This window comes from Chenopodium album, chromosome 15, assembly GCF_948465745.1.
Source record: "Chenopodium album chromosome 15, dcCheAlbu1.1, whole genome shotgun sequence".
NCBI classification, from domain to species: domain Eukaryota; kingdom Viridiplantae; phylum Streptophyta; class Magnoliopsida; order Caryophyllales; family Amaranthaceae; genus Chenopodium; species Chenopodium album.
Genome location: NC_137848.1, coordinates 11302020 through 11374108, shown reverse-complemented (window position 1 = coordinate 11374108; position 72089 = coordinate 11302020). Strand labels below are relative to the sequence as shown.

Here is a 72089-nt window from a genome sequence, read left to right as displayed (position 1 = left end):
TTTTATATGATTTGTTTATCACCTCTAAGAACTCATCGTGGATGACATGCATTATCTTGAGAAAAAAAAATTGTTGATCAATGCTTTTAATAGTCAAGATCTACAAACAACATACATGATCATCTATTCCCTCGCTTCCTTAGCTTTTTTGTTTGTCTAAGTTGAAATCTTCAATTTGATCAAGTAGAGTTACAAGCAGATTCTTTTATAAATATAAGAAAAAAAATTTACGAGTACTATGTATGAGATCTTGTTAGATTTATCATTTTTTTTTTAAGAAACATTACCTGTAATGCATATAGTAGTTAAAGATGCATATTGATACTAAAATTGCGAAAAATACACAAAAGACAATAAAAAGGATTAGAAGGGTCATTAAGGAAAAACTTAAAATTAGTGTTTTATTATACTTGTATAGTCATCTTACAATGCACCTTGAAGATTCTTATTACAAATAATACAAAATTACATATAAAAAATTTGAATAATCTTTAAGGCTTTCAACCTTGTGTATAAGTAAATAAAAGTTTTACTTATAAATATTCATGAAATGATTACATTTTAAGTTAATTACCTCTTGCAAACTACACCACGCCCATTCATCCCACTAGCACAATTCATGCTAGCAAGATCCATAGTCTCCAATGAAGTCTCTTCTTGACTACCAACGAACCTCGAAGCCAAACAATCCGTGGCAAAAATGCTACTACTTGCAAACTCTCTTTCGCCTCCCATAACCGGCATGGATGCTCTCATATTCACTCGGCTCACATAATCATCCCTATAAGTTTTTCCTAGTACACCATCAACCTTTCCGGTCAAAGAGTAAAACTTAAACCCGAGATCAAGATGAGCAAATCGATCCTCGTTAGTAATTCCATAGTTGTGTACCCTAGATTCTTCATCGGTAATAGGTACAACCTTAGCCGTGATCTTGAGTTTATCTTGGATTTCGACGACAATATCATTGGTTTCACTTGCCCTAGTTATTGTAACTTGTGGCATAGAGGTGGATGACCATTGAGACCCTAGAGTTTCTTCTAGGAATATTGGTTCTCCATCAAAGTCTAATGAAAGGCGGTCAATGGCATCGTCCCATGTAGAGGTTTTCCTTGCACCTAAGAAGAGACGGTGGTTATCAAACATGATTCCAATGGATTGAACCCAAGTAAAATCGCGACCCATGTTTTCATTTCTTTTTCCTATGAAGTGTGCGTTGATGTGGAGGTTGGGGTCGCTCACAAGGCAAAATTGTTGGTCCTTCTTGCCGTGGAAGTAGAAGGTGATACCATCTCCTCCTATGAATCGAGGGTCTTGACATACTGCTCCTGGATAATCACAATCTACAACATAGAAAAACAAAGAATTAGTGGCCATTTTAATATAACATCAATTCTCAATTTAAAACTACTTTGATATTTGATAATTGATACTAATTAAGGACAATAATAATGTATGCAACATATGGATATGAGTCTTAATTTTAATCTTTGTGTTAATTGTGCCAATATATATATAGTCACATGTTTTCACGGTTTTTAATACACATTAACTTTGATGGTCTATATATAAATTATTAATTATGTATCAGTGAAAATTTAAACATTTTTATATTTTAATTTACACGATATGATACAAATCAATAATTAACGGACCTTATGTGATAAAAATTCGTAGTTTGTACGAGTGACAATACTCAGTCAAAAATTAAAATGTTATCGCAAAAGGCTAGGTAAAGCAAAGTGTAACCATTTTAGTAAAGTGTATATAGAAAGTTAGACTTACTGCAAACGGGCTTGCAAGTGACACAATCAACTTGACATGAAGTAGGGCAGTTAGCTGGCAGACATGTACTTGATTATAACATTGTCCATAGTTCTTGTTTCTACACTTAGCTCTCTTTCTAGAGTTAACATTAGAAGTAGGAGGAGACGATGGTGTTGAAGGAATAGTTGGAGTATCAGGGGTAGAAGGAGATGGTTTTGTTGGAGTTGATGGTTTTAGAGCAGGTGGGGTTGATGGCTTAGGAGATGGTGTTGAAGGTGTTGGGTAATAGTTTGATGGGGTTGATGATGAATTGTGAGAGGACGAATGATGAGAGTTTTGTGGTGATCCTCCTGGTGATGAGGGGGAGGAAGAAGATGAAGAGGATCCTCCGGCGGCAGATGAGGCAGCAGAGGAAGCTGATGAAGAGGCAGATGAGGCAGCAGAGGAAGCTGATGAAGAGGCTGATGATGATGCAGCGGCGGCAGCTGCTGCAGCAGCAGCTGCAGCCGAAGATGCAGATGATGATGAGGAGGAGGAGGATGAAGATGAAGAAGAGGATGAGGATGATGATCCAGAAGATGATTTATGCTCATCACTTGATGGAGTAGAAGAACAAATAGGCTTGCAAGATGCACAATCAACTTCACAACTATCAGGGCAAAATTTAGGGCAAACATGCTCTAGGTTATAGCACATCTTGTACTCTTTTTTGTTACATGATGCTCTTGAAGGATTTTTAGCAATTCCTGGAGGAGTACTTGCTGCCTCTACCGCAATGGCCAACACCAAAACTAAGCACCCGAGATAAAAGATCTTGGATGGAGCCATTGCTATAGTATGGGAGGGTTGAATTTGTAGAGTTATATCTAAATACTAAACAAAACAAGTGCTTTTATAGATGTATACGGCCGTGAATGTTGCATGATTTAATTAATACAAGTAGTATATTCCTAAGATATTGGGTCGAATATAACATAGAGTATTTGAAGCTAAGTCAAAAGCTTTACACATGCATCTATCTAACAATACGCATTAAGAATGGTTTATTATGATTTAGCTTGTATGTATCTAAAGTGCAAGCAATTAAATAAATTAAAAGGGACTTTGATTGTTAACTATCCTGCCATAATATGTTTTTTTTTAATATATATATATATATATATATATATATATATATATATATATATATATATATATATATATATATCAATTGGAATCAATTTCAATTGAAGGAACAAATTAGCTATTTCTTTAATTTGACATGTCGTATTAAAAGCTTACTTTACGAGAATAACACTTTAATCGATTTGATGCTTATTTATGATTGAATTAAATTGGTTATCATACAAAGAATTTATTTATTTTTTTTAAAAAAAAAAGTATATGTACTTTCGTAATGTATTTAAAAGTGTATATTGAGTGTAGTCGTCTGTATCTTCATATATACTTGAGAAAAATCAGTAATGTGGTCTCAAAATAATATCTTATCTCTTAACTTTATTATTCTCATACTACCTCCATGTCTCTTTATACACGTATCAATTTATTCACATGCAAACCAAGATAATTCTCCTTGGAGGCTTCTATTCAGCAATATTCACATAGTATATAATATATATATGCATCGCATATTCGCATACTAGGATTTACACACAATACCCTAATACTTCCTCCATTTCTTTTTAATTGACACGTTTCATTAGTCACGTTTGCCAATGTATAAATTTAACCATTAATATCTTTAATTTCTGATAAGCAAAAATTATAAAAAGTTGATATTTAAAAAATTTATATCGTGACGATTCTAACAAGATAAAATTTAACCATTAATATCTGATAAGCAAAAATTATAAAAAGTTGATATTTAGAAAATTTATATCGTGACGATTCTAACAAGATCTCACATAATTATATTTTTCATTACATATATAAATCACAAAATACAGTCAAAATAAAGTGTATAAATAGTGCTAAAGTCAAAACATGTCAACTAATAAAAAATGGAGGTAGTATATTGTAAGGCTAATGTGTACAAATAATATACATATTATTATGTCTGACAAATTCAATTGAACAGACAACATTGTCACTCTTGTAATTTTTTATACCAAGGTAATGGAATTAAGAGAGATAAAGTACTATAAAGTGATAACATTGAATTTATTCCCACTTATATAATGGGTAATGAAGTAATCTGATCTCAACAATATTCTTCAAAAAAAAAAAAAAAAAAAAAAAAAAAAAAAAAAAAGTAATCTAAACAATAGAAAAAAAGTATATATGGTGAAACTCATACTCCAATAGGGAATATGTTGTATGCATTACGTACTAGCTTGTAGTTCCTCTGTTTTTAATAGTTACAACACACACTTTTTTTATGGAATTTAAGAAATAAGGGGTTCACATGATATATACTACTTCCGTTACATATTATTTGTAACAATTTGACATAAAGTAGAGAGGAAAAATGTCTAATCATTGCAAATAATATGAAACGGAGGTAGTATAATACAATACACTTTAAAATATGATGAGTAATTGTTAGTATTGTAATTTAGTGGGTCATGTGCTTTAAATAAGGGAAATAGGATAGTTTTTCCCTAAATTAACTTTCCATTTATGGTGTGTTGCAAGTATTGTGACATTTCCATTTTAGGAAAGTGTTGCAAGTATTAAAAAACGGAGAAAGTATTAAGAAATGTGACATCATTCCCCACCTCATATTTATCATGTTTACGCGTTTAAGAATTAAACCTCATGAAAATTATTTGAGTTATTTGAGGAATTTCTCTTATCTCCCCCCCCCCCCCCCCCCCCCAAGTTATCCCCCTTCTCCTTACCATTAAAAAAAAAAAATTAAGAGTACTCCGTATATTGTATATGCTAGAGTTACTTTGATGTACTATAGTCATATGTACCGCTTTATGCACTACTTTTTAGTTAAGTTATAAACGATACATTGTGCAGTACTTAAATTCAATAACGCTTACCTAAACAATAAGCTTTAATTTAGTCAGTTGGATTTTATCGTTTTAGACCTTTACTCCCTTTTGTTTTAGAATAATTGCAATATTTTAACTAGGGTGCTAGCCATTACACAAATTTAGGCTATGTTTAATTCATCAGATTTTTTCTAAAATTATGTTATCAAAACTTATACTTCATATCATTTTATCTGAATTAAGGTCATATTCTCTTCCCCTTATGAATGTTATTCATTAAAACTAAAATCAAAGTTCAATAAATTAATTTTAATTAAGTGAAAATAACTAAGTTAAGTGAAAATTGTAAAGGGTTAGAAGAATTAGGCAGTAGAAGCTTAATTCTCTTATTTCATGATCAAAGCATATATATACAAGTAGGCCGTAACCTTATTAAACTAGGAAACATATTATACTTTCCTAAAATAAGCCAGATAAGCCTAATAATATATCAAATAATTATCTTTTCCTAACAAATATATTCTATCATATCTTTTCCTCATACCCCCCTCAAGTTGGAGCATATAGGTCACAAATGCCCAACTTGCTAAGTAAATGCTCAAATTGTTGTATGCCCAAAGCCTTTGTAAAAACATCGGCCAATTGTTCCTTAGTCGAAACATATGAGGGAGCAATCAAACCTTCTTGAATCGCATCCCGTACAAAGTGGCAATCGATCTCAATGTGCTTTGTACGTTCATGAAAAACCGGATTCCTGGCAATATGTAACGCAGACTGACTATCACAATAGAGGGGTATAGCCTTTGGATGATGCACACCCATACTCAATAATAGAGCTTTGAGCCACTTCAATTCATAAGTAATCGCAGCCATAGAGCGATATTCTGCCTCTGCAGATGATGTAGAAACTGTGCCTTGCTTCTTAGTCTTCCAGGAAATAGGAGAATTCCCCAAAAATACCAACCAACCTGTGAGAAAGCGCCGAGTCATAGGACAAGCTGCCCAATCAGAATCACACCAACCAATCAAAGATAGCTCACTATATGAGCGAAGTAATATTCCCTATCCCGGGGTACCCTTCAAGTACCTTATTACTCGCAATGCAGCTTCTCAGTGCTCTTGTCGTGGCTCATTCATAAATTGTGATAAAATGTGCACTGCATAATCTAAGTCGGGACGAGTAACTGCCTAGTATATGAGACGTCCCACCAATCGACGGTACTGCTCAGGGTCATCTAAGACTGCTCCATTTGTGCGCCCAAGGTGATGATTTTGAATCATCGGAGTTGGTGCAGGCTTACTACCCAATAAACCTGTATCATTAACAATGTCTAGAGCATATTTTCGTTGGGAAAGAAATAACCCTTTAGAGCTACGGGCAACCTCAATACCAAGAAAATATTTCAGAGCTCCAAGATCTTTCATATGAAAGCACGAACTGAGATAATCTTTAAAGGCCTTAATTGCAGCGGAATCATTCCCAGAAATTAACAAATCATCAACATAGATCAAGATATTTAATTGTATGACACCCATAGTATATGTAAAGAGTGAATAATCTGAGTATGACTGCATAAATCCATACCTCGTCAAGGCGGTAACCAATTTTGCAAACCAACATCGAGGCGCTTGTTTTAGGCCGTATAGAGATTTTTTCAGACGACATACCATACCAGGAGAATCAGATTTGAATCCCGGAGGGAGCTTCATGTATACCTCTTCATTTAAGTCCCCATGTAAAAATGCGTTGTATACGTCCATTTGATGCAGTTCCCAATTCTTAGAGGATGCAATCGCCATAAAAGCACGAACAGTCACCATTTTTGCTACAGGTGCAAAAGTCTCATCATAATCTATACCTTCAACCTGATGATTGCCAAAGATAACCAATCGAGCCTTCAATCTTTCAATGCTACCATTGGACTTGTGCTTGATTTTATAAACCCACCTACACCCCAAAGCTTTCTTATTTGGGGGAAGGTCTTGCATAACCCATGTACCATTATCTTCTAAGGCACGGATTTCCTCTTGCATAGCCTTACACCACCCTTCATCTGTTATTGCCTCTTTGAAGGATGTAGGCTCCTTTCCTGCTGTAACAGCTGCAATAAAATTTCGGTGTTTCACAGAAAATTTGTCACAACTAACATAATGTGCTATAGGATACGACATACCTGAGGGAGGTGGAGTGTTGGACTTAGGTGAGACGGGGGACGGACTTTGCGTGAGCACTGTATGAGTGATGAAATCTTTATGCTTGACATTAGGAAATTTCTGCCGACAACCTCGACCCATATTCTCATCATTCTCGCCCACAACAGCCCCTGTAGGAGGCGTAACCACAAGTTGGGTGGCTGCCCCCCTGTCACCGAAGGGTGCTGATGCTGTTCTGGCTGGACAGTAGCATCCACGGCCTGCCCGTGGCCTGGGTCAGTATGCCGTGGGTTGGCCGTGGCTCCCGCTGTTGGTCGTGGAAAATCATGCTCATCGTCCTCAACATACTCCAAAAAATCTGTGCTAATTCCCACCTCATGTTGTGGATTATCAGGCACAAAATTAGTAGTAACCGCATCCAAGTAAGGGAATATATTCTCAAAAAATTTCACATCCCGCGACACAAAAAATTCCTTAGTGTCTAAATCAAATAAACTCCAACCCTTCTTGCTAAAAGGATACCCAAAAAAAATACATTTCCTACTCCGACTAGCAAACTTGTCACCCTTTGCACGTTGATTATGTGCAAAACATAGAGAGCCAAAAACACGTAATTCCTTAAAAGATGGTGGATGACCAAACAACACCTCATAAGGAGTACGTTTATTTAAAACACTAGACGGAGTTCTATTAATGACATGTGCAGTCGCTAATACACACTCACCCCAAAAATCAATCGGCAAACCACCTTGAAATCTAAGAGCACGAGCAACATTTAAAATATGTTTATGTTTCCGTTCAACCCTCCCATTTTGTTGAGGAGTACCAACACACGATTTTTGAAACAATATCCCATTAGCCAAGAAGTAATCATGCAAACAGTTGAATTCGGTTCCATTATCACTACGAACAATTTTAAGTTTTTGAGAAAATTGTCGGTCAATCATAGCGATAAAAGACATAAACATTCGAAAAACTTCCTTTTTATCAATTAATAAATAAACCCAAACGGCTCTAGAGAAATCATCAACTAGAGTCAAGAAATATCGTGCACCACAAGAAGAGGGTTGATCATAAGGACCCCACAAATCACAATGTACTAACTCAAAAATTCGAGTTGATTTATTTTCACTTATAGGAAAACTACTCCTAGGATGCTTAGCACGATGACAAACTTCACAATCTTTATTTAAACTACAAGTAGTATTACTAAAAAAAGGAAGCAACTTCACTACTTTCTCGGAAGGATGACCTAATCTAGTATGCCAAAGTTCCAAAGAAGCCGAGCTATCCACCAAATGTGCCGAAACCTCTTTTATCATTGTCTCCGCACACAAGTAGTAAAGTCCATCCTGTCGTTCACCCGTACCAATCACCTCCCTCGTTTGTAGGTCCTGTATAGCACATGTAGACGAGTTAGTTAAGACACAACATTTCAAATAATCACTTAATTGGCACACCGAAATTAAATTACAATTCAATTTAGGAACAAAGAGAACATTATTAAGGGTGATAGTTTTTGTAAGTTTAACATCACCCTCCTTTACTGCCATTACTTGTTGCCCATCCGGAAGACCGACAGGAAGTGGGGTTACTTCCTTAATGTTGGTCATATATGCTATGTTTCCGGTGACATGATGCGAGCAACCTGTATCAATAATCCACTCACCATTCAACCGATTCGAAGGAGGTGGAGGAGTACCAAAAGCAGCAACTAGGGACTGCCACTGTTCGGCAGAGAACCCAACAGTTTGTGCGCCAAGAGGTGGTGTAGGTTGAGAGGTGGAGGGTGTGGCGTGAGCTTGCACAGCACCTCTGCCTCGACCAGCAGCAGGAGGGGCAGCCTTTCCCTTCGCTGCAGTCTTCGAATCACCAGGAAAGCCGTACTTCTCCAAATACCAAGGGGGCACCCCATGAAGCTCAAAACAGGTGGTGTTGTCATGACCCGTTTTGTGACAATAGGTACAACTCAAGGCTGCCTTTTCAGCCCTACTAAGATGAGGTTTCGCCCTATTTTCCATACGCACAGCAAACCCTGCAACCTCTGGCTTTTCGTCCTTCACTTGAGAGATTCCTCGGACTCGTTCTTCCTGTGACACTTGCTGATACGCTTTATTTAAGGAAGGCAAGGGGTCTTGTGAGAGTATAGTGGAACGGAGAGAGGCATAATAATCAGAACAAAGGCCTAGTAAAAATTGTTGCAAACGATCATTCTCACGCCTCAACTCATGTCGCCTCCCAACTCCACAAGTGCATTTTCCACATTTACAACTTATTAGAGGCTCATACTTGGCTAGATCATCCCACAAAACCTTCAATTTGCCAAAATAAATAGCAACAGACATTATCTTTGGTTGCTCACACCTGCTAATTTCCGCCTTTAATTGTTGAATACGTGGTCCATTGACCACACAAAAACGCTAGTTCAAATCATCCCACAACAGTTTCGCATTGTCATAATTTGATAACAACGATTTCACTTCCGGGTCAATTGTATTCATGAGCCACGAAACAAGCATACAATGTATCGTGAACCAATCGTCTTTTGTAGCAGGAGGTACGATATCAGTGATTGTACCATCAAGGAAACCGAATTTTCGGCGAGACGAAAGAGCCACATAAATCGCGTGAGCCCAATCATCGAAATTTTCAAGCTTTAGACGCACAGGGGTGATGAACTCACTAGGTTTGTCCTGTGCACCGAGATAGAAAGGAGAGTTAGGTTCAATCTTTGCCGGTGGTGGTGGTGGCGGGGTGTCGTCGCCAGCCGTAGTTTAGGTTAATAAAAACGCTCCGATACCATGTAAAGGGTTAGAAGAATTAGGCAGTAGAAGCTTAATTCTCTTATTTCATGATCAAAGCATATTTATACAAGTAGGCCGTAACCTTATTAAACTAGGAAACATATTATACTTTCCTAAGATAAGCCAGATAAGCCTAATAATATATCAAATAATTATCTTTGCCTAACAAATATATTATACCATATCTTTTCCTAATAAAAATTAATAATTTTAATCAATAAAAATCAAGAATAACGTTAAAACAAATCTAATAGAGAATCAGTAAAAATAATTTACTTTCAGTATAAATAGTTTCAATTATGCAAAGATACTTTAAATGCAGTAAAAAAAGGAAAATCCATCAATTTGGTGAAAATAATCAAATATAAGTTGAAGAGAATAGACATAGCCTTATATTTTCATATATGAACTTGTGTAAACCTAAATTTTTTGTTGGATTTGTTTGAACTTATCTAAAATTATTTGTAATAATACGATGTATATATTGTCTAAAATTATTTGAAGAGTTTTGTTTGAACTTCTTTTATTAAACTTATTTTGTCAGAGCTTTTTTTTTATTTATTTTGTTTGAACTTATTCTGTGTAAACTTATTTTGTTTGTAATAAGATACAATAAGATAAAACTAACAAACCCTTAATCGTTGATATATGTAACTAAATATTAATTAACTTATATAAAGTCGATATTAATTATGAAAATAAGCAATAATATTAATTTAACAATACTTTACATGATAAAATTTGACATTATATATTAGTAATAAACTATACATGCGACAAAGGTCAAATTATTGCAATTAAACTAAAATCGTAGAAGTAGTGCGTGTGTGTGTGTGTGTGTGTGTGTGTGTGTGTGTGTGTGTGTGTGTGTGTGTGTATATATATAGGAAGGCTCATGTAAGAACCCTCCTCTATATAAGAATCCAAACTTATATAAAAACCAATCTTAGCCCTTTATTAGTTTTGATCTTACCATCTAAAAGGATCCTTTAGTAATGACATTTCTATGATTTTGATGAGTTCATATTTAGAACATAAAAAAAAAATTTAGAACATAGAGGAGAGATCTGGTAAGAACCCCTCTTTATATAAAAACCCTTTCTTATGTAAGAACATCTTATGTTCTAAATTTTTTCCTATGTTCTAAATTTTTTTCTGCTTATGTTCTAAAGTTTTTCTTATGTTCTAAATGTTTATTTGGTTATGTTCTAAAGTTTTTCCTATGTTCTAAATTTTTTTTAGCTTATGTTCTAAATTTGTTCCTATGTTCTAATTTTTTTTTTCTAAATTTGTTCCTATGTTCAAAATTATGTTTTCAGCTTATGTTCTAAATTTTTTCCTATGTTCTAAATTAATTTTTAAACTTATGTTCTAAATTATTTTTCTTATGTTATAAATTTTTGTTTGCTTATATTCTAAATTTTTGCTATCTTCTAATTTTTATTTTCCTTATGTTCTAAACTTTTTTGCTTATGTTCTAAAAATTTTCAGCTTATGTTCTAAAATTTTTCCTATGCTCTAAATTTTTTTCTATGTTCTAAAAATGAACTCCTCAAAATCACAGAAATGCCATTACTAAAGGATCATTTTAGATGGTTTAATCAAAACTAATAAAGGGCTGAGATTGATTCTTATATAGAGGGGGGGTTCTTACATGAGAGAGTATATATATAGAGGAAGGCTCATGTAAGAACCCTCCTCTATATAAGAACCAATCTTAGCCTTTTATTAGTTTTGATCTAACCATCTAAAATGATCCTTTAGTAATGGAATTTCTGTAATTTTGAGGAGTTCATATTTAGAACATAGAAAAAAAATTTAGAATATAAGAAAAAAAATTTCGAGCATAAGACAAAAAAATTTCGAACATGCAAAACTTTAGAAAATAAGCAAACAAAAATTTAGAACATAAGTTGAAAATATAATTTATAGCATAAGAAATAAATTTATAACATAAGTTGAAAAAATAATTTAGAACATAGGAAAAAATTTAGAACATAAGCTGAAAAAATAACTTAGAACATTTGAACAAATTTAGAACATAAGCTAAAAAAACGTATATAAAGAGGTTTGATCTCCTAACCTCATGGAATTACATAACATGTCTTACCATCTTAACTACCAATAATTTATGCTCAATTTTTCCGCATAAATGTATTTAAATGTAGAATACAAAATTGCATCTAAACTCAAAAACAAAGAGACACATATTATTCTTTATATTCTCTTCAATATTCAACTTTACATTCCAAATTATTAATACTTCAAATACTTTAATATTAAAAAAAAAAATTACTCAAATTAACATCTGATCCAGGGGCAACGCTCGGGTGACACACTAGTTACATATATTAAAACTCAATGAAAAGACATGAGCCTGCCACGTGTCATCATGACTAGGCAGATGATGTGGCATCATGTCATACAATTACTATAATTCATTAAAAAAAATATATAATGAATTATTAGCATTAATGTTCAAACCTATGACCTCATGCTTATTATACTTAAACTTCAACCACTACTCCAATGACATATCTCATATCTATACTATAATGTTTTGTTAAAAAAAGTTAATCAGATTCATAAACTTGCAATCGAACAAAGCAAATTAAAAATTTTAAATACTAGATATTGAATAATACATTTGGATGTTCAGTAATGGTTGGAATAATATATTAAAATAGTACGAGTATTGAAGTAAATTTAGTTGGAGTAAAGTAAAGGAATTCAAGGCATCAGGTCCAGCCGCCCGATCAGCGTGTGTTAGCCCGTTGGACTCTAACGGTTTGATCTTTGGATTCCCTCACTTAATTTCTTGAGTAATTCTTATAACCCTTAATTTAAGAGTATGTTTAAGGTGATTAATCACCACCATTATTCTCTTGATAAGTAACTCTCATAACCCCCCATTTAAGAGGTTGTTTAAGGTGATTATTTATTGGGATTCAACTTCTATGCTCTTTTTCTCTATAAATAGAACAAATATTTTTTTTTACTACACTTGAAAAATACATCAAGCACAATAGGCTAAACACATTCTCTATTGGGCATAAATTACTTGATTCAAACCTTCCACTCGAAAGTGTCTTTGTGTGGAAGTGGTGTGTCAAGCATTGGGAACATGTCGTCGAATACAATTGAGCAACTTGGGTGCGTCGGAAATTCGTTTTCAAGTCAAATCACTGATATTGTTCCATTGTTTGTGAGATTATCTTTTTTATCTTGCTTAAATATTTTTATACTATTTGTATTAGACTACTCCTTTATTTACAACAAATGTAACTAATTTAATCTGTATTTGTATTTTATCACATAATTTTTATTATAAAACCTCATTTATAATATATATATATATATGTGTGTGTGTGTGTGTGTGTGTGTGTGTGTGTGTGTGTGTGTGTGTGTGTGTGTGTGTGTGTGTGTGTGTGTGTGTGTGTGTGTGTGTGTGTGTGTGTGTGTGTGTGTAATGACCCGGGCCAAAAACTAGTTATTACTTTATTAAGAAAAAAAAAGTATTGTTAATTTCGAGCTCAATTTAGACCCTATGGACCAAAATGACCCCCTGTACCGTAATCTGACAATATTCTAGACTAAAAAAAAAAACAACAACAACATACAGATCGATCAATGCATTTCTTGAGATGCAAAATGGGGGCACATATGTTATTATTATTATTTATTTATTTTTGCCAAATTCTACCTCAATTCGGACCTTTAAAAACAAATTATTTGAAAATTTTTCAAAAAATTTGGCGGTTTAAAGATAGTAAAATAAAAATAAATACTCCCTCCATTTCATAATGTTAGTCCCATATATCATTTTGGACGTTTCAAAATGATCTACCCATATTGAATCTATTCCTTTTTTATTTTATTTTATTTTCCTAATCCGATCTTATAATTACTAGTCCCAGTAGTAGATTGATGACATGACTGTAATTAAATATTCTGATTGGTCATCAATCCCATTAGTGGATTAATGACATGGCATTTGATTGATATTCCTCACGTTAAACAAGCATTGTAATTGATGCTTTCCAAAGAAAAAAAAATCAGAACATTTAACAAGATAGAACTAATTAAGCAATTTTTGTACTAAAATGTAAGATTCTAAATATTATTCATTATCTTATTTTTTGTGATTGATTCTATATGGGACTAACAAAGTGAAACGGAGGGAGTATTTTTTAAAACAAATTTGTAAAGGTAATTAAAATCAAAATTGTGTTTTATATATAAATAAAGGTATTGTAATTGAAAAATAAAAAGAAGTCTACTTTCAGAATTTGCACAAGTATATACATCACAAAATTTAAATTTACACTATTGGCTCATATTTAACTGCTTAAGGCACGTGTCATGTACAGTAAGTCTAATTTTTATAAGAAAAATAATTATATTCAACAAATAAAATTTGATAAAACATACAAATCAAATATATAGAAATCATAATGTCATAATCTATATTAATAGGCAAAGCAACAAATTATCTAAAAAATGGATTTTTTTTTTTGGCTACCCAAACTCGAGAATTTTTCAGGTGGGGCTTAGTTTGATCAGGTCTAGTGGCCATATTAGTGAATACTTATTTATAAATGTACTTTTAATAAACATCAAAAATCAATCAAACAACAAACTAATATTTCCACTAAAAGTATAAACAAAAGTGCAAACATACACAAAATTACAAGTAATATATCACCTTTATATCTAAAAAATCCTTTGTCAAACACAACATTTATTTTATAGTTATACTATACCCTATAAATCCTTAATTTGTGATAATATGTACGTATATTAGTAAAATTTCATAAATAAAATTGTAATTAACTTTTATATATAGTTATATTGAATTGAAATTGAAATAATATATAAGCTGAAGGTATTTAAAAAAAAGTTAAGAGATGTTTTAAAGTAATTTCTTTAACATCTATTATATGAATCAATTTATTATAACTTTTTTGGCAAAATCTAATAATACTCCATTTAAAAGATGGTTAAAAAGGAGTTGAAATAATTATTTAGGTAAATGTATATAGAATAACTAGGTTAAGTCCCGTTCCATGCACGGTAATTTTTAATAACTGTTTCATATTAACACTACATATAGTTATAAATTAAAAATTTGTCTAAAAACTTATGCTAAATTTATGAAAGAGCCTGTTAGCCAATATATTTTCTTTAAAATTACTTTTGGCTACACATACCTCTATATGCACTCGGGTGTATATAAAAGGTGATAATTGACCATTGGCAAGACATGATTTTAAAATAAGCATTTGTTAATATGCATATATTTTTGTATATATTTGATTTCACTAACAAATTGCATTGATATCATTTATTAACCAAATGAATTTCTTAAATTGTAGGACATTACAAATTATGTTAAGAAACATTTTTTTTTTTTTGCTTAAATTTAAAGTTGTTAATTTTTTTGTGGAAGGATACATCAAATCTTTTATTTTAAATAATTTTTTAATATTTGACATTCGAATTATTTTCTTAGAATATATAATTGACAATATATTATGAAAATATACATCAAATCTTTTATAATATTTTGTATATGTATAAATTTGTTATCTTTTATTTATGTATTGTATAAGATTTGTTTCCAATTTTTTTTTTCTAAGGACACAACAGAAAATGACACATGTCATTGTTGGTGTGTCTTTAGTATATAGTTATTGATTGATTGATTATCAACACCAAATAAAAAGGAATATATATTTGTCATAACGATAATATAAAAGATTTCGAATGATATTATTATAGAATCAAATATTAAAAATAATAAAAAAGGGTTAAAAAGGAAAGCGGGGTTTTGGAGGGAAAAAACAGCACCAAGATGTGACATGTGTCACTCCCGATGTCTGTTTTAGTATTAAGTTATTGATTGATTGATTACGATCTTTATAGATAAAAAAAAATAAAATGAATTATGATCTTGTTAACTTTGAGTAGAGTTCCATGAAACCTACTCATTCATAAATATGTAGTAAAGTGTAAAACCATGCCACAAGATTACTAAATACACATCCTCAATTTGAATACTCTAGAATCTACCAAGCTAGCCCTTCTCGACTCCTTGATTTTATCTTTAGCTATTCCTTAATCAGTTCCCTGTTTAACTTTTATTAGTATCAAATGCAGTTATCATTGTAATTACTCCGTCTGTTACATAACAGTTAACATAGTCAAACTTTTAACCCTAATTATAAATAATCAAATATATTAATTTATTAACGAGTGAATTTGTTCCAAATAAAAAAAATCATCTTTATTTAAGAGAAGTCATATCGCTTGAAGATACTGGCTAAGGGGACAGGTGGTTAACATCATGCCTAATGCCGAATCCACATATTATGGGGTTAGCTAGACCAAGCCCAACCCACGATCTACATGTTGTGCCCTTGTGATGTGTCGTGCTGAAATTTTAAAAAGGACGGTCCAAGCCGCATTCCCTTGTGTAGGGATGTGCTAACGTGTTTTGCCCAATACATTTCATTGATTTCAACGTGTATTCGTTGTGATTCTCTCAATAAAATCAGTCTAGTTCAAGTTTGGCCAACGACTTAACACACATAATAACGTGTATGTTGTTTTGTGCTAAATCATGCCCGTGTTGGCTATCTTGGCCCAAAATCATCATCTTTATAGGTGGTATCCTAGTTTGGATCAAGTCCCGTGATATATTTCAAACTTCTATTGATAATTGTATGTGATTGAGAAATTGAATTTTTCATATAAAAGAAAACAAAAGTAATATCATAACTACATTAAGGGTCAGGCACTTTGAGAGTGAGGGAAGAAGGGCCAAACTTTCTCTAGTGAGAATTAAAATCTCAATCTCAAGATTGAAAATTACAATTTTTTTCACTAGACCAAACTTAAGTGAAAAATAAATCCTCTTAACTCTAAGCTAATTACATACGGAGTACTATGGAGTTTTTGATACCTAGATCTTTCTTTCATTAATCCTTCCTTGTCTACCATATGGTCCATATATCTCTAGTGCACGGAGTTTGTATTAAAATCCGAAACATTGTACGATAACAAGTTTACAACTATTGAAAAATAGGCAAAATGAGTGACTAGAAGTTTGCAAGGTATAGTTGCAAAATTGATAACGATTTCAATGTGTAATGTGAACATTAAACAGTCAAAAATAGCAAAAAAAATGTGTGTACACTACACCTCATAATCTCATTCATTCACAAATCGGTGCAATATAATCTGCAATTTTCACACTTTTTCTCTCCCCTATAAAAACCCAACCCTCCACCAATCTTCAACCCAGAAAAAAACTCTTCATTTCTACCCACATTCAGAAACTTTCAGAAAAAAAACCAGAGCAACAATGGCGGGACAAGAAGTGAGCAACAAACAAGTAATCTTAAAGGATTACGTTGTTGGGTTTCCCAAAGAATCAGACATGGAGTTCAAAACTTCAAAGATTAACCTCAAACTTCCAGAAGATTCTAATGGGATTCTTGTTAAGAATCTCTACTTGTCTTGTGATCCTTATATGAGGAGTCGTATGACCAAGCATGATCGCCCTACTTATGTCGAATCTTTCGTACCTGGATCGGTATATTTTATTTTAATTGATACCCATTTCATTTTTTTTATTGATTGTTTGTTTAATTAATTGTTTGTTTTTCAACCTCTTGTTATTATTTTAATATTTGCTGATTGACTAATTAATTAATTAATTCGTTTTGGGGTTAAATAATTTGTAAATGTGCTACCTTTCTTTTTCATCATTTCATGTTTTATAGTGTAGGACTTTAGGGTGATGTTATAAACTCTATATTAAGGATTGGGACAGAGTTAAAATGAAATATATTTGTATTTAATTATCTGTATGCTAAAGTGTATTAATAAGGGTCGTTTTATAATCTAGAAATTTTTGTTGCATGTGTTATTTGGGAAATTTATAAGTGTTAAAATAGGCTTTTGGAATGTTAAAATCAAAACTGATGGTGGTTTAATAAATTTTGTTGCATTGATTTTTGGCAACATGGGTGCTACTTGTGGAGATGTTTAGCATAAGAGGTTTTGGGGGGGCATTTTTGAATGGTGTGAGATAATTTGTTATGAATTTATGCATATGAAATCACTGATTTCATAGTCTATTATCCTTTTTTACGAGTGTGTTTGGATGGTGGAATTTTGGAGAGAAAGGGAGAGAAGAAAAGGTGAAGGATTCATCTTCATTTGTTTGAACATGACATGGGAGAAAGGAATGGAAGAGAATAGGAAGAATTCATTTTCTTCACCTTCCTTTCCTTCCTTTTCCCTCAACTTATATCCCCTCACAAATATGGTTTATGTAGGGCATTTTAGAGTTAGAGGGAGGGTATAGAAAGTGAGGGATCAATCTTCCCTCGTTTGGATATGATGTGGGGGTTGAGGGAAAGGAATGGGACTGGAGGAATCCATTTTCATTTTCTTCTTATAAGTTAAATCCTTCAAGTGTTTGAAAGTTTAGAAGGAAAATGCAAGCTCATTTCTTCCCTTCCGACCCCTCCCTTTCCTTCCAAAATAGTTGACTGAACATAGTGTTGAAGGGGACGGGAACTGGATCCCTCTAATTCTCTTCCCTTCACTGAGTGAAGTCGTATCCGAATAATAAAATGAATGCTACGCTTTCTTTTCCCTCCAAACACCCTGTAAATTCAATAAAAAGGCGTAGAAGATTATAGAATTGTACTTAATAATCTCTGGTTAACATGTTTGTGTGCTAATTGCAGCTCGTTTTAAAGTTGTTAGTGGCAATACTATGGATCTGATCCCTCATAATGGATGTAATTTCCTATCAACACTTGCACAGAACGTTTACAAGTTGATTTTCCACCTATTATGGATATGATCACTCTTCTACACCTTTCATTAAAGGTTTTATGTTCAATATGTTTGTCGATTCTTCTGTTTCATGAGATCTTTAGGTGATAATTTCCGACTGCCGATGTGCACGTGTATGAATTATGAAAGATGATTAAACGTTATAAGTCAGTGACCCATAATTGGCCTGCTTCCTTGTTAACTTGTTACCTATCGAGTAAAATAGAAAATTTTCAGACTACAAGAATGATAAGGAGATTTGCTAAAGCTAGAGTTAGGGAGTTGAGCTTTGTTTTGTGGCTTTGCCTCAACTTGTTACCTTGTCCTGCCAACGTTCTCCTTGACCCATTATATAGAATTTGGTTGGCCTTTGAATAATTAATAAGAATTATGGCATGCTAAACATGAAAAGTTGTAAATGTATCGACAGTCCTACAGAAATTAAGAGCAAAGTTTGATACTTTTTTTTTTCTTCCTAAATAAAAAGTAGTGATAGAGGTTTTTTGGTGTGCGTGAAACTTCTGTTAACTAAAATGCTGATTTTTTTTGCAGCCCATTATGGGGTATGGAGTGTCCAAAGTGCTGGATTCTCGGCATCCAGACTACAAGGTGGGTGACCTTGTATGGGGAATAACTGGATGGGAAGAATATAGTCTTATTTCATCTCCACAGTTATTCTTTAAAATTGAGCATACTGATGTGCCTCTTTCCTACTATACTGGGATTCTTGGTAAGTTTTTGTGTTTTCCTTTAATTTTAATTTTTAGGAACTCTGAAAAATGTGGTACTAGTTGAACTATAGTATCTTTTCATAAGAGGGGTGGAAGGGTGAATAAAATGATGGGAAGTTTAGAAAATTTTCCGACTATTTCATTTCAGTTTTTGTTCTATTTGCTTGGAAAAACCATTGAATGTTCTCTGGAAATGCTATTTGTGGGTAGAGCTGCAAGAACTTGACAAGCATTGAATTAAGCAATAACTTCAGTTTTAATTATCAGCATTCAGCAGAAGAATAAGATGTTATAAATGGATAAAATATGCTGTAGTCTGGAGCGTTTATAGAAGATTTTATAAATGGATAAAATTCTACAGGGTTAGGCATCTGAATTGGTTGTAAAAACTATAGCATGTGAATAGATTTTATGAAATTTAAGGTTTTGATTGTGAGGAGGGAGAAATACGTAGTAGATTTGTAAATTAGTGCTGATTGCTGATGAGGGCAATAAAGAAGGCAGACTCATCACTCCAATCCAGGATAACTGAGGGATCAGGGCTGGGACTCACAACCCCGCTGCCTATAGGCCACAAAGAGATGGGAAAGAAATCATACATAATCCAGGATGACTTACCTGTATGCTTTCGCGTATCAATATATAAACTGTTTTCAGAATTTGGGCTTTAAGAAGTAAATGAAAAGATGTTTTACTGAGACCTTGAGGAATACCGTAAGAAATTTTTTTCCAACAGGAGGTGGTTCCTGCTAGAAATTTTGCAGCCTTCTAATCTCTTCTCAGCTACCAACATACAATAATTCTGATCATTTGACATGTTTGGCTTCTATCAATTTGTAGGTATGCCCGGCATGACAGCCTATGCTGGTTTCTATGAGGTTGGATCTCCTAAGAAGGGAGATCGTGTCTTTATCTCTGCAGCGTCTGGTGCTGTTGGTCAACTAGTTGGACAACTTGCAAAATTGAATAGTTGCTATGTTGTTGGAAGTGCTGGTAGCAAAGAGAAGGTGATTTTCTTGATTCTACATGTTTGACTATTACTTGTGGATGACATCCTTTTATGATTTTTAATCTTAGCATTTAAAATTATGGTTGACAAATGGAAGTTCTTGATGTAAGTTGCACTTGGTAGAGAGTTCTTGAATACTAGTTGGATACCATTAAATATCATCACTTGATTTTGAAGGATGATTTTTGAAATTCAGCTGTTCAATCCCTCTTTTGGGTAGAGAGTTCATATAACTTTTCAATTAAAACCTTTTTGCCATTTTTGAAATATATTTCTGGTTCTTACTTGCTCTCACAACTTCCTGCATGTTAGGTTGATTTATTGAAAAACAAATTTGGATTTGATGAAGCCTTCAATTACAAGGAAGAGAAAGACTTAGATGCGACCTTGAGGAGGTGAGTATTTACATGTACTGACTGCCAATATGTACTTCATATAATGTATTATGCCAAATCCTTAACTTTGTGCAAGAAGGTATGTCTAAGTGACCATTGCTAGAGGGAAACATTCATCATATATTGTCTTATGCCAAATCCTTAACTTTGTGCAAGAAGGTATGTCTAAGTGACCATTGCTAGAGTGAAACATTCATCATATATTGTCTTATGCCAAATCCTTAACTTTGTGCAAGAAGGTATGTCTAAGTGACCATTGCTAGAGTGAAACATTCATCATATAATGTTTATGCCAAATCCTTAACTTTGCGCAAGACGGTATGTCTAAGTGACCATTGCTAGAGTGAAACATTCATAATACAAGGGGAAAATGTATTATATGAGCTGTAAAAAAATAATGGGGGAGGGGAGGGAGGTGCGATTGTGGGAATTGTTTTTCACAGACACAAATCTCAAAGATTTTATTAAGCCTGCAGTTCTCTAATCTTGATATCTTGCTTTGTTTAGGTATTTTCCAGAGGGAATTGACATTTATTTTGAGAATGTTGGAGGGAAGATGCTTGAGGCTGTTCTATCAAACATGAGACTCCATGGCCGAATCCCAACCTGCGGAATGATCTCACAGTATAATCTCGAACAGCCGGAGGGGGTCCACAATTTGTTTGAAATTATAGCCAAACGTATTCGTATGGAAGGATTTATAGTTTTTGATTACTATCATCTCTACCCCAAATACCTGGAAATGATCCTACCACACATCAGGGAGGGCAAGGTTTCATATGTTGAAGATGTTGCTGAAGGCTTAGAGAGCGCTCCTGCAGCCTTGATTGGGATCTACTGTGGCCGTAATGTTGGGAAGCAACTTGTTGTAGTGTCTCGTGACTAAATTCTTAGTGTGAACATGCTGTGTTGAGCTTGTAAGTGATGGTGTTTGTGGGGAGTAGAATTGGGTGATTTCTATTCTTGAAAGATTATGTTATAGTAGTAATTAAAATAAATGTGTATGGTACTTGTGCATTTTGCACGTCTTTTTATACTCTTACTTGATTATACTACTCTAATTAAGATATCTTGGTTAGATCATGTGCTCAACAAAATATAGAGCAGACATTTGTGCTGTTGTGCATTAATATGTCTTGGCCTTTTATGTTCACTTAGAGAGTGCTTGTACTGTTTTGGATTCATCTTTGCGTATTAGGGATGGGTTTTCTTACGCGTTCCCCTCTTAAGCCCTGTTCTTTTCAACTTATTTGACGAGAAGAGTTGAGGAGAGAAATTTGCGGAGGGATGGGGGTAGTGGTTTCCGGTGGATGTTTCAGAAGGTTAGGGCTGAGGTTTTGGTGGGGAGGGCAGTGATCTTCAGTACAGGGGTGGTTTTGTGGAGTGAATGGTATGTTTCAATGGGGAGGGTGGAGGTGTGTTAAAGGTATGGTGTTTTACTGATTTGAGGTAGTTTTTTTTTTTAGGGAAGATTTGAGGTAGTTTGAAGAGGGTGAATAATGGGCAAGTATATTTGTTTGGTTAATCACACAATTAGTGAGACGCTTTCCCAAAAAATGTTGTACATCAAGTAAATAAAATCAGTTAACAAAGAATAAATATTCAATACCTTTCCTTATTTGGTATTATAGGTTAGGCCCTGCCCACTTCACCTTAAAAAAAATAATATTTAGTAAAAATAAGTTCAATTCAGCAAAAATAAGTTCAGTTCAGCAAAAATAATTTCAGTTCAGTAAAATTAATTTCAGTTTAATAAAAATAATTTAAGTTCAGCAAAAATAATTTCAATTGAGTAAAAATAATTTCAATTTAGCAAAAATAAGGTGAAGTGAACAGGGCCTTATACAACGTATTATTATTTGTATTTTCCATCTTTTTAGCTTGATTATTTTTTTTTCATTTTTAACTCTTTATGTTAAGTCAACCATACATAGCATTTTATACCACCTCTGTTTTATAATAGTTATTGATTTCATATTACAACAAATTAAGAATAATAATTTATTTCTCATCCAACCATCATATGGATTCATATCTCAAAATCAACAATTTAGATAACCACATATTCTAATGATCCTCAAATCACTACTGTTCAAAATTTCAAATGGTAACAGCTTCAAAAACGTGAACATGAACAGTCAACAACAGCAATGAAAAAGTATGACTACATCTCACAATCACAAAATTCACAATCATACACACCCACGTTCAACTTTCACACTTTTTCTCTCTCCTATAAAATCAATCTCCATTTTCAACCCAAATTAAGCTTTTTCATTATTACCCACATTCAGAAACTTCCAGAAAAGAAAACAGAGCAACAATGGCGGAAGTAGAAGAAGTGAGCAACAAACAAGTAATCTTAAGAGACTATGTTGTTGAGTTTCCCAAAGAATCAGACATAGAGTTCAAAACTTCCAAGATTAACCTTAAACTTCCAGAAGATTCTAATGGGATTCTTGTTAAGAATCTCTACTTGTCTTGTGATCCTTACATGAGGAGTCGTATGACTAACCGTGATCGCGCTTCCTATGTTGATTCTTTCGTACCTGGATCGGTATAATTCATTTTGATTAATACCCTTTTCGATTTTCTTAATGATTAATGTTTTTGTTTTTGCTGTGATTAGTTTTATAATTGTTGATTAATCATCTGATTATTTTGTTGTTTAGTGATGTTGATATGTGCTTTAGAGTTTATGAGTTGATTTCTTATCTTAAATTATGTGCTAAGGTAATGTGCTTTTAAACTGTAATTTAAGGAAGAAGACAGAGTAGAAATAAAAGTGCTACTTACTTATTTGAGTGTATGCAATTTGATTATATTGTATGCTTAATTGGTGTTGGTTTATTGTCTAGAATATTTTGTTGGTAAATTTCATTCATTGGATTCATAATTGAAGTGCTAAATAGGCATTTGGAGTCTTAAAATCATTAAATCAAATTATGTAGACAATTTTTCTATGTTACTCGAACACTTCATTTCACCTCACGTACCGGTGTCGGACCCTCGACACTCGGACACTTTATTTTTAGTTCAAAATCATGGAATTTTTTCACAAAATAGCTGAGTCGGACGCTTGGACACGTACCCATGTTGGACATGGATACCCGAGTCCAAGTAACATAGCAATTTGTTATTCTCTCCATTCCATATAATACTTAGTATTTCATTTTACACGGCTTTTAAGATTTGCACTAGTGTGTGGCTCGGATGATGCTCCGGGTTGCTAGATAGTAAGACTTGTTGGTTTCGAGTTTAAGTCTTGTTATAAACATTTTTTTAGTTGTCAAAATTAATCATTAAATAAGGGAAACAAATAGTATAATCAAACACAAATTAACTTATCTAAATTAACTATAATTTTGTTGGATAAAAAAAATTAATAAATGGCTAAGATGGTAAGACTTTTAACTTAATACTTGTTGGTCTTGAGTTCAAGTATTATTATAAGCATTTTTTAGATGCAAAAGTTGACCTGTGAAAGTGACATGTCATTATATAACTGACATGTCGAACTTAAAAAAAGTTGACACGTGGAACATATTCTATTTTAGGAACGCTTTTTAATATATAAGTATAGATGTGACTAGATTTTATCGTATTAATTAGGCAAAATTGGTATAAACCATCTTTTTTGACCAACTTTTTTGAAAAAAAAAACCATATTTTATTTATTATTATTATTTTTTTTTTACTAAATCACCTTTTTAAGTACCTAAATTTTTTATTGCACCACCCCTATTTCAAATTTTGACGAAAAATTTAGGAAAATTTGTTAAAAACCATCTTATAAAAACCAAATTTTGTTGAAAACCATCTTATAAATTTTTTTGTCAAAACACACCTATTTTAAAAAAAAATTTGTTGAATCCCACCACTTTTCGGATCTCGACTATTGATTGACATTTCCGGCATTAATTAGCATGTGCAACTCACGTGACCCACTTAACCCTAATTTTCAATTATTTTTCCCCCCTTTTCCCTCCATTCATTCCCCCTTAGTCACTTACATTTCCGTGCAATTGTATAAAAGACTATAAAAACCAAATTATGATGAAGAGGAGTGACAAAGAGGGGAATGAATAGAGGGAAAAGGGGGGGGGGGGTAAAAAAAAAGTGGAGTTAAGTGGGTCATGTGAGGTGCACGTGTTAGTCAACGCCGGAAATGTAAGTAATTAATCGGAACCCGGTGAAATGGTGGGACTTAACAAAAAAATTTGTAAAATAGGTGTGCCTTGACAAAAAATTTTTAAAATAGGTGTGTTTTGACAAAAAAAAAATTTATAAGATGGTTTTCAACAAAATTTGGTTTTTATAAGATGGTTTTCAACAAATTTTCCAAAAATTTGACTGAGAAGTCAAAAGAGCCCACAACTTATGTTTTTCCCTCTTAAATCATTTATTTTTCCACTTCCAAAAACATTCAACCCTTTCCTCTATATAAATGCATGACTAAATTGAGTAAAGCTCTAAAAAACCAAACCTAATTTTGCTGCAAAAATTAAATTGTAGTCTTTATTTGTTTATTCTCAAACCCTAAATTGAGGTAATTGAATTGTATGGTTGAGATGGAAGGGAAGGTTTTGCTGTGGTTGATGATTTGGAAGTGGATGGTTGAGATGCAATCCGTTAGATTTGAAATAGGGGTAGTGCAATAAAAAAAACTTAAGTACTTAAAAAAAAAAAAAAAAAAAAAACTGCTTTTTTCAAAAAAGATGGTTTATACCAATTTTTCCTATTAATTAATGAGAGGAAATTTTGATTTTTACCACCTTCCAATAACGACTTTGTCGAATTTACCACCTCCATAAAAAAAAGATTTACTTTACCACCTCATAAAAAAATAAAACATCAGTTTTACCACCAATCACCTCCAACTAACGGATTCCGTCCATAAATCCGTTAGTGGGCCTACTTTGCACACGTGTCGCTATATTATTGGGTAAGTTTTTAAAAAAATTAAAAAAAAAAACCAAAAAAAATTAAAAACAAAAAAAAAAAATTAAAAATAAAAAAAAAAATTAAATCCGGCAGCCCCACCTCCCCTACCCAATTCCGGCAGCCCCACCTCCCCTACCCAATTCCGGCCACCATCTCCGATTCCGACCACCCCCTCCCTCTCCCTCCCCGTTTCCGACCAGCCCTTCCCTCTCCCTCCTCGATTCGGACCACCCCATCCCTCTCCCCCTCCCCGATTCCGACCACCCCTTCCCTCTCCCTCCCTGATTCCGACCACCCCTTCCCCCTCCCTCCCCGATTCGGACCACCCCATCCCTCTCCCTCCCCGATTCCGACCAGCCCTTCCCTCTCCCTCCCCGATTCGGACCACCCCATCCCTCTCCCTCCCCGTTTCCGACCAGCCCCTCCCTTCCCCTGCCCGTTTACGACCAGCCCCTCCCTTCCCCTAGCCACCACATAACAGCTACGACCAACCCCACCACCATCCAAACCCAGACGCGAAACCACCGCGACCCGAAACCACCACCACCCAGACGCGAAACCCACACGAAATTCCGACCAACCGAGGTAGTTGATTTCGTTGCTGGTTGGTTGACATGGAAGATCGGGGAAGATGAAGAAGAAACGTTCAAAATGTGGGCCCTACTAACGGATTCATGGATGGAATCCGTTAGTTGGTGGTAAAATCGATTTTTTGGAAATTTTGGTGGTGGTAAAGTAAATCTTTTTTTTATGGAGGTGGTAAATTCGACAAAGTCGTTATTGGAAGGTGGTAAAAATCAAAATTTTCTTAATGAGATTTATAAATACAGTTCAACCATAAAAATGGGAATAGGCACTATATCATGAGAGGGAAGGTACATACCTGGGTTAACGAAAAAGAAGCTTGCATGTTCCTTCCAAACCTTTCGAGGTGGAAAGAATTTGTAAATATATTAGCAGTCCTAATGAAGCAGAAGTTGATACTTGTGATTTCTGTTAACTAAGATGCGGAATATATGCAGCCCATCATCGGATATGGAGTGTCCAAAGTAGTGGATTCTCGGCATCCTAACTTCAAGGCAGGCGACCTTGTATGGGGATTTACTGGTTGGGAAGAATATAGTCTTGTTTCATCACCTCAGCTTTCCTTTAAAATCGAGCATACAGATGTGCCGCTTTCCTACTATACTGGGATTCTTGGTAAGCTTCGTTATTGATTCATCAATGTTGCAGCCTTCCAATCTCTTTATCACTTGATATGTTTGCCTTCTATCAATATGTAGGAATGCCTGGCATTACAGCCTATGCAGGCTTGTATGAGATTGGATCTGCTAAGAAGGGAGATCGTGTCTTTGTCTCCGCGGCATCTGGTGCTGTTGGGCAATTAGTTGGACAACTCGCAAAGTTAACTGGTTGCTATGTTGTGGGAAGTGCTGGTAGCAAAGAGAAGATGATTTTCTTATTGACAAACACATTTAAATGCTATTTTGATACCATTATATATCACATTTAAAAGGCGATGTTCATATAACTTTGCAATAAAAAGCTCTGTTTCTGATTTTGAAATTATCTGGTTCTACCTTGCTCTCATAACTTCCTGCCATGTTAGGTTGATTTATTGAAAAACAAATTTGGATTCGATGAAGCCTTCAATTACAAAGAAGAGGAAGACTTGGATGCAACCTTGAAAAGGTGAGTATGTATGATGCATTAGGCCAAATATTTAACATTGTGCAAAACTGAATGTCTAAATGACCATTGCCAGTAATGCTAGTGGAACATCCATAATAATACTAACTGATATTTTGGAGATCTTGCTTTGTTTAGGTTCTTTCCGGAAGGCATTGACATTTATTTTGAGAATGTTGGAGGGAAGATGCTTGACGCGGTTCTGTTGAACATGAGACCTCATGGCCGAATCCCAGTCTGTGGGTTGATCTCACAGTACAATCTCCAACAACCTGAGGGAGTTTACAATTTATCTAATATTATAGCTAAACGCATTCGTATGGAAGGATTTATAGCTTTCGATCATTATCATCTTTACCCTAAATACTTGGAAATGATCCTGCCATACATCAGGGAAGGCAAGGTTTCATATGTTGAAGATGTTGCTGAAGGACTAGAGAATGCTCCTTCTGCCTTGATTGGGATCTTCTCTGGCCGTAATGTTGGGAAGCAACTCGTCGTTGTGGCTCGTGAGTAACGGTAAATGAGCCATGAGTATCTCGTGTTGAGCATGGTGATGTCTATGGAGTAGAATTGGGTACTTTCTACTCTTGAAAGACGGTTGTTTATTGGGTATTTAGATGTGTACTGAGCTTATTCATGTACTTTTCCATTTTGCATTTCTTTTGTTACCTGAATAATTGTGTGTGTGCGTGTTTTGGTTTGACTTTGCATGTCATTGTACATCCTTATTCCTTAACAATAGTACAAATGTATAAAATTCTTGGAATTCTTAGTGAGACAAATCAAACAATACTTTAATTACCGTTTTTTTTTTCCATAGTGCCTCCATCTCTATTTGGCTAACACAATTTCCTTATACTCTATAAAGATACACCAATTTAATTTACGCACTTATCTTGATCAAAATTGTCAACTGAATAAAAACGGGATAAATATATTATGAATACGGTAATTTTACAAATCTCAAATTGTGAAATGTTACAAAATTTCAACATAAAACATCAAAATGAAACAGAAGATAAAACTTTTTTAATAGGTTCAACCTAACCCGCCTATTTAATACACATCAAGAAGTAACCTATTTCGGTAACGAAGTAGGCTGGACCATTTTGAAGGATAAACCAGTACCCTCAAGTTTTTCATGCATGAGATTATTCATCCTTTCTACCATTAAAGGTGTTAGATGATGGGTCCAATCCCCAACTTCCCCCTTCCTAAAATAGCTAATTTTCTCAAAGTACTTGTTAATCACCCCACTTTTGTTACCCTCTAATTCTCTTAGATTGTTTATACTACACATCTCTATTATATCTTCTATTACACCTTCACTTTCTTCTTTTAAAGAAAATGGTACACCTACAAACTCAGCCAACCTCTTCACATGAAATTTCGGATCCTCCTTCAAATCCTCATACTTGAAAAATAACACCTTATCAGGTCGCTCTAAACTCTGCTTCCAATATCCAAACTCTGCTTCCAATATCCAACCACGTGTTCAAAAAACGGCCCATGTGGCATCCTCCCAGCATAAAAATCCTCAAAATAGTCCTCCATACTAAAATAAAAATCTTCACCTTCCATCTTTTTCATCATTTTTATAGAGAAGTAATACAACGAAACGAGCGTGTCCAAGGGATTCCGACCAATGTACAAAACCCGACACCCCAAAGTCGTTATACTCTCAGGAAGAGAAGTGTAGGGCAAGTGGGTGTGGAAAAGCCTCGGGGAAGGAAGCTCATCAAGATGTTGAGGCCGAGGATACTCGAAAGCATTGCCATAAACATCAACCTCTAACCGATACACAAGCTCATGTGGATGATATTTGAGCAAAGGGGTTTGATCATAAGGGTAACGAAAACGATTAACAACGGAAAAGAGTAACGATTTTAACCAAGTGGTGCCGGTTTTAGGGAAGCTAGCTATGATAATATCGGTGTTTCGAGGTTGAAAGTGTCGTTGAAACATAAGGGTGCACTTAAGGTAGTTTTTTATATTAGGATGCCAAAAACCTTGATAGTTTACTAGTTCAAGTTTGTTACTCATTATTGTTACCTTAGGAAGGTTTTGCATAAGTTGTTCAACTTCTTGTTCACTCACTACTTCTTGTATTTCCTCCTTCCCTTTATCTTCATTCATTTTGATAGGTTTTTGGTTTGATTTATGAAAAAAGGAGGATTTTTTAACAAAGTTTTGTAATATATAGCAACAGCATAAAGTTAGTGTATTATTATTGTAGAATTAGTAACCATATATACAACTAGAGTTTGTTCCACATGTCCAAAAGGTGGGTATGCCGACATATTGCATCTTTAATTAGGTGTATAGTTTTGTAATGCTCCAACTGTCAATTAAGTGGAGTTGATGAGTGTAACACCGAGCATGGAGGGCATGGTTATTACTCCGTATTATCGATCATTAATATAATATTTAATAAGTTAAATTGTTAGATTAATAGATCTGCTTAGGTGTTCATTCACATAACACTCCTCCAAGTATTGTTCGGTTAAATTAGAATACCACCTTGCACCTTCAATATTTTAACGAGCTAAAAACTAAATTAGTTTAGCATATTAGCCTATACACACATTAAAGCATTGTTTTTGTTAGGAAAAACCTTTTTAAAATTTTGTGGCAAGTAGAAATTATATTGTAAATTTTTTTTGTTCAAGACAACCAAGATTTACATTCCGACATTGACTTGGTCATTTCCGACGTTGACCCCCCATGTGCAGGTCACATGACTTTTTTTTTTTTTTTACTATTCCCACGCTTTTTCTTTTAATTTCGCCCCTATTTCCCTCTAACCTCTATTGTTATTAATATTCCCCCTTTTCTTTTAATTTCCCCCCTCTTCTCTCTCATCTCTTACTAGCTAGGTTGTTCTCTTATTGAAGATCTTTCAACCATGGTAGTTTGAATTAATTGCAGTTATTGTTTTTGGCAATTAATTTCGACCAAGGATGGTAGGATACACTTACATTAATCTATAATTGTTACCAGTTCATCAATTATGCAGGCATTTGAAAATTAGGGTTTTTCCCCTTTTAAATTTGCGCTAACAACATCTATTTATCTCAATTATGTAGCATCCATGGCTTCATTAAAGTATATGGGTTTATGTATAACTTTGCAATTGGTCGCCCTTAGCTTCTTAGAACATGAGGCAACTCCTTTCCTTCTTCCTTCCTTGCTTTGTTCTTACCCATGGCAGAGCAATTGCAGCAAAATTTCAGAAAGTATACCCAGAAAAGGAAATAGACATCATTTAAATACAATAAATTAACTAAACTTACTGTTTAGGGTGGTTGTAAATTATTTTCACTTCATATCTTCATTGATTAATTTGCGAGTTTAGGGTGACGTACGCCATGGCAGAGAATAGCTTGAAGATGATTTATTACCTCATTTTTTAAGAGAGGAGAGATCGAGAAGATGGGGTATAATTAGAAGAAACGGGGGAAGATTAAATACAATAGAGGTTAGAGGGAAATTAGGGGAAAAATTAGAAGAAAAGGGGTGAGATTAGTAAAAAAAAAGGTCATGTGACCTGCACATGGGAGGTCAATGTCGGAATGTGAGCCTTAGTTGTTTTGAACAAAAAAATTTATAATCTGGTTTCTAGTTGCCAAAAAAATTGCTTTAAAAGATTTTTCCTAACTAAATTTCCTAATAATAAACATAACTTGGGCTTTCACGATACTTTTGAATTTAAAGCACTAATAAATTAAATACTCTCCCAATTTGATCATTCATTTTTATATTTTGTGTTCTATTGTTCCCCTTAATTTTTTATGTTTCTTTTATTAAATACATAACATTTCATTCTATCTCATCTACTTTCTCATAAAAATATGTGTTTGTTAAATTTCAGAGTTTAAGGAGGAAGAAAAGAGAAGAGAGAAAGTGTAGCCATTGAAGTTGAGCTTACATCTGCTTGTACTAGTACTACATTAGCTAACTAACATTTCTTGCATTAATGAAACCAAGTAACAAATACTTTACATCTAATATATTGTAATCTCCAACAGTGTTAGTTTACTGTTACTTTTAAATTTACTGATCAATTTTTAAAATATTTTAATTGTTTAGGCAATTTATGTTGCGTCTCCCAAGGCTCCACTTAGAGGTGCTATGCACATACGTCAGCACAAAGGTCCGTTAGACATGGTAAAAATTGATTTGATAGGACATGAGAAGCAAGTTGGTAGGTCATGGGTCGTACATTGACATTATTTTTTAAATTTGATACAAGCTTAACACAAGCATGACAAGCCTCTTGCTTATTTTTTACCAATTTAATATGAAGTAAAAGTATTTAAAAGTATTAAGGCCATTTAGCACGACATGACATATGGGTAGGGTCATCCATAGACTTCAATTTGAAAGATCGCCACGAGCCTCACACGACAGGAAAATATCAAATGGGTATTGCAAAACATTTTAGATATTGCAAAACGGACGGAAGTATAAGTTTTACAGAAACACTAATATAATATCAAATGGATATTTTAGCGAGAGGAGTCATCAATGACGCAGAGTCGAGACTATGAAAATATCAGCTAGTGGAGTTGGCATTATCAAATTCAATTGTAGCCAACAAAAATACAAAGGTGAAAGAAGTTTCCACGGATAATATAATCAAAGCATGCGAAGGCAATTTGACATAATCAAGAAATTAAATCATAATAAATTTGTATATCAATACCTCATATATTTCAATATCCTAATCAGCTTCAATCAATTCAATTCAGTTCAGCTCCTAATTTCCTTTTCTTATAAAATATTCAGTTCAGTTCAGTTCATCTCCAATCAGTTCAATTCAGTTCAGCTTCAATCAATTCGGTTCAATAAATGTGAATAGACCCTTAACCAAATTATTAGAGGTAGATGTATTCAAGGGTAATTTTTTAGTTCATTTGATTTTTTTTTTTTTTTTTTTTTTTTTGCTCATTTTACTAGTTTAAAGTTTTAAACCGAGCAAATATAAAATTAAATGAGCAGAAAATATTCTAGGTGCACCTTGCATCCAGGTGAATATGCATGTATATGTTTTTTTAAAAAAAGTTGGGTCATTGTCATTTTTGTATACCCGTATATTAAAAACAGAATTAGTTTGAATACCTTTTTAAATTACTTTAAGAAGAATTAGTTTGAACTAGCTAATACATGATCAAAATTCAAAATACAGGTACTAAACTGCTAAACATGGTCCATATTTTTGGCCTGTCATGCATGTATAAATAAATCAAAGGTGGAAAGACCTCTTGTCCAAAACAAGAAATTATGGAGGAAGAAAATCATGAAGCAAGAAATAAGCAAGTAATATTGAAGAATTATGTAATCAAACGTTTTCCAAAAGAATCAGACATGGAAGTGAAAACTAGTAAGATTGAGCTTAAACTTACAGAATCTTGTTCTACCAATGATATTCTTGTGAAGAATCTCTACATCTCTTGTGATCCTTACATTCGAAATCTTATTAACGATGACAACAACATGCCTGCTGCCCATAGGACTCTTGTTGGATCGGTAACGTTTCACCATCTGTCATCACTTACTATTGTTTTTCTTATTACCTTTCGAGTTTTTCTATTTTCTCGAATTTTAATATTATTGCTAGATGATCGATGCATGGTATAGGGATCAACTCGTTATAGCGTGACATATTTACTTTAATTTGTATCGATCTCGTGACATATTTTTGTAACTCGTAAAAATATTTCGAGTAATAATTTGTTTTTAAAACACATGTTGTAGCCATTGACTGGATACGGAGTGGCCAAAGTATTGGAATCCAAGAGTGGCCAAAGTATTGGAATCCAAGCACAACAACTACAAGAAAGGAGATCTAGTATGGGGAATTACAAGATGTTTCAAAAATACTTATAGAGGTGTTGTCGTGTTTGAAATGCCTATAAATACCCTACTCACACCACTTAGATCTAAAGGTACGAAATGTTTATTACAAAGAGTTTTACTATTTGCTTTATATTCATATTGAACTACTACCTCTGTTTCTTATTATGTGCAACAAAGGAATATTTTATGTCTCATCACAAACAATACCCTTTTGTTGAATTGCACATAATAATAAACGGAGATAGTATATCAAAGTGGGTTTCCTTGAACCAACCTAAGGATAGATAACATATTTTACTTTGCAAGCATTTAGTACTAGATAAGAAACTATTACCAATGGCCCTAAACACTTTCCCTAAACTAATGCCTAGAATACTTACCCCAACTAAGGGCTTGTTTGGTTCATCTTATTTTTACCTATCTGAACTTGTCTGATCTAATCTGATTTGGCCAAACTTTGACCTTAAATATACGATAATGTATATGGAAAAAATATATCAATTGAAGTCTTGTTAGATTTATAATAATATGTATTTTATTAATATGTGATTTTCATAATTTTTTTCATTACGAAATTAAAGATATTTAGCGATAAAAAACTGCACATAAAACGATGATCTGATTTGAACTTATTTTTTTTTAATCTGATTTGAACTTATTTTTTCTGAAATACTCCCTTCATTTTTAAATACTTGCTTCATTTCTCCATGCTCTATTTCTCTATAAAATATGATTTAAGTAATAAAATGCATGGAGTTTTAGGAGAAATTGAAGAAAGTAATAAAATAAGGAGATAGTGGGGTAGATGGAAGAATAAAAAATTGTAAAAAGTAAAAGTAGTTGAGAGAATTGGAGAGAGAATATAAAATTAATAAAATATAATTTAAGTTGAATCCAGTAGTTGAGAGAAATGAATTAAATATTGTAAAAGATTTCCAAATAAGGAAATGGAGCAAGTATTTAAAAACGGCCGCAAAAGAAAAGTATAGCAAGTATTTAAAAACGGAGGGAGTAAATAAAAATAAGGTGAACTAAACAAGGCCTAAGGGCCTGTTCTCATTGACTGAATTGAGCAGAACTGGACTTATTGGAGTTAGACTGAACTGAACAGAACTGAACTGAACAGAATTGAATATTTTATAACAGAAGGAAATTAAGATAAGAATTGAACTGAATTGAACTTATTAGAGCTGAACTAAACTGAACTGAAAATAAGCCGAAGAGAACAGACCCTAAGTCTCCATCTCTAATCACCCCAAATTAAACAAATAAAACTTTTGCAAATTTTTGAATAAAAGTTATAAAACTTCCAATCTCTCCGATCCTTCATTTGAAACACAAACCAAACTTACCATGGTATAAGCTCTACGGATAATTTTATAATGGCTACACAAATTTTGTAGCCACTGTACTTTTTAAATCATGGTCGTACACCTATCAATATTAAATCAACATCATTCATTTAGTTGACTTAGACAAAAATATTCTATTTTTAAAAAACTAGGCTTTATTCCCTTCCTCTCTACAATCTACACTACTTGATCATCATACAAATCCATCACAAACCATGAATTCATTGTTTTCAAAGAATCAAATTAAAGTTCATACACAACAGATCAGAGATCAGAACTTCAGCGCAAAGTTCCATCATTAATCATCTCTTTTATCTGTACCATTGTATATCGTTTTTGCTACTCCCGTATTTGATTACATAAATAGAAATCCAAATTTATTATACATTTATACTATGTATATGGATATTATTTCCCAATCTCTTATTGAAAGGTTTGTTGGAAAACAATTGTGAAAATCAGAACATCTATGTCAATGGAGAAGGAGTTATTTTTTGTTAAAAGCAGTTTTTGATAACATTGTTTTTTGCCTTGAATTTTAAAAAAATAAAAAGTCAAATAAATGAATGGATAAGATATCCTCCTAAAAAATAAAGAGTCTAGATTAAAAACTAATATAGTTGCCACAATTTTTATGTAGTCATTGAATAATCATAAGTTCTACTTGGTATTATTTTACGAGCCAGACCCAGTTAATAACCGATATCAACAAAAATATGTTAATATCACCAATTTTTCTCTCTCCTCCCCTCACATTACCAATTTTTCTTTCTCTCTCCTCCATTCCCATGGCCACTACTTCCTTCTCTCTCCTTCATTCCCATGCCCAAGGTCGACAACATTTGCAGATCTAAAGCGGCCGGCCGGCCAAAAAAACGACACCCTAGTAGCAATTTATGAAAATTGGGGCCATACAAACCCTTTAGGGAAAGGAATTTGCTCGTACTAGTGGTGTTGCGGCGGTCGAATGTTGGTGCTCGGTCGACTGGTGGTGTTGGAGAGTGTGTGGTGGTCGACTGGTGAAGTCGTGCGATGGTCGGCTGGGGTCGATAGGTGAACGAAAAGGCCGTGTGGTGGTCGGCTGGGGTCGATTGGTGAAGGTAAAGGTGGTGCGGTGGTCGGCTAGTGAAGCTAAAAGTGGTGCTATAGGAGGTAGTAGAGGTAGCACGGTGGTGATTGAGGGGAGAGAAAGGGGGTGTGGTTGCTAAAATTACAAAATTACCCTTGGTGCAATAGCTAAATTTACAAAATTAGCCTTGATATTAACAAGTTTTGTTAATATCTGATATCAACTTGTATTTTCTCATTCTTTTACAAGTGCATGCCTAGAGATCAATGTATGGATATTCGAAACGTGTCGATTTACAATTCCTCTTAATGTGTTTTGTACATGTAATAAATCATCACAGACGTACTATGTACTTCATACTAGTTATGAGAATATTACTAATAATTTCATGTGAAAAAATATAGGGATGCCTGGTATGACAGCCTATGCAGGGTTTTATGAAGTGGGATCACCAAAAAAGGGAGATCGCGTATTCATCTCAGCAGCATCTGGTGCTGTTGGTCAACTTGTTGGCCAATTTGCTAAGTTAGCTGGTTGCTATGTTGTTGGAACTGCTAGCACCAAACAAAAGGTTCATCTTTTAAAGAATGATTTAGGCTTTGATGAGGCTTTCAATTACGAGGAAGAAAAAGATTTGGATGCTGCATTAAAGAGGTTACCATACATAAAGATCATGCGATTCAATTCATTTATCTTAGAATTTAAAATTACCATCATAATAGATCTTTTCTTGTTGATTCAGTTTTTTACTAAAGAAAAAAAAAAAAAGTTAAATACAAAGAGTGATGCTAAATGTTATGTTACATTTCCTCTTTCCATGATGATTGATAGAGTATCCCCAAATTTGTCACCTATCTAAAAAAAATGGAATAACGATTTGGATAAAGTTAAAATTTAAAAAAAAATAAAGTAAGAATTTGTATTCCTTGATTGTAATTATCAGTCACACGTAGAGGTTGAGGTGATCGAGTAGTAATATTGTTTTTCACCTAATTCTCTGTGGTCAAGGGATCAAATCTCATGGGCTCATTTGAGATATTTTACTTATATTTCTTCTTAAGTGAGTCCTTTCTTTTTACCTTACAAAATTGAATTACTACCTCCGCTTCTTTTTAGTTGCAATAAAAGAATAAAAAATAATAATTCAAATGTACGTATAACATGTAATTAACGAACTTTGCTCTCTTCTAAAACCAATCAGGTATTTTCCTGAGGGTATAGATATCTACTACGAAAATGTTGGAGGCAAGATGCTTGACGCTGTCCTCCTTAACATGAGACTCCATGGTAGAATCGTCGTTTGCGGGATGATTTCACAATATAATCCAGAACAATCTGATGGTGTTCACAACTTGAGTGTGATCGTGAGTAAACGAATTCGAATGATTCGTAGTATCTGATTTCTATCACCTTTATCCCAAGTACCTTGAGATGATCCTTCCTCTAATCAAGGCAGGCAAGATTTCATATGTGGAAGACATTGCTGAAGGTCTAGAGGCTGCTCCTGGAGCTTTAATTGGTCTTTTCACTGGTCGTAATGTTGGGAAACAAGTTATTGCAGTTGCTCATGAGTGACTGACTATTAATTTCGGATGAAGGGAGTATGAACGATTTTTCCATGTCCTCTCATATTTGGAGGTGAGTAAAATTTACTCTGTACTATATATCTTAGAAAATATATTCTTCGTGCTAAATTGAAAAATATGTGTGTTTTCTTGGTGCCGCTTAGGTTGGTAAAAAATCATGTATCAATAAAAACAAGCCTTTAAATGTGAGGGATGTTGAAGGAAAATTGAGGTTAAAACAATGTCCATTTTTTTAGTATTGTAAATATGTAACATGGGAGGAATTCCGTCCTAAATCACAATTAATGAACCTTAGATATCTTTAATTATGCTTCGTATAACAATAACTATTGAGAAAATATTTGAGATTGTTAAAGTAATACTTTTGTTTCATAAAACTTGTAACACTTTGACCAAATCTCTCACACTTTTAGTCAATGATGAGTTGTAATTTTTTTTTTTAAACAAAGAAAGTATTATATATCTTGAGACAAATCTAAAAAGACCCTATATGATTTTTTTTGGAAAATTTGTTGGTAAAAACTTTTTAAATGCCTCATTTTGCAAGTAACAACCTATTGAAAGGATTTTTGTTTTAAAAAAAAAAAAAAAAAAAAAAAAAAAAACCTCCATGATTTGTTAGATGAAACCTCCCCTCCCTTTTCCGGCATTGACCAAGCGTTTCAGCATTGACCCCATTATTTTCTCTACTTACACCGAAGTAAGTTTATATTTGCACTCTCTCCTTTTATTTTTCCTCTTGTTCCCTTCAAAGTAAAATTCTAACACCAGTACATAGCAACTTAGAATTAATTACTCCGTCTCCATTTAGTATGTGTTTCGGTTTGAAATAATGGGACCTTCGGATAGGTCCTTTCTAGTGGGCTGAAGACTGAACTCGGTCCAAGTGCCGACAAGGCCGAGGATTTCCTGCACAGCAAACACGCGTAAACTGGCCTCGGGGGTTGTGCCGAGGAAGGCCCCTCCGATGTCGAATTCAGTACAGTGTTTAGAGAGAAAAAGCTATGTAAGAGTATTAATTGCTTGAGGCTTGAAGTGAAATGAATGTAGAGTGAGAATATTGATGGTTTTTATACCTTTACATAATAGGAGAAATGGGCTTAGGGCCAAGTGAGCTTGCCACGTTGACTGGATCCGTGAAGGACTTGGCAATAGGTCTAAGATGCACCCTTGTGCACCTATTTTAGATGCAACACCAGCCCACAAGCCCAATTTCAAACGCGCCCCATTAAAATAGCCCCCAAACCAAAATGAGCCCACCCAAAAACTGAACATATTTTTAAAATACAGCTCACTCAACCATCACTTTCAACAGCTATTATTTTTTAAATATAATTTTTTTAAAAAAAAAAACGTCACTCTTAAATTTAAATTTCTGAAATTTATTACTCCTCTCTATGATTTTCTCTCTCTAACAATCAAACACAATTCTCTCTCTCTCTTCAAAAACAACCATGAATATTTGAGATGAGATGAAAAATCAAATAGATTCTCCCAAAAAAAAGGCAATTTTATGTAAATTTCACTTAATTTTGTTTGAATTTATATGATTATCACTTAATTTTGTTTGAATATTGTTCGATACTCTACTGTTCGATATCTTTTATTGGAATTGTCAAAAAAATTAGTGAAAGCAAACGGATACCTTATGTTCACATTCTGAAATGCATATGTTCATATTTTGAATTCTTATGTTCATACTTTGAATACTTATGTTCACCTTCTGAAATGCATATGTTCATATTTTTTATGCAAATGTCCACTTTCTTAAATGCTTATGTTCATATTTTGAATCATTTTGTAAACTTTCTGAAATGCATATATTCACTTACTAAATCCATATGTTCATATTTTTTATATATATATGTTCACCTTTTGAAATGCTTAATTATGTCCATACGCATTCAAAAATGAACCAATGCATATGTTCATATTTTGAATGCATACGTCCATTTTCTAAAATGCATATGGTCGTATTTTTAATACTTATAATGCATATGTTTCATAATCATATTATTTTTTATTTCTTTAATATTTTATGTTCATAATTAAATTCCTTATATTCATAATAATATTTTATATGTTCATAATGTAAATATTCATAGTAAATATTTGTTGTTCATGAAATATTCTCATTAAGTCTGTTTATGCATATGTTCTCTTTCTTAAATGCATATGTTCATATTTTTTACGCATATGTTCACCTTTTAAATGCTTATATTCACTTTAAGGAAACCAATGCTTACGTTCATATTTTGAATTGTTATGTTTTCTTTCTGAAATGCATATGTTCATATTTTTTATGCCTATGTTCACAATCTGAAAAGCTAATGTTCACATTTAAGGGAACCTATGCATATATTCATATTTTGCATGATTACGTTCATTGATAAAAAAAATGCAGAAAATCAGATGAAATTCATACACAGATAAAGTTGATCGAAGCTAAAAAAATTCAATTCATATGAATTCAAAAAATCAGATAAACTTAATCAATCGAAATTAAGCACAATTCACCACATAATAAATTCAATTCGAAAATTGAATCAAAAAATTGAAACAAAAGTGAAAAATAAATTTTTTTTAAAAAAAAACAGAGGAGAGAGAAATTAAAGAAGGAAGGAGAAAAAATAGAGGAAAAGAAAATCATAATGGAATCTTTGATCGAAAGTTTTGATGAGAATTAGGAAAGAAAAGAGAAGAGGGAGAATTGGGAAGAAGGAAACCAAAAATTGTTGATCGAAAAGAGAAGAGAAAAAATTGGAAAGAAGGAAATGTGTTGGCGCAAAGAACGTTGATTGAATTCAAAAGAACAGGGCTGCGTTTTGATGCATTTCATTCAGTGAAACATGCGTTTTGGGTTGTTGCATCTACCTCTACATGCACAAGCATGCAGCTAAGTATATGCGCTGACTTGGCATAGCTTGGAGAGTGGAACCTTTGACCTTGGGCTTTGTAATTGAATCATTTGTGGACCTGTCCAATTGGAGTAAATTGGACCCAAACAGTATGTACTTACTTTTAATTGACAAACTTTCCTTATGAAGATATATTTATTTAGTAGACAGGACTAGATACATTTCTCATTTTAATCCAAATATAGTACAATAAAAACAAAAACGAAAAAAAAAATCACTACTTACTAACTATAATAGTAAATACATTGAGTAGTAAATTAAAAAATAAAAAAATAATACTCCACACACTACCAACAATTACGTATCATACAATAAAGTAAAAAAATAAGAAGTCAATTAAACATTTAAACTTGCCTAAAATTATGTGTCTATTAAAGTGTGTCAAATAAATAAAAACGGATGGAGTATATTGTAAACATTTACAAAACTCAAATTGTAAATAGTTGCAAGATTTCATTAAAGAACAACAAAATGATACAGAAGGGATACTCCACCATACTATTTTTGCTCAACAATATTGACCAAACTTTTCTACATTTTAAAATTATTTATTTAAATTTACTGCTTATGCCTATTAGAAAACAAAAGAGGTTAACCCGTTAAGCTAAGGTTCAACCTAACCCGGCAGGGGTGACCCAAAACAACCTAATTTACTTACTCCAGTTCTCCACAGATGGCCCAACCAGCCAAGTAGACTTCACTCCAAGGTAGACCTGGCAATCCTGACCCGTCTCGAATGACACGACCCGTGATCCAAAACCATTGATTCAAATATGACCCGAACTAACCCAATCCGACCCAAAACGAAGTTGACCCGAACATGAACGTATGCCCAAAATGACCTGACTTGAAATTAACCCGATCCGAATTGACTCGACCAGAAAATTGGTCCCAAAAATTGACCCGAACTTAACGTGAAATGATGATCCGAATTTGACCTGAAACCCAAATTGACCTGACCTGACCCGAATATTTGTTGACCCAAAATTAACCCGACCCGAATTGACTCGATCCAAATGACCTGTTTGCCAAGTCTACTCCAAGGAAACCATATTGAATGATAAACCAGTACCCTCAAGTTTTTCGTGCATGAGATTATTCATCCTTTCTACCATTGAAGGTGTTAAATGATTAGTCCAATCCCCAACTTCCCCCTTCCTAAAGTAGCTACTTTTCTCAAAGTACTTGTTAATCAACCCATTTTTGTTACCCTCTAATTCTTTTAGATTACTAATACTACACATCTCTATTATATTTTCTATTACACTTTCACTTTCTTCTTTTAAAGAAAATGGTACACCTACAAACTCAGCCAACCTCTTCACATAAAGCTTCGGATCCTCCTTCAAATCCTCGTACTTGAAAAATAACACCTTATCAGGCCGCTCTAAACTCTGCTTCCAGTATCCAACTACATGTTCAAAAAACGGCCCATTTGATATCCTCCCGGCATAAAAATCCTCAAAATAGTCCTCCATACTAACCTGAAGATCTTCATCACCTTCCATCTTTCTCAACATTTTTGTTAAGAAGTAATAGAAAGAAACAAGCGTGTCCAAGGGATTTCGACCAATGTACAAAACCCGACACCCCGAAGCCATGATAGACTCGGGGAGAAGAGTGTAAGGCAAGTGGGTGCTGAAAAGCCTCGGCGAAGGATGCTCATCAAGATGTTGAGGCCGAGGATGCTCTGCGGCATTGCCATAAACATTAACCTCTAGCCGACGTACAAGTTCATATGGATGATGTTTGAGCAAAGGGCTTTGATCTTTAGGGTAATGAAAACGATTAACAACCGAAAAGAGTAAAGATTGTAACCAAGTGGTGCCGGTTTTAGGGAAGCTAGCTATGATAAGATCGGTGTTTTGAGGTCGAAAGTTTCGTTGAAACATAAGGGTGCCCTGTAGGTGGTTTGCTGTTTAGGGAAGCCAAAAGCCCTTATAGTTTACTAGTTCAAGTTTGTTACTCATAATTGTTACCTTGGGAAGGTTCTGAATAAGTTGTTGAACTTCTTGCTCACTCACTTGTTGAATTTCCTCATTCCCTTGATTTTCACTCATTTTGGTGGATTTTTGGTTTGATATATGAAAATATAAGGATGGTAAAGCTAGTATTGTTGTTGATGAAAATAATGTAACGAAGTTTTGTATTTATATCAATAACTAGCATGCGTGAAGTTAGTGTATTATTGTAGATCGAATTCCTAGCCATATTACAACTAACATGCACTTGTTCAAACGGTAGTATGCGGACAACTAATATTTAATAACAGGAAAATTTAAATCCCCATTTTTTTTAATTTTTTTTTTGTGGTAGTTTTTCTACTTGCTTTCATATCATTCCAAAATGACACTAACAATGTTTTCGATCATTATCATTTCCCAAATGACACTATTCTCCTAAAGTTTCTCTATTTAATATTTACAAATAAATTAATTTTCAATTATTTCAATGTTACTTGATCAATCATCTTTCTTTTCTCCTACCTATAATCTCTATGCATTTTTAAAGGTTAGTTACAAGTCTTTTTCGAATTAAGTATAAAAGAAAGACTTAACATTTATAATTTTTCACCTTTAAGAACCTTGCACTTTTTTTTTCATCGTTAAGGACCTTAAACTACTTTTCCGGTGAAAATTAACCCAACTTAAACTTAAGTGTAGTTAAATGTGGGCCCTGGCCTGCATAAATAATACGGAGTACAATTTTTTTGGGGAAACTTGCAAGCTTTAAGTTAATTGCCCCTCCATTCTCCTGTACAACGTTCTCCTCCGCCTCCTCCATCCACCATTATCAAATCTTTTCCGGAGTACTTTGTATTAGTCATTTTACTCATTTACTATCTGAGAAATCAAAAGAGAAAATAAGGTAGAAAATTCATTATATAGTTTCTCAACTGCTATTTGTCGCTCCCATTTACCAGGTAACGCTCCCTTTTTTTCTTGAAATTACCACTATGCCCTTTATGCAATATGGGTTATAAAAATGAACTTGTTCCCATTTGGACACCATACATGAAACGGTACCCTTACTTCACGACATTGTTGTCCCGAGCTTCCCAAAATCGGTCCCCATGACCTTGCAACCAAATCGGTCCCCACGACCACCTAAAATTTCTATTTTCAAAAATCGTTAAATTTTCCGACGGGTCTTGGGTCATGGACGGCGAGTGGAACATACGTACACCGGAGAATGCGTCGGATCATTCTGTAAGTATTTTTTTTTTTTTTATTTTCGGTAAGTAGGACATCCGCCTAAAATTTCCGGATGTACCATGGAACATCCGGAAATTTCAAGCGGAAGTTGGGATCCGCCTAAAAAATCCGGATGTTCCATGGTACATCCGGAAATTTCAGGCGGATGTACCTAGGCACATCCGGAAATTTTAGGCGGATGTACCTAGGGACATCCGGAAATTTTAGGCGGATGTCCCAAATTTTTTTTTTTTTTTTTTTTTTTTTTTTTTTTAAATTGTTAAGTACGTTTATCAACATATGTCTTGTGATTATTGTTGTGATTTAGTATTTGATAATTAATGTAATTTTGTTGTATTAATATGATTATTAGTAATATGTTTAATTATTATTATTAATATTATTATTATTATTATTATTATTATTATTATTATTATTATTAATATGTTGATATTATTGTTGTGAGAAATGTTGGTTGGGAAGGAAAAACCGTATTTATATATTAGGGGTAAAATTGGAATTTCAAGAAAAAAGGGGAGCGTTACCCGGTAAAATGGGAGCGACAAATAACAACCCCCTATAGTTTTGTGAAGAATCCTTCAATGATGGCGGTGCAGATGAAGATAAAGAATTTCATAGGCTTAAATTTTTGTTGTGGGTAATTTGATTCCGAAACCTTTTGAGTGGATTTGGAATAGTTATAGGTTTTCCCCAATTTGATTCTGATCATTATTTGGCTTGATTTTGAATTGTAATTGATGTTTGCATGAAAGGGAAATATTTTAAGCTAATTTTAGCTCATCAGCTCATGAAAGCATAGAAAATGATGGAGTGGGTAAATTAAAGGAGAGATCAAATGGTAAAAACATATACTTCCTCCGTTTTTTAATAGTTGCAACACACACTTTTTCACGGTATTTAAGAAATGTTGGGTTTGCATGATATAATACACTTTAAAATGAGGTGAGTGGTTGTTAGAAGTGTAATTTAGTGGGCCATGTGATTTAAATAAGGGAAATAATACATCTTTTTCCTAAAATAACTTTCCATTTATAATGTGTTGCAAGTATTGTGACATTTCCATTTTAGGAAAATGTTGCAAGTATTAAAAAACGGAAGAAGTACTTGTATAATTTTTCATTTTTATTTTTTTTCTGAAGAAGATAAAAACATACTTTTTTGAAGGGAGATAAAAACATACTTCGTATACAGTATTTATTTTAACTCAACAATTAAAAAATTAAAAGATCACAAAAGGTGTGGATATACTTGTTGATATTTTCAATGGTTGGTGTTTTGAGTGGCATTGGGTGTTTTCCGACTAAATTTATACTCCTCCGTATTGAACATGGAAACAACAAGAGGAGAAAGAAAATTAGGGGAAAACAAATTGTGGGTTTCGTGCACCAAGTTGGGTGGGGTTGGAGAGGTGTTGTTTGGGTGGACAAGGGCATTAGCTAGTCAAGAGGTCCATCATTGATGGCCGTCTGGAAGAAGCATGAAAATTGTTTTTTTTTTTTTTTACTTATTTTATTTTAATTGTTGCAAGGGATGAAGGGATTGGTTTTTTTTTTGTACCAGCAATAAATTTTAAGGACCTAACATTTGGTAATCAAGAGACTAACATTCTAATTGATGCTCAGGTGGGTTAAAGGTGAGTTAAGTGGCCTGATTCTTTACCTCAGATTCTTAGAGATGAAAAAAAAAGTAAGGTCCTTAAAGGTGAATAATTGTAAATGTCAAGTTTTTTTATTATGCTTAACTCGTGTTCTTCCCCTTATATTAATTTCATATATTTTAAGTCAATTTTTACATTTTAATTTCTCTAAACTTTTCCATTCCTTTATGTGTTTTTTAAGTTCTAAATGATAATGGGGTTGATGGATGAGCCGATTTTCGTTTTTATGTAATAGTCTCTTCAAAATATTAATTTTGTAATTTTTGTGATAGTTTTCATGAATTTATCAAATAATTTTTTTTTTTTTGACATACATTACCAAATAAATTAAAGAGAAATATTTGTCAAAAAAAAAAAAAAAAAAAAATACAGAGAAACATACCTTTAATTTCATGAAATCTATCACAAAATGGCAAAATGAATACTTTGTAAATATAATTTTGATGAATTCATTGATTTATTTTTTTGTTTAAATTATGTTATAATTATCTGATGCAGTTCATGATGATATGTACACCTATTAATACAAATAATAATTTTTTTTTTCTGTGGTAGATTTTCATGAAATTAAATGTATGTTTTGATTTTTTTTTTTTTTTTGATGAAATTAAATGTATGTTTTCTCCAAAAAAAAAACATTTTATCAACAAATTTAACATGTACATCGTACGGGCTAAATACTGGTTGATATTTAATTGAGTGTATACTGGTTTTTGGCTAGCTCGTGAAATGGCCTGATCATTATGTTTATAGTTTCTATGACAAATGCATATTAAAAATGAGCTTCTATAATAAAAATTATGTGATGAAATATAAATATAGATTAAATTAGTAATATTTACTTAAGTACTCGTACTATTTGTTTCAAAAAAAAAAAAAAAAAGTACTCGTACTATTTGAAATATAGTATAATTTTTCAATCATTATTGAATATCAAATTGTATTATCCTAATATTCTAAATAAATAAAAAATAAAAATAAAATAAAAAAAAACACCTTAATGATTGATGGTTGCAATACAGTAAATGCTCCCATTGTTAATGAAAATTCTACTATGGTCATCCTTAAAATGACCATTATTATTCTTAAATCTGATTGGTTGATTTTTTTTCTTTTTTAGTATGCTTGGTCAAACATCCTTTTTATTTATTTCTTTTTTTAATTCATTACGGAGTATTTTTTTTCCCAAAAAAATAACTTCTAATTTTGGAAATTCAATTTTTTATTTTTATAATTATCTTATTAAAATCAGTTTTTATTAAAATTTAAAATAAAATTGATTTTAAAAAATCAGAACATTGTATAAAAACGTTAGTTCATCATACCGCCATCAAAGGTGATTCTTTCTCCAATAATTTCTTGGAAAACGAGCTCCATAATGTTGATTTATGTCCCGTTGGTGGAACATCTGTATCTGACTCTTCTCTCCTTCATACCGCAGGCAATTTTTTTTCCAGAAAATCTTAGGGCCTGTTCACATTTACTTAATTTCAGTTCAGTTTAGTTCAATTCAGTTCCAATCAGTTCAGTTTAGTTCAGTTCAGTTCAGCTCTTAATTTCCCTCTCACATAAAATATTCATTTCAGCTCAATTCAGTTCAGTTCAGTTCAGTTCAGCTCAGTTCAGTAAATATAAACAGGCCCTTAGTTAATATCTAATAGAAACATCGAGTGCTTATAACAGGGTACGTTCGTCTTTTCGCTTGTAAAAGTAAGGTCAATTTGGACAACAAATATTGGACGGATTTTCTATGTTACACTGGCGTTAAGAGGAAAAAGTTAACCATGGTTAACTCCTCTCACCAGCCCAATTTATTTCTAGCAACTACACGTGCCCAATTTAGTACTTTCAACGATACTTGTGCGATTTGTTCCAATTCATGGTTTCTTCTTCAAACTTCCGCTGCAATTTTCGTTGCAATTCATGGTTTCTTCTTCAAACTTCTTTCGGCGATTTGTAAGTTTTTCTTCTCAATTTAGTTATTCAAGCAGCTTTATTAGAAAATAGAATTCTGTTGGGCCTGGAAATGAAGAAGCTCACAAGCTCCATCAATGGTGAATACCAATAGGAGGGGGGAAATCAAACAAGCAAACGAAAACACCTTCCCTTTAGGATTAACCATTCCCTTAATTTCGATATTTTTACTTAGGATTTTTGTTGGATTCGGCGGCGAAGCCGCCGAAAATGGTGTTGAGGTTTGGGGTCCGCCATTAATGGAGCTCGAAGATGAAGGTGTGTGGGAAATCAAACAAGCAAACGAAAACACCTCCCCTTTAGGGTTAACCATTCCCTTAATTTCTATATTTTTACTTAGGTTTTTCATTGGATTTAGCGGCAAACCTGTTGAAAATGGTGTTGAGGTTTAGTGTCCGCCATTAATGGAGCTCAAAGAACAAGATGAAGGTGTGTGGGATAGTCAAATTAAATCGCAAATATTTCCATGAACTGTGTAATGTGAGAGCTTGCTATTCTGTTTTCTCTTTCATGAAAACGATGAACAGTTGTCCATTTGTCAAATTTTTTTTACTTTTACAGCAGTAATTGCTTAACTCACCCTCAGTTACCGTGGGTTAAGGTTGGTTAAAGAACACGGAAAAAGAAGTAACGGAGTCATGTGCACTTTTTAGCTCCAAATTGATGGATGTCAGAACTTTAGTAGGCAAATTAATATTTGATTACTCTAGCACGAAAATCAAAACATTTTATTTATCATTCTGCCATGTTATAAACAAGAGTTGTTTATAACAGATATCAACCTGGGCATGCTCATTTTTTTCTCTTTCATCCTAAATTTTCCCCAATTTTTAGGGTTTTTCTGGGTTTGTATTTAAAGTTTGAAACAATTTAATTTAACCCTTTTAGGGAATTTGGTGGTTGATTAGTTGTTTTAGTATCTTTAATAGTTTTACGAGTTTGAGTCTAACATCCCTTGATTGAGATTGTCAAATTAAAATACTTCCTCCATTTCTTTTTAGTTGACTCGTTTGTTTAGTCACATTTGTAAATGAACAAATTCAATCGTTAATATTTTGAATTGCCGATAAAAAAAATTATGAAAAGTTGATATTTTGAAAATATATATCGTGACGAATCTAACAAGATCTCACATGACTATATTTTTCATTACGTATAAAACACAAAACACGGTCAAAGGAGTGTGTAAATAGTGCTAAAGTTAAAACGTGTCAATTAAAAAAAACGGAGATAGTATTAAGTACTCCGTGTTATTCTAGGATTGAAAACCAATTCATATTTGCTAGAACCACAATTTCGAAAATCTTAAAATTTCGCATATGCTGTGTAGATCCGCCATTTTTTAATCTCCGTTGATACGCGAATATATTTGTGAGACAAATATCATGAATCGGGGATTAATTTTATGCATGGGTGAAGAACGAGCAATTTTTTTTTTTAATTTTTAATTTAATCTTTTTTTAATTATAATAGAAACTGACTTTAATAAAATAATTATGAGGATAAAAAAAATTGATTTTCCAAAAATTAGAAATATTTTTAGAGAAAAGAAAATTATTTTAATAAAGAAAAAAAATTATAAAAAGGTTTGACCAAACATTTAAATAAAAGGAAAAATCAACCAAGAAGATTTAAGAATAGTGATGGTCATAATAAGGGTGACTATAGTAGAAACATCCCATTGTTAATTATGGTTGATGGTCGCTTGTTGCAATAATACACTATATTTATGAAAAAATAAAAATAAATAAAACTTGATGGTTGGCAGTGGCAATAATATATATATATATATATATATATATATATATATATATACTCCCTCCATCCCTTATTGATAGTCTTTTATGGGCAAATTTTACGGGAGTTAATAAGCATAAATAAGTAATAGTAAATGTACATTGAAAAGATAAATTTACATTAGGTATGTAAAAAAATAGAGAGAGGAAGTAATAAAAGTAATTTTTTTTTTTTTTTTTTTTGAACGAAAGGATGCTACGATTAAGAAATAGTTAAGTTACAAGGAGGTTCAACTGGGACATCACCAGTAAAAATAATAGAAGAGTTCTCACTACTAAGAGTTAAGTCTCTAACAAAAGCATCATTACAAATCAGAGGTGGATGTGGCAAAATACATATTTCATTCATGACCTCCAGGTTTTTCCTCGCATCCTTTGCTAAGGCATCTGCTACTGCATTGCTACCCCTCGCTTCAAAGCGCATATCCAGATGGAGCTCCATCTGCAGGTCCCTGCATTTTTTAATTAATGAAGGAGCATTAGGAACAAGTTCATTAGAAGTAATCTCCTCTATTGCCCTTTTTGCATCTGTGCAAAGAATGATATTACTCCAGATTCTATTTCGAATTAAGTTCATAGCAAGCTCCAGCGCTTTCAATTCAGCATCATGACTGGAGGGTAGGTAGCCTTTCCAGACTAGCCCTTCCACCCATTCACCCATGTTATTTCGACATACCACAACACACCCTGCTTCCCATTTACTATAATAAAAGTTAATGGGAAAACAAAATTTACATAAAAAAGTTAAATTTGCACAAATATTATTGCAAATTGGAGGGAACTTTGATTTAAAATAATAATAATAATATTAATAGTTGTTGAAAAAAGCAAATGGGGTGAACATTTTGAAACTAAAATTAAGTTAAAAGGGATTATCAATAAGGGATGGAGAGAATATATATAGGAGGTCACCCATCCCAAGATTACTCCCAACCAAGCACGCTTAAATATGGAGTATCTTAACTTATGAGCTTCCTAAAAGAAAAATGCATCTTGTTGATATGAGTGGTATATCAAATCCTTTTAAAGCAATCATGAGGAGTATTACAAGTATAGTTTGCTTAAATTAGAATACCAACTTTAATATTTTAACCGGCTAAAAACTAAACTAGGTTGGCATTAGGGGCATTCAAAATCGGTCCGAATTGAAAAAATGGCCCAAGCCAGATCAAACGACCTCGGATTCGGTCTCTGGGTCTAAAAATTTATTTCCCGGTCTTCGGTCCGGTCCAAAGCCTCATAAAACCGTTCTTGGACCGGACCGATTTTTTCCTAAATCTATACATAGAATCTTAGATAATCGTTAAGATCATTCTTAATAACCTTTGAAAAATTAAATTATATGAGCTTTTTTGTACTTAACATACAAAAAAAAGACGTTAAAATAGAGTTTTCCTATACTTTTTTCGAGTTTTCCGTAATATTATTAAAAATTTAGTACTTTTTAAATAAAATTCTAAAATTAGTCAAAAGCGGTCCGGTCCGGGTCTTGGACCGATTTTTTCGGTCCGATTCGGGTTCGGTCCTAGCTTAATCGGTCTGGTTTTTTGTTCATGAAATTAAAATTTTCGATCTGGTCCGGGTCGGTCCGGTCTTTTACCGATGATTAGCCCTAGTTGGCATTATCCACACACAATTTCATAATACTCCCTCCGTCCCTTATTGATAGTCTCTTATTGACAATTTTTTCACGAGAATTAATAAACATAAATAAGTAGTAAATATACATTGAAAAGGTATATTTACATTGTATATGCAAAAAAATAGAGAGAGAAATTAATAAAAAGTACATGAAAAAACAAAATTTACATGGGAAAATTAAATTTGCACAAATATTGTTGCAATTTGGAGGGATTTTTGGTAAAAAAAATAAAATAAAATAATAATAATAATAATATTAATGGTAATTGAAATAAGCAAATGAAACTATCATTTTGAAACTTAAATTGGCCATAAAAGACTATGAATAAGGGACGAATGGAGTAGTAGACAAAATTTGGACGCTCACGCCTCACGATACTTTAGAATTTAAAGCACTAATAAATAAATAATCACTCTGTTTGACCATTCATTTTTATTTTAATGTGTTCTAATTTGAACATTTCTTTTTATTTTCTATGTTTCATTTATTAGATTGATAATTCCAATATCATAAAAAGATGTGTTTATTGTTACTTTGTCCGTTTCCGAAATTTTGACCTTTTTATCCTAATTTTAGTCCTAAAATGATCGACCCTATTTGTATTAAAATACCCACTAATTTACAATATTATTTGTGCAAAATTAGCTTCCACATATAAAATTTTGTTTTTTTCATATATGTTTAATACTTTATCTCTCTACTTTTTTACAAATCCATGTAAATTTATGTTTCCAATATGCTTTTATTTATTTTTATTTAAGTTTCTAATAACCGCAAAATCAACCCAAAAAGGGGTTGAAGTTTTGGGGACGGAGGGAGTACTTTTATACGGAGTATAGGGCTATGTATAAGCGTTAAAAACAGTCTTGAAAATTGTATAAAATTAAATTTATGATAAAAACACCAGTAGATCAGTGTAATTACTGTGTTTTTGTCATGATTTTCTAAATTTAAACAATTTTCAAGAGTCTTTTAAATGCTTATATATAGTCCTAAGGATTAGGTATAATAATTGAAATCAAATTTATAAATTTTTTTTTAAAGATCATCTAGGCCAATAATTTATTTGTTGCATCGCGCGTTTAAAGGCTCTAACTCTTAGAGATGCACATGTGAGATCAGCACAACAAATTAGGCATGGGCCGCGTGGCACACACATGATCTAACGGGACACAAGCTGACAAGCCTGCCATTAGTAATAACTAATACTTCGTACGAAGTAAGTATTAAGTATGGCATGTCGCGAAAGGCTAGCCGGTAGGTCCATGTGCTGTGCATTAACATCATTTTCCAAATTCGGCACAAACTTGACACGGACATGAAACTCGTCTCAATGGTACTCCGTAACTCGTATTCAGTGGCAGAGCCATGATTTCCGAGTTGATGAGTTATCATCAATTATGGATCACTTGTGAAAGTGTAAATTTTTCTTTCTCGACTTTAGTTCATAATTAATTTCAATTCAAAAATTATTTTACAATCAAATTAATTTCAATCCAAAATAGAACACAAACATCCATATATACTACAACCAAATAATAAGTAAAATTCCATCTTACAAGCCGAAAGTACTACAAATAACTTATTACAAACAAATGGTACTAAATACTATTACCTTAATTTTATGAATATATTTAAACTTAATTTAGAGGCTTTGGGGAAAATTTTAAAATTTGGTCATACACATATTTTACACAAATAGGACAAAAAAACAACTATAGAAGGGAAAAAAATAATTACGTTAATAACCGATGTCTTTGATGTAAAAGAAAAAAGGAACTTCAATTGTATTTTTATTTATTTGCTTGTTGTGTTAGCAAGGACGGTTCGGCCAGCATGACACGACAAACACATGGGCTTCGATTTTGAAAGATCACTATAAGCCTAACACTACACGATTATTTCTTGCCCATAGCACAACCAGCTTGAGCATGAAACACACTGGCACAGCATGTGTGCTAACACAACATAGCTAGTGCCCACTTTCATCCCCACTTCTTATAATTAACCCACCTCTAATAAGCTATTTGTCACATATTTGCATACTCTTGACCTAATACATGTTCAATGACAAATATTGTCTCCATTTCAATTTATTTACAACATTACTATAAATACATACAACAAATAAATTACATTCTCTATTTTTAATTATATGCATTACTTTTTATATATAGACGTCTAATTTAGATGTATCACTTTTCCTAATACTCCTCCTGTCCCAAATACATGACACAATCAACATTGCACACATACATGCCAATGCACTAGTTTGAATTTGAAAATTATTTTTAAAATATGATTATATCATGAAACTTTATATTAATACCTATCTAACAACATATTTTATGATAAAATATGTTTTTTTACTAGTAAAAAATTATGGCCGAAGCTAATGCATGAATAGTGGAAAAAGTTCAACGTCTCATGTATTCTAGGACAGAGGAACCGAGGAAGTTATCAATAAATTCTCTCTATCTCTTTGATATCATATGAGCCCTATTTATTTCTCTCTCTGTCAGATTTCTGGGAACTCCTCTGATTGGAGTGTGTACCCATTAACCAATATATATAGTGTTACAATATTAGTCCTAATTTTGTTAGGAATCCTAGTACGATAAGAATACAAAGTATATCAAAATATATCCTAGCTCTGCAACACATATTATCCTATAATATATCTATTACACCCCCGTAATCATAGCGGGAGGAGATCTTGAAGGAACATGTAGAACTCGAATGTGACCCAAAGCAACCTTTTCTCGAACAAAATGAAAATCCATCTCCACTTGTTTGGTGCGTTGGTGTTGTGCTGGATTGCTAGAAAGGTAGATGACGCTGACGTTATCAAAATAAACAATAGTAGTCTGACGATAAGGACAATGTAGCTCCAATAACAGATTACGAAGCCAACAAGCTCAGAGACAACGTTTACGACGCCTTGATTGCTTCTGCACTCAATTTAAATGAGTTGACGCTTAGATGACCAAGAAACGAGGTTGTCGCCAAGAAAACAGCAATAACCTAATGTGGAACGACGGTGTCGGGACAATCTCCCCACTCAGTGTAAGTGTAAGTAATCAAATGAGTAGAAGAAGACGGATATATAAATGTAAACCATGATCAATGGTACTCTGAACATAGCGTAGAATGCACTTCAAAGCATTATAATGAGATTCTCGAGGATCATGCATAAAAAGACACACATGTTGCATCGCATAGGCAATGTCACTACTAGAAAACAGCCCATTTTCGACGGAAAAATTCCATCGGAAAAGCCGTTTTCGACGGAAATTCCATCGGAATTGGTCGTCGAAAAAGGTTTGGTAGGAAAAACGGTTCCTTCCGACGGAATTTCCGTCGGAAACACTTTTCTGACAGAATTTTCCGACGGAATTCTTTCGTCGGAAGAGGTTTTCTGGCACCGGAAAAATCTGTTGGAAACTTCCAACGGACACAATCCGTCAGAAATTTGTGAGGGAAATTCCGTCGAAAAGTGCTTCCACCAAAATGTAAAAAAAATACGCCGTGCCACCACTGGCACGGCGTATCACCACCTCCAACCCCTAACTAAATTTAACCCCACATCAGACCACCACCGGCCCTTAATTAACCCTAACCCTAATTCCCCACCACCACCAGCCAGCCCCTACCGCCAAACCCGATTTAAACCCCAACTAATTTAACCTCACTCCCTTCAGCCCCTATTTAAACCCTACCCACCTAGAACCACCACTAACCACCCTGCAATTTTAAACCCCACCCACCCAACCTTAACTGAACCGACACCGATTCTTTACACCATGACTCCACAACCCAAAAAAAAATCAAAAATATCCGACCACAACCCAGATCTACCCACCACAACCTCGTCAACCCAACCCCCAACATCCGAACTCCAACAACCACGACCACCACAATAAATTTTCAAAAAAATCCCAAAAAACAACAAAATAAAATAAAAATTAAGAAAAAATAAAAACAAGATACATACCTTAATTTGACTAAACAAAACCTCGAATTTGGGTTTATAAGGCCAAATTCGACCATGAAAACTCTAGAGTTTTCATGGTCGAATTTGATCTGAAAACCTTCGTTTTAATTGCGCCGTTGATGACATGTTGATGTCTGTGTTGTTGTTCATGCGGTGTTATATTGGTGTTGTCGTTTATGATGGTGGGTGTTGGCGGTGGTAGATAGAAAGAAGGGGAAAGAAGAAGACAAAAAAAAAACAGTCGAGAAAGAGAAGAGGAAGAGGAATGAAAGGAAAGAGAAGAGGAAAAAGAACGAGAAGAGGAAAGAGAACGAGAAGAAGATGAGGAGAGATAAGGAGAACGTTGAGGAGAGACAAGGAGAACGAAGTGCAGAATGAAGAGGAGAGAGAAGAAGGGGAAAGAACAGGAGAAGGGGGAAAGAAAAAAAGAGGCGGATAAGAGAGGTAACTTAGCCTCTTAGGGTTTTCTAAAAGTTTTTTTTAAAAAAACAATATTCCGACGAAAATTCTGTCGGAAAATGTACTTTCCGAGGGAGAAATCTGTTGGAAAGTACATCATTTCCGATGGATTTTTATTCCGTTGGAAATTTCCAACGGAATTAATGATTCTGTCGGAAATATCCGACGGAATAAAAATCTGTCGAAAAATATGTACTTTCCGACGGATTACTGTGTCCGTCGGAAATGGGCTATTTTCTAGTAGTGTGTCAAACCTAGTGAAAGTAAGGTACGGAAGACCACCCAAAGTAGGATCCCGAAAAGGTGGTCCTGGATCTGTACTAAGTTTGGACTTAGTATCAATTGGACGGAGTAGCTGTAGGTTTACAAGAACTCATACCTACACACTCTAAAATTTCATGTGCATACTTTTGCTGTGAAAGTAGCAAATAAGAAGGAGTACGGGTCACCACAATCCCTAAAAAATAACTTAAAGGGCCTAGATCGGACATAGGAAACTCAGTTTGCAACTGAGATATAAGCCCCTTACGAACCTGAAGAGATAGCTAATATAATATCATCAACATAGAGAAGCAAATATGTCATAAAAGTTAAATACAAAGAATAACACTAATTAAATATAATGTTACCTCTCTGAAAATTGAAATAATAGTTTGTGATCAGATAAAATTATAATATCAACAAAGAATAAAGTAAGAATTTGTATTTCCTTCCACTGTGTAATCATCCGTTACATATAGAGATTGAGGTGATAGAATAGTGACATTGTGTCCTACCTCAGTTCTCTATGATTTAAGGATCAAATTTCATGGGCTCATTTGAGAAATTTTCCTTTCTCTTTTCTCAAGTGAACCCTTTTCTTCTTACTTTACAAATATGTATAAAGTAGACCTATCAATTCGGGTCAACAGGTCAGGTTTGGGTCAAATTTCAGGGTGTTTGGGTCGTTTGGTTCGAGTGGTTTAAATTGCTAGGATCATTACAAATTATGATAATTGGGTCAAATCGGGTCTATTTCGGGTCATTTGGGTCGGGTCGGTCGGGTTCAGGTTCTCTCTTAGGGGTCGTCTGGATTGGAGGAATAGGGGAGGAAAAAACACAAGAGCAATAATTCAGGAAATAAAAATGGGTTTGGCAGTAGAGCTATCAAAAGCTGACCCGACCCGAATTATCGACCCGAACCCGATTATTAACCGACCCGTCTGAAACCGAAAAAATGGTGACCCAAGCCCGACCTGATTCTTATCTCTAGATTCTCTCTCCTCTATTTCTAGTTGTTGCTTATTCTTGATTTCTTTTTCCATAATTATTATAGCAGTATTGTTTCCAAACTATGAAAAATGAAATTTCACCCCCTATATTATTCCCTCAATAAATTTAGCCCTTTAAATATTATCCTCTTAATTATATCATGGAATTCAGGCGCATGCCTATAGTAAAATGGGTTTGGAATCGGGTTGGGACTGGTCGAATTATTGGGTTGGGTTAGGAATTGACAGGTCTATGTATAACATATTCTCAAGTTTGCTCTCTTCCAAAAACCAAACAGGTGTATATTTTCCCGAGGGAAGATGCTTGACGTCCTCCTGAACATGAGAATCCATGGTAGAATCATCGCTTGCGGGATGATTTCACAATATAATCTACAGATATCTGATGGTGTTCAAACTTGAGTGTGATCGTGAGTAAACGAATTTGAATGTAAGGATTTGTAGTTTCTAATTTCTATCATATCACCTTTATCAAAAGTACCTTGAGATGATCCTTCCTCCAATCAAGGCATGCAAGATTTCATATCTGGATGTGGAAGACATTGCTGAAGGTCTAGAGGCTGCTCCTGGAGCTTTAATTGGTCTTTTCACTGGTCGTAATGTTGGAAAACAAGTTACGAGTATTGCAATTGCGCATGAATGACTATAAATTTCAGATGAAGGGAGTATGAACGATCTTTCCATGTCCTCATATTTGGACGTGAATAAAATTTACTCCGTACTATCTTTGAAAATATTCTTTTTGCTAAATTGAAACATATGTGCTCTTCTTTGTTTTCTGAAACATATGTGTGCCAGTGTGGGCTGTTGAAGGTAAAATTGGGATTAAAACAATGCCATTTTATTTTAATGTTGCAAAATGGGATGATATTTAACAATTGATATTGTTAAGGTATACTTCCCTTTCAAAAAAATTGAAACACTTGACCAAAACTCTCACACTTTTTTGCAAATTTTTCGAAACGGAGAAAGTATTACATATATTGAGACAAATCTAACAAGATTAACAATGTTTTTCTTTAGTTATAAATTAGTATATTAGGTTAATTACGCAAGAGGTTATTAGTGTCAAAAATGCAAATATTGCAATATTAAAATCATAAATACAATCTTTTTCTTATTTTTTTCTTATTTTTTTTTTCTTTGGTATCATATTCCAAAGACGAATGAAAAATTAGAAGAGGAAGTAGGGAACATTAAGGGTCTGTTCTCATTGACTGAACTGAACTGAACTTATTAGAACTAAACTGAACTTATTAGAGATGAAGTGAAATGAAAATAATCTGATGAGAACAGGACCTAAGCTATACTCATAAAAGATACAGAGTATCGTATTAAGTCACAAGGAGAAAAGTGGCACTAGTGGTTTCAGATTTTAAATACTACATACTATATGTTTACCTTTCACTAACTATGTAGCTTGTCTAGCTACCTTACAAGGCTAAAGTAGAAAGCTATTGCTTTCAAGATCAAGGGTCGAATCTCATTACAAGAGTGATTTTTCCAACCCCGACATCATAAATGGGCCCTTCTTGCCAATCCAGTTACCGGTAATTTAACAATTCAAAAGTTTCACGAAAGATTGTTACTGTACTTAGGGTGAATTTATAGTTGTTTAGCAATTTAAGCACTATCCTCTACAGCTCTAACTACAGAAACAAAAGTTCGGCTCTAACTAGAGAAACAAAAGTTCAAATGACGTGATTTTAATTTTTAAAAGAAAAGTACCGTACAAAATTTTTTGCAAGCAGAAACAAGACAATCTTTATCCTCCCGGCTTTCTATGATGTAGTCTTGACAGTTGACAGATATCTTACAATGGAAAAGAGTATCCACGCAGATATTTTGAGTCCACACCAGACTCTCGAACCAAGGCCACCCGTCCTGTTCGTGCAACCTGTACCATTACAGAATAAGAAAGTTTTTCCCAGTTTGACAGCAAATCAGCAATGTAGCAGGTGTTCAGACTCTTTTTTTTGAAAGAAGGAATAATATGTTAAGGCAAGTATGGCAACAACATTTTGGGATAGTTGACATTCAGATACATGCCAAACTCAGAATGAAAGGCGAATTGGAAAAAAAAAGAGATTTGTCCAACTCTAAGTTCTAACATAGCCAATAGATTCACTACTCTCAGGCTCTCAGCTCTGGATTATATTGAGCTAAAACATGACTTAAGTTTCTTGCATTTTGTGTTTTTCATGCAAGCAGCAGATGGTCATAGCATCTAGGATCAGGTAACAATGCAACTACTCTCCAACTCTGGATTAAACTCACTATTTAGTACTTGTATATATGGCATCGAAACATAGTCCAACATATTTACAACATAACCTACCTCACAGATACCGAAGGGTTCCAGCAATCTCTGAAGTGCAACCATCTTGTTTATATCTCCAGTGAGCTAGGAGTCAGAAGCCCAACACTTAGAATCAGACTTAGTAAAGTGAATAATACTACTACGTATATTGTACATGAAATAGAAACACTGCAAGATTAATCAAAATGCAATCCATTTCAGTGCATAAGCTATCATGATATAAGAGGTAAGAAAGAATGCAGTGCATCTATCCCACAGATACAGAGTTACAGATGCCTCTGAGCTTACTTCTATCAGTTGTCTATATAAACACGAATTATTTAGGAAAAAGGAATGGGATAAGCACTAAGATATCTCCCCCAATAGTTACCTCAAGTGTTATGGTATGACTAGATACATCAACAGCTTTGGCTCTAAAAATGCTGGCAATGTCAAGGACCTCACGACGTGCAGCAGTATTCACAGCTACCTTTATCAACATCAACTCCCGCTCAGCAAAAGGTAAATGGGTGAGATCTCTAACCTGAATCAGAAACCATACCCCAATTAATGACTCAAAGTTAAAGCGACACACCTCAGGATTTCATTACCTCGTGACAGAATGAGACATTGAGACAAACAGTGGTAATTAACTCATACATGTAGGAGTGATCTGAAATTCCAAATGCCAAATAACAGTTATAGTTTCCAGCTTTTGATTTTAAGCAGTTAAAAAAAGGTTTGCCCCCATCTCCTTGCTACAACATGTTTTACTTTTTCCTTTAACCTTCCATTACATAAAGGGTCTTTAAGATGGAGAAGATATAAGAATGATTGTAGTGTACTAATTAATCATCTCCCTTGATTTTTTGTTCTCAACTTCTAATTAGAAGGTGACACGTGATCTTTCTCCAATCATAGACGATAGATCAAACAATCATGTATATAGCTTGAGATCAAAGGTTAACACACCAGCATACTATTGATATTATACATTTCTCCAACTATTCTTATTATTAAAATTTTCTACACTAACTATTTGTATGAGTTATAGTTACAACAAGAATTAAACACCCATGATAAGAACAATTCACAATGATAACCCAACAAATTCTGTTCATGTTCTCAACTGCATATAATAGCAAGACGCCAATAAATTGAAGCTACCAATGTTACAACCACCAACCAAAAATCCAGGCCAAGTAAATAAGCACCCTCACCTCATGAATATCAATCAGCTTGTAAATTTGCTGCACCAGTTTGCTGATTGATTCATCTGTACCAGGTACAACAGTAGTGATGCGAGATAGGCCTTCACCTTCCGCACGACCCACAGCTAAACTCTGATAACAAGGACCAAAAGGCAATCAAATATGGTAGTAGCTTGATCATTTATTACAAAAGTTTTATCCTCATGATAGAGAGTAAGAATTGACAACAAACCTGAATGTTATAACCCCTTCGAGCAAAAACCCCTGTAACAACATTAAGGACCCCAGGTTTGTCATTGACAAGCATCGATAGAGTGTGTGACCGCATCCCACTTGTCTGAGTACATATAGCCAAACATAAGATGACTCCAAGCAGCATCATTCACATACTATTGAGAAGAATGTAGTAATAATTCACAACCCGCTCAAAAAGATAACCAGAAGAACTTTTCCGCTTACATAGTTTTCAGATGATTATTCATTTACTACTTCATAGCACTAAGCATGGAATGACACATGATATTGCATCATCCACCACAATCTGACTATCAAAAATGTAAAATATAATTACTTCTGTACACTATAGAGCACATGTACAAATATGGGTAGATTGCTAAAAGGTTTAAATGGAATCAAATCATGAGAAGAGTCACTGTCACTTACAGCATATTTGGATAGCTATCATGGAAGGAAAGGGAAGTGGAGGGAGAGAAGGTGTGAGCTTGAATCTTTTTTTAAACCTTTCCAATATTGGAAGAATTGATTTTTTAAATATAGATCCCTCCAATTCCGTTCTTACCCCCTCAAGTCATATCCAGACAATGGAAATGAATCCCCTAACTTTCCCTTCCCTCACTATGCCCCTATCCAAACACTGTTACATATTGTACTACTACACTTAATTATATTATGCTAACTGTAATTCCACCTTATTATTTACAATGGAGCAAAGAAACTATTACATAAAACCATTTCTTAGCATCTATATTTATCCTATAGTTCTAACAAATTCTAACTTAGACCTTTCATAGAATTATTGCAGAATTTTCTCAACAAAAGGAGCTAAACCACATTTTCAAAATATTTTCCTTTTCTAATATACATTCAAGTCAAATGCAGGTGGTCCTTTACTTTTATAAACCCAACCTTCAGCTAATACAAAGTCCCTTTTTTGTTAGAGATCACCTTCACCTCCATAAAAATTTATTAAGTTACATATCCATTTTACTCAATTCATTATATCTAGTTCAGGATATCATTCACTTCCTGCAAGTTACAATAAATGCCATATTAGCTTAGAGTGAAGCAAATCCTTAAGGGGGAGGTTGTTCTCAAGCTGTAAGTCATCATGACAACAACATAACTAATGCAACACAAGCGTCCAGAAATCCCTGAAATGGAGTAATATAAATGACCAGTAATCTTTCTGGGAAATAAAAAGGAGGTTGCTTACATCTTCATCGTTCAAAACACCCCAGTGAGCATCAAGGACTTGAGGAACTGCAAAGCCATCAAAAGGTTCTACAGGATAAACATCACCCTGGATAAAGAGAAGATAAAATACATCAAAACAACGGGACTTCATTAGTAGAATATTTTGAAAATCGATGAGAAAAGCAGACAGGAAATTTTGTAATTACAACGCAACCACAGCAATGCCACAAATAATTCTATCATCAGAAGAATTAGAGGTCAAGGCATGTAGTCTATACCATGACAGAGAGGCTGTTTTTTTGGGAAGCCCGCGGTGAAACATATTCAATGGGAAACAGTACAAAGAGAAGATCTAACCATAGTAATCCTAGCAGTCAAAACTCAAAGTGACGTAAGATTTTTGGACAAGAAGAGGAATGTTTACTGTAATACAATCATACAACCATAACATTCATAGGATACACATCATCCTGCAGCAATTGATGGTGTCTATAACTTTTGGAGTTACACATTACATTCAGAAAGATTTAAGTCGAGAAGAGACGAAAAGGTCCGATGTGCAGCTGGATAATATGTTTCTTTGGCACAAAACAGATATATCATGATCCTGGTGGCCATTTTATTTCAACATAATTCAATAAGTCAATCCCAATTTGCACCACCACACTAATCTGGCAGTTACTAAGGTATACTTTAGATTTGCAACATGTGGATCCGCAATTAAGATTAAGGATTTGAATTAACACGCGTGCAAAGCAACAAGAGGACTTTTCACCAGTTGCATCAGCGCACCCTACAATCTGATAGTCCAACAAGACTCGATAATTCTCTATATAGTTTATTATTTTCTTCAGAAAATGTTTCCTTTTAAAAATATTTAAAAAATAATAATAACATTTAAAATTTAAAAATAAAATGGTCCAGTATGAAAGAAGGATGGATTTATTAAGTTTGCAGCATACTCCCTCATCTCAGATGAGATTTGTGCAATGTTCAAAGTTCATAAAAATGTATGACACTCCCTGTTATTATAATCACATTAGCCAAATCATGCCATCGTTTGGGCCAGTGTACCAAAAAGCTCACCCCATGCACAAAAGTGCAAGGCTCAAAGGATGAACACTACTAGACATTAGAATGGACGAATGGTCATCTCAAGTCCCTTAAACATTAGAGGCATGCCTCTGGAATCTAGTACCTAAAATATTATCTTTTCAGATTTTCAAGACAATTATAATTTTGAATAGTATTTTTTATTTTTATAATACTACATATGATATGTTACTATAACTCCGCCAGTGGGTTTCCCGCTGCCAGTCCCAAGCCTAGATAAAGGAAGAGGGTTACGGTAGGCCAATAGCCACTGTAAATTTTGTCACATCGCTTAACATGAGCCACAATGATTAAGAGTAGAACTAGGATGGGTGACCTCCTAGGATGTTCTCATGTTGGTTCAAGTAGCTAACCCCACCTATAGGATTAAGGCATTCAAACAAAAGAAGAGTAAGATATGATATGTTACTATGATTCAATTGGTACTTGTTATGGAGTAAATAAGTTTCATAATGAATATATATTCTAAAAAGTCTATTCTTTGCTTCGCATACGTATTTATCTTCATTTTCACACGTTATGCTTAGGTTATAGGACTTCTGTCACTTAATGCACCCATGCCATTAAACAAATTGGTCTGATCTGTGATCCCAGATTAAGAGATATAAGGACAGATCCCCTTCAAATATCTAGAAAATTCAAATTTTCAATTTTCCATCAGAGCGAGAAAGTTGAAGATATTGAAATTTCACCATGGTAAGAGGGCGATTTTCTCCATAATATATGTTCCTTCAATCTTTCTTACTCACTCCATTCCAAAGTGTTTGTCGGTTTGTCCTCATTTTCTTTTTAGGTATGTTTCAAAATGATTGTTCTAGTTACTCACCCTTTCTATAAAGTTCAATAGTTGAATGCACACTTCTGCTAATATATATTTTTGTTAGTTCTTTTATTATTTTAATTTATATGGGTGAAAGTCAAGTAGTCAACTAGGACAAACACTCTCATTTAGAAGGATTACTGTTTCCTCTTGGGATTGGATACTTTGTTCTATAACAACGTTCATAAGTGAAATTAAATGAGGTCTTCAAAAGCAGCAGGCAACAGTTCATTGCAGGATTTAGACACTTTATCTTGGCAGCATAGCACTAGTGAGTAGTGACTTAATCAAAAGAGAGCGCAGCTACTGGGAATCTGGGATTACAACAGTAGATAGGCTGAAAACTAAAAATTATGACCGCATATCAATGAATAGTATTCAGTTGCCTGATATGAGAAGTGAGAGCAGTGAACAGTCAAGATACACACCTCCACAGTTGAATTTGACGATCCACCATCAGGTGTCTGTCTTGAAACTCCAGAAAGAGCATCCACAGACACAGTTTCTTCGAGATCAGGATAAGAAGCAGCAGAAAATCGCCAGAAAGGAGCAGACTCTCCCAATTTTTCCCTTCTAAGAGCGATCTATTTTAAAGGGAATTTACAACATATTATAAAATGTTTAAAGCATAATCCGAGGAAAAGATACAAATTTTTCTAGCTATGACAGTGACCTATGTTGTATAATGAGAAATTTGAAAGAATCAAAATAGACCTTTCCAGTACGAGCAATCTCTTTAATTCCGAACTTGGCAAGATTTCTTAGCACTGCAACCAACTTGCCTGGGTCTCCAGTGACCTGCATTTTCCACTTGCTTAGTAACTGATTTGTTGAACGTATGAAAAAATACAACTTAAAGGTCAGAATGTCAAGAGCTAGTGAAACGACAATGATTTCCATAAAAGGAATTATTAAACAATTGTCAATGGACAACAGGATGTGCAAACAATACTAAGCATCAGGTATAATTTCTTATTCCTCCAAGCTATGACACCAAATTCAGTAAAAAAAAAAAAATAAAAAAAAAAATAAAAAAAAAAAAAAAACAACAACAACAGTGTATGCAGTCTTTGCACCACATATGGTCATCCACCTAATGCTGACTTTTGGTAATGAAGTCTCAAAAGGAACCACAATTCTTGGATAATCTTTTTATTTTTCCAACATATTACCTCTCAGAGGCTCAGGCTGTTATTCAAACATACATAGTACATAAGAATAATTAAAGATACATTCATTCAATCTAGAAATTAAGAGTAAAATATAAATGATTGGAACTAACAGAAATGATCAGAACAAACAGAACTCTTTCAAAAAAAAAATAAAAATAAATAAAGGATCAGTACAAGTAGAACAGTCGTGATTATGATGCTCTTCTACCCCCACAGTTTATTTTTAAATAGATTCATAAGACGTCATCATTAGACAAATGAAGTAGCCAGTGAAAAATGCAAATAAAGCATTTAATCAATACAAAAATTTGGACACCTGTACAAGTACAATAACCATAATTTCAATTGTCATAAAGTTAACATTGCTTGCACAATATTCCAAATTATCACCTCCATTGTCAGATTTTCTTCCGATATGTCCACAATTTTGGCACGGAAGATGTCCACCAACCACATCAGCTGCAGTAAAACAAGGAAACAACAGAATTTATTAAGATAAATTAGTAAAAGCAACTATAGAATTATACAACACAGTTCACTGAGAAGAAAGTCGGACAGCAGAAAACTGTCCCATAAAATTTAGCAAGAACTAATCACAGTCACCTGGTAATCTAACAAAATTCACTACCCTCCAAAGTTGGGTACTGAAACATATACAATGTGCCATTAAGTACCTCAGCTCGGTTATTTTGATTGGCTCTGACTTTTACAAGCATTAATTCACGTTCTACTTGTGGCTCCTTGGATATATCTTCAACCTACATGTAAAAGGACTTCAGAATAGATTCCAAAGAAAGTTGGAGACGTGAATCAATTCACAGTAGTCACTACTCATTATCTGAAAGGAAGACAACCTTCAAAACATTTACAAGTTTCTGAAGTTGTTCCATCACTTGCTGCAACACCTTATCAGTTCCAGTGACAACAACAGTGAAAAGAGCTTTGTCTTTGTTTAACCCAACAGCAAGGGATTCAATATTATAACCCCTTCTAGCAAAGACCCCTGCTATTCGATTAATCATTCCACTTTCATCCCCAACAAATACTGATATTGTGTGCCTCCTCGACCTTTAAAATACTCAGAAACATCAATTATTGTTCATTTATCTTGAAACAAGTCAGTCCAAATACAATTACTCATGTAACATACAAAAGTCACGTACCAAAATCTGATAATACAGTATTTCTATATGCAAACATTAGACTTTAAAAACAGATAACAAAGCTTTTGAATCCTTGAGGGAACAGAAAAAAAGAATACCAATGATCAACTATATCAAGGTTGATCATGCACTCTAAATTACACTACATGTATCAAATCAGAATCAACCAGAAATCGCCTTTAAATTCATTTCAACACATCGAAATCAAGACTTTATATATTATATTATTATAAAAAACCATAATAATTGCAAGCAGATAACTTCAATTGGTTAGAGCTTCCCTCCCGATTTCAAGAGATCTTGGGATCGATTCTCACCCCCGCCCTTGTGGCTCACTAAACACCCAAAAAAAAACTTCTATTGCAAAAAGCCTCAAAGTCATAGAACTAAAGAATTCTGCTCAATAATTACAAGATTGTGAAAGTAACACTCCCTTATTCATCATGTGACCAAAGCCCCAAATCTTAAACCAAGTTGCCTTTCATTGTTAGTCTATTATCCCTAGATTTCCTTGATGCTACTAATTAAGAAATTAACTTAACAGTATGCAAGCAATGATCAGATTGAAATTGAGGGAACAGATTATCTAACAGAAATCTCAATTTGTGTTACCAATTTGACCTAGAAAGTTTAAAACACGGGTACATGTCCAAGGGTCAGAAGCCACCACCTTACAAAATTTTTGCAGAAATTCAGTCCAAATTGTATCTAGTGACATACCCATGTCCGAGTGTAGAGTATCCGACAAGAGTACTTGATTGAAATGAAAAGTTGGATTAATGATTTAACATAGACTTCAACCATGTCAAACTTCTTATACTCTATTACGCCCACTTCACACGCAGCAAAATACCCAAATAAATTAAAAAAAAAAATCCCAGATTAATGATCAACTAATTTACCATTTACGATATTGAATTATACGGCATTTTCAAATTCAAACATTGATTGATAAAACTCAAAGCAAAAGGGTAAGCTCATATCAGAAAGAAATGAAAACATTAATGATTAAAAAAAATGGCATACTTTGATCGAGAGGAGGGAGAAGATCCATTGAAGGAAAAATTACTCTCACTGCCCTTTTGACCAACATTGGTAGCAGATACCACCATTTTATCAAACTCCAAGTTCTTCCATTTTCTTGGATTAAACCCCAAATTCAAATTCTGGGATTTGAAAGAGAAAGCATGGAAATCCTTACAATCCTGCTTAAACCCATTTTTTAAAGAGCAAAATAAACTGGTTGAAGGATTAGTTGACAAGGCCGCCATGATTGAAAGCTTGAAGCTCAGCTATATCGGTTTGAGGACAGTTTATACGTGACGTTTATGGTGGAAAGTTCAAAGTTTTCGAAGAAAAATGGTTTTTTTTTTTTTTGAAGGGGTTTTGGAATTTTTGTTTATTGTTTTGCAGGGGTTTTGCCATTTTGGACAATTGAAGTTGAATTTTTTGGATGGATTGTTGTGTATTAAAGCCCAATTATCAATAAAAAGAAAATGGGGAAGGTGGAAAGCCCAAGTATGATTGTAGCCAAAAAAAAAAAAAAAAAAAAAAAAAAAAAAAAAAAAAAAAAAAACCTATTATTATGACTTTATACGCGTGCAAATAACGTTGTATTTATAGATACCCTAATTTGGTCACCAAAAATTGCCGAATGCAAGGCCATCTACTTTGGGATCAAGCTTGCTCGCCGCTATGGTTACAAGAAGGTTGTGGTGGAATTGGATAGCGAAGTGGTTGTCTCTCGTCTATCAAAAGCAACTACATATCTCACTGATCTTGACTCCATTTTAGATGATGTATTTTCTTTTTGCGTTGATTTTGATTTTGTCTCTTGGTCTCATGTGAAAAGGGATGGGAATAGCGTAGCTCATCACCTTGCTAGTTTAGTACCGTTTGGAACGGAACAAGTGTGGGAAAATGTTTGTCCTTTTGTTATTGTTCCGTATGTAACTATGGACAAATTGTCCATGAACATTTAATAATAATGGTACTAACTTGGTTTCAAAAAAAAAAAAAAAATAGATACCCTAATTTTAACATAGTGATTTCTATTTAAATTATGTTATCTTTAATAATAATGTGAAGCTGAAGTACATATATATCAACCGATGCTATGTTAAATATAGTGACCTTAATTCTAAATAGCGAACTTTTTTTTTAATTAATATAGCGACCATAGTGTCTCTAATAATAGTGGTTCACAATAAATTAATGTGAACTAAGTCTATTTAAGAATTTGTATTAACACCTGATATCTTATCAAAAATAAATTTGAATTGGATATCTGATATCTGAGTATTGTAAAATTAGATATCAAAATCCGACTTGAAAAGTATTGGATATTCGTTATCTGATAATCGAAGAATTATTTAGTCGGATATATCTAATGTTCAAATCCAAAATACTATATAATGGTTTTTTAATTTTTATGTTTTTTTTACACTACCCCCGTTTCAAATTACGTGCAACATTTACTAAAAATGAATGACAATGGATGTTGCGGATTATGTGCAACAAATGTTTTCTTTCCCTTTTATGTCGTCATTTCCCTGCATCTATCTCCTCATCACATGCATTTTTATCTTTCTTTCTCCATTTAACACTCATAAACAAATTTTGCCTAATAGTTCATGTCAATGCATTTGTTGCACATAATATGAAACAAGGGTAGTATTTATTGTTTAAAAATGTAATAATTTGGATATTTGGATCGGATATCCGAAATCTGACATATTTTTGTGGAATAATGTTTTTTCGAATGTCGAATATCCCAAATCCGAAAACTAATATTCGAATGGGTATCTATTACCTAATATTTGAAATGTTAGGATTGGATATCCAATACGAAAATAATATCGAATCAGATGCGGATAGTTTTGCTCAGATCATCGGATAGTTTTGCTCAGCCCTACTTGAGTCAATACCACCCTTAACTTTGACTAATAGTTGGCACACCATCAAACTCATTAGGGTGCAATGTATGTCATTAATGATGGTGTTGGCTACTTATTCCAGCAGAGACGAAGTTTCTTTCATACTCTCTCCGTCCTTATATAGTTGACGTAGTTTAACTAGTGCATAAATCTAGGCTTTTTTTCTTTTTTCTTTTTTTTTTTTTAACTTTGTATTGACATTAATATCCTGTTATGTAAAAATGAGTAGCGGGGTGATTTTTTATTCTAATAAATTGGATGTGGGGGACCTTTACTTTTGTTTATGGGAGCGACGGCGAGGAGATACATTTTAATTGTTTTCATATAAGTTGGGAAAATAAGTGAGACCTATAACAAGGGAGAGAATATAATTTTTTTTTTTTTAAAAAAAAAAAAAGTGGGACCATTTTTTTGAAGGATTTATGTTTTCGTCAAGTGCAATTACTAGATATATAAATGGATCAAATTTTGGAGATAATTAAGTTCATCCGTTTGGGTCGTCATTATATCATAGCTAGAGGTACTAACAATCTTTGGGCTAGTAAAATAGGTCAAAGCCCAATTGGACGGATCGTATAAGGTCACACAAAGGGCCTAGATCGAGCATTAGAGAACGAGGCCCATGATGGGCCTCATCACTCTAGGTGGCTGGCCATAGGAGTAGGTTTGGAGGGTTTTGGGCTTTCTAACCTAGATTAATTAAATATGATTATAAGTAGACTAGGTGCCTAGGTTTTTCTACAAAAGTTTTACTGTTAAGTTGAAACCCTAATTAGCAAACACGAAACCAAGCCTCTCATACTTTCTCTCTCTCTCTCTCTCACTCTAGCTCGTCCGTCTCTCTCCCCTTGAGCCGGTGGTTTGTGCAGTGGTGGTGGTGGTTTTAGGTGGTTGCCGGTTGTCCGCAAAGGTGGTGATCGTGGTTTTACTCCTTCATTCAACCAATCTAGTATTGGTGGACGGCTCGTTCGAATCCCGTGGACTAAGTAGAGGAGTCACGCTTGGGGCTCTATTCTCTCCCTGATTTGTCGATTGAATAGCTACATCTAAGTGATTCTTATGTGTTATGCATGTGATCTTGGTTTAATTGCTTATGAATATGATTCATGAAATTCCGCTTATAGTTCCAATAAAGTCCTACATTTCTTTGAAGGAAAAGCACAGAATTGTGTCAAATAACAAGGATGACCTTATTATAAAGAAATTGTGTCTACTAAATAGGGACGGAGAGAGAGTTTTTTTTTTTTTTTTTTTTCATTAACCTTTCATTAGATTATAACTAACTTATTGACCCTTGATTATCAAAAAAAAAAAAAAAAAAAAAAAAAAAAAAAAAAACTCATTGACCCATGATTAACCTATGCAACCTTTCTTAAACCATGACAATAATATTGAGATGTTTTTGAGGCATGTGCGTGCCCGAAATTTTTCTTTACAAGTGTATCGAGAAATTGGATTTTAAGGGGGTCATTTTGACCTTTATGACTAATTAAGGTCGAAATTGACAAAAATTATCATATATGCCTCAATTAGGTGCTAAAAAACGATTCTAATTGCGTGACCTGATGAAAAAATTGATTAGTTAAGATTTTGAGGGGTCATTTTAATCCTCAGGGTCAAATAAAGGCCAAAAGTTAGCAAAACTACTTTAGTTTGCATGCTATGTGATGTCTCACTTTGAGTGTCCTTTATTTTCAAGTGTGGTAAATTTCACACTTAAAGTTTTGGGGATCATTTTAGCCTTAAGGATCAAACGTATTAGTTTGTGTTAAAGATGGCATTGGGTCAGACCTGCCCAAAGCCCGGTACGGCCCACCACGAAAAAAGCATGGCACGACACGGACACGAAAAAAGCACGACATGACACAGTACTGTGCGTGTGGGCCGTGGGCCACCTTTATTTGGGAGAAGCACGACCGAGTTCGGCACAACAAAGTATGCTAAAATCAATGCATTTTTGTCTAGGCACGCAAGCCCGACACGATGGTACGTGAGCTTGGGCTATGCACAAGCCAACCTTTTAAAAACTTTAGCCCGGCATGGCTCGGCACGAAACTCGTGGGTTGAACCATGGGCCGGGCGTAACTAACCCCAAAGCACGTAGGCTTGACACGATGGACAATCCGACATGGCCCAGAGCCATCTTTAGTTTGCGCGCTAAGAAACGCCTCTATTTTTATACCATGGGTTAACTATGAGTGAAATAAGATGAATCAAGAGTTAATACTACCTCCGTTTCATATTATTTGCAACGATTAGACATTTTTCCTCTCTACTTTATGTCAAATCATTACAAATAATATGAAACGGAGGTAGTAAATTAGTTAAAGGCTAACGAAGGATCAATCTGAGAAAGGTTGTAATCTAGACAACACCTTTAAAAAATTGCAAGCAAGCAGGTCAACTTTTCTCTCAATAATTTGAGTCGGTGCCTAGGGTTTTCCCTTGTTCTTGAAGTTCTTTAACTTCCCTCTTTGGTTTTTCAACCAATTATGTCCTTTTCCAACTTGATTCTTAAGTCTTTTTCTACCAAGTAGCCGAATTATTCTACCAATCAAGGCTTTTCAAGGTTTTTTTAAGTCTAATTTTGTTTACTGAAGCTTTCCGTAGTGCTCAAGGTTTAGTTCTTGACTAACCCCAGTATTCTAGCTTGTTCAACTCTTTTGCTCCCCTTAACAACAGGTGGAGGGCATGCAAACTTGCTTGGTGTCTCATTCCTTTCAGGATTAATTCCTTTGGGTTTGTTTTCAATCTAACGGAGTACACATTTATTACTTCTTTTCTCTAATATTCTCTGTTCTTCACTCTGTTCTTATTCCTCCTTCAATTCTTCTCTTATTTATTGTTGTCCTTATTGTCTTGTTAATAATGGCAATCATCAATTATTGGACTGTGTATCGTATGGGGTGTATCCAATCAAGCCTTTGGAGAATTATATTACAAACATCGATTGGAACAAGGCGGTAATTGGTCGTTTCTTTGGGCCCAATTATCTTAGCCTCACGATTGTTCAACAGATGGTCGATACATAATGGCTCACTGAAGGTAATATTGTAGTTCATCGTACTGGTTGTTATTTTTTTTTTGCATGCGACAACTTAGCGGACGTAGAGGCTTTACTTGAGCAACACACCTTCATCTTAGATGGTAGAATTTGCAATGTTCGAAGGTGTAATCGTTACACTGTGCCTATTGCCGTTAATTTTAATACGACTAGGCTGTGGATTAGAGTTTATGGCCTGCCTCTAGGGTTTCTCAATCCGGAGTGGGCTGTAAAAACCCTAGAACTTGTAGGGTTGGTGGAAACTCTTGATTATGATGGGGATGGTTTACTGGAGGAGCCAGAGTTCCGAGGTTAGGTTATGGTAGACCTCTCTAAACCTCTTCCAGGGTGTTACATCCCTGGGGAATTCGGTCCAATTTAGATTTTCTTTAGGTATGAGGGTGTGTTTAAATTTTGCAAGAAGTGTGGATGTGTCGGCCATTACAAGGAAATTTGTATGTACTCAGATTATATGGCTGCTCGTCGTATTCATGCTCGGATGGAGACCTTTGAGTCTCAGGGGAGGACAGTGCTTTATGATCCAAGTAATCGTGCTTTTTATTCGAATATGGTGGAAGGGTCTCAAGAGAATTTCAATACTCGTAACACTAAAGTGAATCTTATTGTTTTAGCGTAGGACTTTGAGTTTAGTGATGAGAGTTCGGGTAATAATGATGATGATGTGCCTGATGACAATGATGATATGGATAATGATAATAATGATGATGGTAATGATGATGCAAATGATGAGGATGAAGAACCACCTGATAATAATCAAGATAATGATGATATTCTAATGACAAACCGGATAATCA

The 72089-nt window shown here is 33.9% G+C and overlaps 3 protein-coding genes and 3 pseudogenes across 3 annotated transcripts; 3 read left to right on the top strand and 3 right to left on the bottom strand.

Annotated features, from left to right (window-relative positions):
* Positions 1–16770: 16770 nt before the first annotated feature.
* LOC145581903 (2-alkenal reductase (NADP(+)-dependent)-like) lies at positions 16771–21705 on the top strand. The gene is made up of 5 exons (XM_081638938.1): positions 16771–17264; positions 19073–19250; positions 20092–20258; positions 20573–20655; positions 21163–21705. The coding sequence occupies exons 1-5, from the start codon at positions 17034–17036 to the stop codon at positions 21539–21541; spliced, it is 1038 nt and encodes a 345-aa protein (XP_081495064.1). The 5' UTR covers positions 16771–17033; the 3' UTR covers positions 21542–21705.
* A 1273-nt stretch (positions 21706–22978) lies between these two features.
* LOC145581902 (2-alkenal reductase (NADP(+)-dependent)-like) lies at positions 22979–27888 on the top strand. The gene is made up of 5 exons (XM_081638937.1): positions 22979–23212; positions 26622–26799; positions 26883–27047; positions 27207–27291; positions 27427–27888. Exons 1-5 carry the CDS (start codon positions 22979–22981, stop codon positions 27803–27805), a joined length of 1041 nt encoding a protein of 346 aa, XP_081495063.1. The 3' UTR covers positions 27806–27888.
* A 481-nt stretch (positions 27889–28369) lies between these two features.
* On the bottom strand, positions 28370–29457 carry LOC145580798 (flavonol sulfotransferase-like pseudogene; annotated as a pseudogene).
* A 3102-nt stretch (positions 29458–32559) lies between these two features.
* On the top strand, positions 32560–37146 carry LOC145581901 (2-alkenal reductase (NADP(+)-dependent)-like; annotated as a pseudogene).
* A 3454-nt stretch (positions 37147–40600) lies between these two features.
* Positions 40601–42176, bottom strand: LOC145581900 (flavonol sulfotransferase-like pseudogene; annotated as a pseudogene).
* Positions 42177–57438: 15262 nt separating this feature from the next.
* On the bottom strand, positions 57439–66678 carry LOC145581899 (acetolactate synthase small subunit 1, chloroplastic-like). The gene is made up of 12 exons (XM_081638935.1): positions 66322–66678; positions 64987–65200; positions 64807–64890; positions 64523–64591; positions 63675–63758; positions 63389–63544; positions 61047–61133; positions 59826–59930; positions 59603–59725; positions 58774–58926; positions 58422–58487; positions 57439–57980 (listed from the first exon to the last, which is right to left on the bottom strand). The coding sequence occupies exons 1-12, from the start codon at positions 66564–66566 to the stop codon at positions 57897–57899; spliced, it is 1470 nt and encodes a 489-aa protein (XP_081495061.1). The 5' UTR covers positions 66567–66678; the 3' UTR covers positions 57439–57896.
* Between the last annotated feature and the right edge of the window lie 5411 nt (positions 66679–72089).

Coding starts and splice junctions, on each gene's coding strand:
- LOC145581903 (XM_081638938.1), top strand. CDS start 17,034: ATGGCGGGACAAGAAGTGAGCAACAAACAAGTAATCTTAAAGGATTAC. Junction 17,265..19,072: donor AATCTTTCGTACCTGGATCG/GTATATTTTATT, acceptor TTTTTTTTGCAG/CCCATTATGGGGTATGGAGT. Junction 20,259..20,572: donor GTGCTGGTAGCAAAGAGAAG/GTGATTTTCTTG, acceptor CCTGCATGTTAG/GTTGATTTATTGAAAAACAA.
- LOC145581902 (XM_081638937.1), top strand. CDS start 22,979: ATGGCGGAAGTAGAAGAAGTGAGCAACAAACAAGTAATCTTAAGAGAC. Junction 26,800..26,882: donor CTACTATACTGGGATTCTTG/GTAAGCTTCGTT, acceptor ATCAATATGTAG/GAATGCCTGGCATTACAGCC. Junction 27,048..27,206: donor AAGTGCTGGTAGCAAAGAGA/AGATGATTTTCT, acceptor TCCTGCCATGTT/AGGTTGATTTATTGAAAAAC.
- LOC145581899 (XM_081638935.1), bottom strand. CDS start 66,566: ATGGCGGCCTTGTCAACTAATCCTTCAACCAGTTTATTTTGCTCTTTA. Junction 63,545..63,674: donor AGATTGCTCGTACTGGAAAG/GTCTATTTTGAT, acceptor CCTTTAAAATAG/ATCGCTCTTAGAAGGGAAAA. Junction 61,134..63,388: donor CGTCAAATTCAACTGTGGAG/GTGTGTATCTTG, acceptor CTCTTTATCCAG/GGTGATGTTTATCCTGTAGA.